This window comes from Mustela nigripes, chromosome 1 (assembly GCF_022355385.1).
Source record: "Mustela nigripes isolate SB6536 chromosome 1, MUSNIG.SB6536, whole genome shotgun sequence".
Lineage (NCBI taxonomy): Eukaryota > Metazoa > Chordata > Mammalia > Carnivora > Mustelidae > Mustela > Mustela nigripes.
In genome coordinates, this window is record NC_081557.1 from 145,038,342 (window position 1) to 145,110,430 (window position 72,089).

The following is a 72,089-nucleotide window of genomic DNA, read 5'->3' on the forward strand; positions in this document are numbered from 1 at the left end:
AAAATCAGTTTTATTTGTTTTATTTTGTTTTATTCCCCACAATATTAAGAGAGGTAATAGAATCATCTATCCCAGAAAAAAAACAAAGGAATTCTGTTTTTGTTAACCAAAACTACTGTAGATGTCTATGTGCAAATTTTTGAGTGGATATTTATTTTCCTGTCTCTTTAGTATGTACCTAGAAGTGGCTCCATGGTAATTCTATGTCTAACATTTGAGGAACTGCCAATGTGTTTCCAAAGTGTTTTCACTTTATATTCCCACAAGCACATGCATGAAGGTTCCAGTTTCCCTAAATCTTTGCCAACACTTTTTACTTACCGTCTGTCTTTTTTCTGGTATCTATTCTAGTGGATCTGAAGTAGTATGACATGGTTTTGATTTTGCATTTCCCTAATGACAAATGGTGTTGAGCATTTTTTTTTCATATGCTTAATGAGCATTTCTGTATCTTCTTTGGAAAAATGTCTATTTAAATTCTTCACTCATTTTTTTATAGATTTTATTTATTATTTGACAGACAGAGATCACAAGTAGGCAGAGAGGCAGGCAGAGAGAGAGGAGGAAGCAGGATCCCTGCTCAGCAGAGAGCCCAATGTGGTGCTCTATCCCAGGACCCTGAGATCATTACCTGAGCTGAAGGCAGAGGCTTTAACCCACTGAGCCACCCAGGTGCCCATCCTTCACTCATGTTTGAATTGTTGTTTGTCTTTCTATTTTTGAGTATAAGGGATGACACCAGCCCTTCATGCAAGCCCATGCCCTACTGAGTCACAGGCAAATGTTAAGTTCCTGATCAGACTTCCCTAACAGCCCTGTGGTCAGTAGTCTCCTCTGCTTCCTAATACCTTCCATATGCACCCCTTAGATTAAACTTTCATATAGCTTTCCAAAACCTGCTCTTTGGATTTGAAGTGACCAGCTGAGCTTTAGCAAGGGAACCAAAATACTCCATACATGGAGCCTAATGAAGGTTGTGCCCTAGCTCCAATCTCCCTCTCTGTCTGCACTCTGTCCTGACCACCCTGTATGGCTCCTCTAAGCATTCTGGGTACTTCCTCCAGGACCTGTGGGTAATACACTTCTTTTTTTTTTTTTTTTTAAAGATTTTATTTATTTATTTGACAGAGAGAAATCACAAGTAGTCGGAGAGGCAGGCAGAGAGAGAGGGAAGCAGGCTCCCTGCTGAGCAGAGAGCCCGATGCGGGACTCGATCCCAGGACCCTGAGACCATGACCTGAGCCGAAGGCAGCGGCTTAACCCACTGAGCCACCCAGGCGCCCCAGGTAATACACTTCTTTATTTCAATTTTTCTTGTGGTCTATTGCTGAACTTTGGCTCACCATGAGGTGCCCTGTGCTTCACTTAATAACTGTTAATTTGACAAATTCATAACATGGTCCATACATCACAATAAAATGAGTACTAATCATTAACCATTTTGAGAAGTAAATTAAGTCTTTTTTTTTTTTTTAAGACTTTATTTATTTATCTGACAGTGAGATAGAGAGCATAAGCAGGGGGAGTGGGAGAGGCAGAAATAGGCTCTCCACTGAGCATGAATCTCACCCCCGACCCTCAACTTTAGGCTTGATCCCTGGGCCCTGGAATGGTGATCTGGGCCAAAGGCAAACACTTAACCAACTGAGCCATCCAAGCATCCCATAAAATTAAGTCTTAAAAACGTTACATCATTAAGTGAATCTCTCAAGGAAAGTGGTAGGTCCATGATTCTGAATTCTAGGATTAAATTTTCAAACTCTCTGTTCTAGGAGCAGAAGTAAATCAGTAAAAATGGTCTTAGGTGAACCCATAAGAACCATTATTTCCCCCAGCACTGTTGTGAATTTAGCACAGAAGTATTAGCTATGCACTAGGCTCATTTACTGAGATTATAATTTGCCTAAAAGAGTAAGAGCTATTTATGTTTGGCTCTGTATATTTTTCATCTTCTATTCCAAGAAGGTAGCTAGCTCCCCCGCCCCCCTTTTACCATGTCTCAGTAATTTTCTAGCTCTCAATATATTAGTTTACTAAAGACAATGCCTCTTCTGCCTTGGAGTTGGAGGGTATTAAAAAATTAGAAAGACAGTTCTGGGGGTTCTGAATAGTAGGCAGAGAGTAAGGAGAGACAGAACTGCTATGCCTTGAGATGAGAAAGCAGGAGCAAATATAGACAGTGGATATTCCACCAAAGAAGGTGATAGTTGGTAGTCTGTAGTTTAGTGACACCATTAAAAAATGACAGAACCTGTGAAATATAGGAAGTGTGGCTTGTGGCTAGGGAGTATGGCTTGGTTGTAGCTGAACAGATGCTTTCTAGGTGTTCACAGGAATATGAACACTTGGCTTAGTAACAGTAAGTACTGAGCACTGAAAGCCTCCTGAAGTTTTCCTTCTGTTTAAGATCAAAGTTGCTCTTGTACCAAAAGTATTTGTACTGAAAAGGGTAGTTTGGGGTACTTAAGACTGTCCATATCTTACCAAAAGAAGATCCAAGCAAGACCTAATTAAAGAAAATAATATGACTTATTTTTGGAATGCCAAAGTGCATGAAGAAGTGATATTTATGCAACATATAAAATCCATCAAATAACTGGTGGACAAGGTAGTATTTGACTTAAACAGAATTGTAAGTCAATTGAATTTAAATTGTCCATTGTCTTTAAATTTAATACTCTCCTGGGGGAGGGAGGATGCCATTGTTATTAATGTGGTATCTTATCTAAGACATCATTATTTAACCCAAGGTCATATTTTATTGTCACTTTTGTATTTACTCAATGAAACTTCATCTGCCTCAATGAAACTTCATTTGGGGAGTGAAGATAGATGAGGAATTGATTAATGTAGCAATATCATAAATAAGATTAAGAAAAAAAAAAGAATATCTGTTTCTGAGGACAATATTCCACATCATAAGAGAGACCTTAGAATGGTCTGTGGAACTAGCCCAGGTATGTGACACTAAAGAATGGAATATTTAGGCAGCACCAATATAAAATTAATATGTGACTATAACTTTAATTAAGACTGTGAAATAATCTCTCAGTAGCCATTGAAGAGTCCCTAAAATAACAATCTTTTTTGGAATTTTGGGCAAAGGCATTTGAGATATGTAAAAAAGATAATCTACAGCTGGAACAAAGAAATTCTCTAGCTTAGAATTTTTCTATTTTTGCTTTCTACTTGCTGTAATGCAGACTGCATCAACTGTATAATACCATAGATGTTTGCATATGTATTTTCAACCAATTCATATAACTTCTTTCTAAATCCAAACAATGAGATAATTGCAAATACAGTGCATTTAATCCAAGTCAATATTTTCTGCATTTATAGACTGCAGATTAATAGTTTCAATGTTTTGCAAGGTCAGTTATAACTGTGATAACTGTGAGTAATGGGATTATCTAAATGAAAGGAGTAGTCATCAAAGATAACAAATTAGACAATGTAATCTTATCTGTTCTTTTTTTTTTTTTTGAAGTATTCATTTTTCATTTGAGAGAGAGAAAGAGCATGAGAGAGAGTGTACAAGCAAGGGGGAGGTGCAGAGGCAGAGGGAGAAGCAGACTCCCCTCTAAGTAGGGAGCCCAATGTGTGATTTGATCCCAGGACCCTGGGATTATGACCTGAGCTGAAGGCAGACACTTAACGGACTGAACCACCCAGGTGCTTCTCTAATCTGTTCTTCTAGGCTGCTTGGCCAAACAAAATTGATGTGAAGGAAGTACCATGGAGTAGCTTAGTTCAACTCTCTATAGACAAATAAAAACAAAACCAAAAACCTCTCTCTCTATACACACACACACACACACACATATGCTACACACAAATATGATATATGACTATATATTGTATATAGTATACATCGTATATATTACATATTTACTATATCATCTATCCCATATAATCATATATAACTTATGTGATATATAATCATATATATCATATGTATCTGTGTGTGTGTGTGTGTGTGTGTATGGTACGCACACATATGACAGCTTTGAAGAGTCTACTGGTGGGAGCCAGTTTGCTGTAAGCTTCTTGCATTCTCATATATCTCAAGTTTATAAAAAACATATAACTCAAGTTTACAAAAATATGATTGCCCTTTACCTAGACTACTTCTCAGTATTGTTTACACAACTCACAGTATTGAGAAGTGAAGAAATGCATTGCAGGAAGGCTTCAAATAGTTCTGTATGTACCTAGTCATTTCCCAGGAAGTAATAGACTTGCTTACAGCTTAGATTCCCTAAGTTCTCACTTGCACATCCCATGGTACATGTAGGCTCTGCCTGGCCTCATGCATAGGGTTTGCTGTGAGACTTCAGGTTCAGAGACCCAGTAAGACAATGCTAACAATTTTGCCCCTGCTTTTGTTCTCATTCAAACCTTCATCTCTGACTCAAGAGTCTTCTGTCTTCTGCCAGCGTCCATGGAACTGGGATGGGCTTCCATGTTAGCTTGTAGAGCTATTTTGGTTAGAGTTCTAGATATCCTCCACACTGTCAGACTCTTTAAAATAGGGTAAATTCCCCCAAATTATACCATAGCTCCCCTGAGAAATTAGTGATGCTGAAAGTTGAAGAAAGGAAAAAAGCTGTAACAATATTATTTATTCACTTGATTTAAAAAATACATATTTAACATATTTAATTGGCCAAATTAATTGATTTTTATTTCACCATCTTTCTAATTTTGAATCTTAAAGGAAAAAGGAAATAAATTGATTTATAGCTCACAGAAAAGGGAAATGCTGACTTGAATTAGTACTGGCTTTTCTTGTAAGCATAGTTGTATAAAAAGCAGATATTTTGTTATTGCTTTGAAATTTCCCTCAGGTATTGAAAGAAGACATATGTCAGAATAAGTATAAGCAATTCTATTAAATCTTGTCATATCTTGTTGCATCCTATCACACACATGGTATATCAGTTTAATTTAATATGATACATACAGGAAGCCATCCCAGCTAAGCAGTTAGATTATAGACAATCTATCTAACATTCAAAAAAAAATTAAAGAAAGAGGAATAAGTTAATCCCTTTTAATATAATTCTTCATAAATGCAAATAATGATTTATGATAACCCAAGCTCTAGGAAGGTACCCTTACCTTCAGTGAGTAAATCAAGCCCTCTGAACCTTATTTTTTACCTTGTATGTGTTAGGCAATATATTAGTCTTCCAGGGCTGCCACTGCAAAGTACCACAGACCAGAGTGCTTAAACAACAGAAATTTATTTTCTTGCAGTCGTGGAGGTTTGATGTCCAAGATCAAGGTATTGAGAAGATTAGTTTCTTCTGAGGTCTCTTTCCTTGTCTTATAGATGGTCATCTTCTCTCATGTCTCCACAAGTCTTCCCTCTGTAGTTGTTTGTGTCCTAATTGCCTCTTATTAATAGGATACAAGTCAGCTTTCACTAGAGCTCACATTTATGACCTCATTTTAACTTAATTACCCCTTTAAAGACCTTGTCTCCAAATACAGTTACAATCTGAGGTACTTGGGGTTAGGAATTCAACATATAAATTTGCAGGGGGGACAAGTCAGCCCATTACAGACAGATTATCATAATGTATTTAAAACATCTAATAAAAAATTAAAATATACTTGTAATATAATCATAGCCATTATTATTATTACAACTCTTGTGGAAAGCACTAATTTAAAAATAATTACCTGGGGCACCTGGGTGGCTCAGTGGGTTAAGCTGCTGCCTTCGGCTCAGGTCATGATCTCGGAGTCCTGGGATCGAGTCCCGCATCGGGCTCTCTGCTCAGCAGAGAGCCTGCTTCCCTCTCTCTCTCTCTGGCTGCCTCTCCGTCTACTTGTGATTTCTCTCTGTCAAATTAATAAAATAAAATCTTTAAAAAATAATAATAATAAAAAAAATAAAAATAATTACCTAAGATGAATCTTTGTATCTTGGTCAAAGACAAAATATCATGCAATATTCATAAAAGAGAATAAAATATTAGAAAATACATGAATGAAGTTTATTCTTATATGCATTAGCAAGGTTAGCCATTTGTATTCAAACAGTATCCTTGGATTTCCCAATACAAAATGTTTGTTGAACTTCTCCAATATCTAAAATGCAAACACATATTATAACATTGACCATCAGAAACACTTGAAGAAGCAATCACACTTAAAACTGGTTTGTATGGCAGTTAAAATACTGTATAATTATAACCCATATCTATTCATGCAAATATCTCTAATCTCTATGTCTAGACCTGACATTTTAAAGTCCTGTGATGCGTTTTGGCAATAAAATGGATTGTGTTTTAAAACTAGAGTTGGGGGACGCCTGGGTGGCTCAGTTGGTTAAGCAGCTGCCTTGGCTCAGGTCATGATCCCAGGGTCCTGGGATCGAGTCCCACATCGGGCTCCTTGCTCAGCAGGAAGCCTGCTTCTCCCTCTGCCTCTGCCTGCCATTCTGTCTGCCTGTGCTCGCTCTCTCCCCCTCTCTCTCTCTGATAAATAAATTAAAAAAAAAATAAAAAAAAATAAAACTAGAGTTGGTATTATTTCTTTGCAACATAAGACCCAGTATAAACCTTGTGTCTTCCATAAAATCATAAAGCATTTATATTTTATTTTAGAACTATATTAACTGTATGTGAACCACATATTTCCCTATAGTAAATATATATTTATTTATTATAGTTTGTATTATATACTATATGTTTAACTATCAAAAAGATATCCATATATTTATTATTATTAATATATGCCATAATCATTTATATTTTTATTCATTTTCTGAATAACTATTTTCATAATCTGCCATGTTTGGATTATGTATGACCAGATTTTTACTATTGTCTATTCATAAGTTTCTCTCATTTAAGTGCTCCATAAAGAAAAAGATTATTTCTAATTTATTTTTTTTTTTTTTTTACTTTCTTGGAATACTGGTGCTCTTGTCCTTATGGAGCTCTTGTTGTGGACAAAGTGTTCGTGTCCCCCCAAAATTCATAGGTTGAAACCTTGAACCCCAGTGTATTCGGAGATGGGCATTTTCAGAGATAATTCAGTTTAGATTAGGTCATGAGCGTGGGGCCCTCATGATGAATTACTGTTCTTCTAAGACACTAGAGAGTTTGTTCGTTCACCTCACATGCACACAGAGAAGAATTCATGTGAGCACACAGCCACGAAGCAACCACCTACAAGGCAAGAATAGGGGTCTTAGAATGGAACCTAGCTTATTGGCACCTTGGTCTTGGACTGCTCAGCCTCCAAAGCTGTGAGAAATAAGCTCCTATCGTTGAAGCCATCCCACCCTCGGTATTTTGTTATGATTAATACAGACCTTTTGGGGCGCCTGGGTGGCTCAGTGGGTTAAAGCCGCTGCCTTCAGCTTGGGTCATGATCCCAGGGTTCTGGGATCGAGCCCCGTATTGGGCTCTCTGCTCAGCAGAGAGCCTGCTTCCTCCTCTCTCTCTGCCTGCCTCTCTGCCTACTTGTGATCTCTGTCTGTCAAATAAATAAATAAAATCTTTAAAAAAAATACAGACCTTTTTTTTTTTTTTTAATGCATTTGTTCTGGATTATAGATCCTGTAAAGAGAAGGATTGTCTCTAACACTTCTTTAACATCCTGAAATAGTCAGGTGCTTATGCTTGTGTAACTGAATCGTATCTTGGAATATGTACTATCAGAAGTCAAAAGCAACAGTGATTTGTAACTACCAAAATGGCTTGAGATTTCATTTATTGGAGAATAATTTTCACAGTGAGTATTTCTTATGAGTAATTTAATCAAAGCAATAAATAGTTTCTGGCTGGAAGTCAATTTGTATAACTGGTTTTAAGCAGCAAGGTCTCATAGCCTACATTTGTTATATCTTTGTGCACATTTATTTAGGATGTCTCGTCATTTGACTTGTTTGGTAATTTTGAAGAGAAATGTCATGGACAATATCAAAGACTTTCATTTTGTGGATTTCAGCACCAGCTCCGGAAAATGGCTTGAACACCAAATGTCACTTGCACCTGAGGGATTCAACATACCGGCAAATTATTCAATTTAGAATCAAGACCTCTTTTTGTAGCCTCTGCCTAGACTGGGTCAACTATACTTATGACCACCTCTAGAGAGACTTTAGACTACTTTGGCACAGGTACCACTGGCATCTAGGATATTATTCAGCTTTGCCTTCGTCCCTATTGGGACTCTGCTTTATTTTCATTCTTTTCTTTATAGCTATCATTATTTGAGTTCTCCCTGAGTTTTATTTAAGGTATCTCAATTTCATTTAGAGTGTATTTAAATGCATTTAAATTTATGAAATCTCTTTAATTTTCATTTCCCCATTTAGCCCCTGTTTTTGTATAGGAAAAAAAACTTTCAAAAAATAACTTCTTCCAGGGGTGCCTGGGTGGCTCAGTGTGTTAAAGCCTCTGTCTTTGGCTCAGAGGCTCTTGGGATCAAGCCCCCAATTTGGCTCTTGGTTCTCTGCTCAGCGGAGAGCCTGCTTTCCTCCTCTCTCTCTGCCTGCCTCTCTGCCTACTTGTGATCTCTGTCTGTCAAATAGATAAATAAATAATCTTTAAAAATATGTTTTAAAAAAATAACTTCTTCCAAACTCTCTTGGGCTGATGGTACAGAACCTCATGTCATTGTCTCTCACTTAAAACAAATAGCAACCTTGGGATGAAACCTGCCTTTCATGGAAATTATGCTCTCATACCAATCCAGGGTCACACTGAGACCAGAGAGGAATGACTCTCTTGAGCTTGTCGCAAGCCCTGTACCTCTGAATTTCACCTGTATATTTTTTCATCTTTTGACACTGAATGCAGTCTAGAATTTAGGGCAGCATATCCAATTCTGCTTCCCCAGGTTGGAAACCAGTGTTTAATATAACACCTGCTGAATCCAGCCCCCTAGCTTTATACCTCTTGCACATATATCGTGGAAAGTCAAGGTGTAGCAGCTGCACCCTTGGGCACCCATTTATGAAATCGTTGTAAGGTTGTGACTTCAGTTAGGCCAGAAACAGCCATCCAATTGTACCAAGGCCAGAAACTTTGTATATCAAGTTCAGTCTGGAGCAGTTTTGTATCCTCACATCTAGTATGAAGCCTATTAGCCATTCTGTTTGGATGAAGAATGGGGCCAACTGATTGTCTGAGAGTTGCATAGTTTACTTAAAGAGGTTAAGTAGAGATCTCGCTCTGAACAACAAGCTATAGGAAGATTTAAAAAGTCCCTATTTTTGATTACCTCTATATCCTCAGTATCTAGCACAGATTCTGGCACATATAGGGAGTCAGTGTGTTTTTACTAAATATAATACAAGATACTTTTTTTGACTATGATTGTTTGTTTCTAATGTACATCTAATTTTGGTTCTTCTTTCTTTCTGGTCTCATAGGAAGATTCAACTTTCCAAGTCCTTTTTTAGTTATGTGAGACTATTGACTTGACCTAAGCAAAGAAATGTGAGCCAAAATAATGTGCATCACTTCTGTACCAAGGCATTGAAGAACTTGCATGCTACACTCAACACTGCCTCTTCCTCGACTGTCAGCATCACAGAACTGCAGGGTGAGACAACACAGTTACAGTGCGAGGGCTTCTGTATCTCTGAATATGCTATTCATAGCATATTTATTTAGTATTTATTCATAGCTGAATATTTATTCATAGCTGAATAAATAACTATGCTATTTATTCTTTCTTCTTCTTCTTCTTCTTCTTCTTCTTCTTCTTCTTCTTCTTCTTCTTCTTTTTGTTATTAGAAGAAGAGAGAGAGAGAGAGAGGAAGGGCAGAGGAAGAGGGAGAGAGAATCTCAAGCAGGCTCCATGCCCAGTGTAGAGCCCTTTCTCACAACCCTGAGATCATGATGAGAGCCTAAATGAAGAGTGATACTTATCCAACTGAGACACGGAGGTACTGCATGGGCTTCTGTATCTGAGTTGCTGCAGACAGGAGACTTCCTCTGGGAGCCTGGTCTACCCCCCTGTGACTTTATGCAAGCTTTCGTTTGTTTAGTCAACCATATTTGGCCTTCATTTTGTTATATTCCTGTTGAGCTGATGTATAACATTGATTTTATGTCTGTTAATTGTATCTCTAATAGAAAATGTTGGATCTACATTATTAGACTTTCAACTCTTCATTGTTTGTTATTATTATGTATGCATCATCTTTCAGAAGTCCATCCTTGACTTAATTTGTAAGCCAATTCAATGAATTCCTTATAAAGTCTTAACTATATGCTCAGAATTTTTTTTTACTTTTTTTCTGCTTGTAAAATTCCTGTTGACTCTGTGGTAAAGAGCTCTTTTTTAACATGCTGTGGGACTATCTTGGAAGGTAAAGTGCCAACTGGAGAAAAAATCCATGACAAATCTAACAAATGCCACAGATGAAAATAAATAACATGCAAATAAGAGGCAATGATGACTTTATCCAAGAAAATGACTTAATTAAATATATATCATCCAGAGTTTTTTTTTTACTTCAATAATTAAAATGCTCAGATTTGCAATTAAGAAATAACTCGGGCTTTTCCAGGTTTTCACATTGCTCTCCCACATCACAGCATACATTTTCATTGTTTTCTGAAGTATAGTAGTAAAGTCTTATTGTCAACTCATATAACAGTAAAAACAAAAACAAAAATGCTGCTATAAAGAAAGAGGGGAGAAACACTTTAGGGGAGAAGCACTTTAGTTCCATTATATGGAATTATTTCTAGATTTAACCTGAAGCGTTAGTTTTAAAAATAAAATAATTTGTCTTGACTCTGCAAAAAATGTGAGGGATAAAGTGGCCGGTGAAACCAGGCAAGAATACAGTATGCATGATGGATGTGGTTTGTTTTTGTTTTGTTTTATTTTTGGTAGCCAAAATTTTGGAAGCATGAGCCAGAAAGGAAATGAAAAATAAAGATCGAGACATGGGTTTAAATTTAGAATTCAAATTTAGAATTAGAATAAAGAGAACTAACTATTTATTCACCAAATACTCCAAAGCAATTTTACAAGTGATGGAAAGTTTTGACCTGTGATTAAAACTTTATAGGAAATTTATAGAATCACTCTTAATCTCACAAAACAAATTGAGGGTTGCTGGGGGGAGGGGGTTTGGGAGAAGGGGGTGGGATTATGGACATTGGGGAGGGTATGTGCTTTGGTGAGTGCTGTGAAGTGTGTAAACCTGGTGATTCACAGACCTGTACCCCTGGGGATAAAAATATATGTTTATAAAAAATAAAAAATTTAAAAAAAAAAGAATCAGTTTCACAAATGAAATGAAGTATATACAGCACTTTATATGCACAATTTTAACTCTTGGAATACTTTTGTGAATTAAGTATTATATCGTTTTTGCAGTTGAGAAAATTGGCTAAGAGAACCTCTAAGCTCACCTGGATAATAAGGTGGGAGCTTGGATTTAAAACCTTCTAAGTCTGATTGCAAGGCTTATAGTATTTCCACTGGATCTTATTACATTCTTTAGAAGTCAGCTATGCTAATTTGTAAGGTAAACAAATGGTAGCCCAATTAGTTATAGTAAAAGAAGGGCAGAGATTAAGTATTATTACTTTTATTTCTGGATTCCTTCTCTTAAACCAAGGCTCATTTATGGTAATAGATTGAGTATGAAGTTCAAGAAAGAAAACTGGAAGTTTAACATGAAATATTTAGGTGCAGTGGGACCTGCTATGAAGAACACAGATGTTAGAGTTCTATGAACATGAGTTTAGTTTTCATATCTATAAAATGGAAAATAATCCCTGTAGGATTTTTATAGACATAAGTGATAATGCATAAGTACTTGGGAAAATGGCTGGCTCATGCTAGGAGATCAATATATGATAACTGCCATTTTTCCCTCTTTTTGCCCACTGCTCTTTGGACTGAATGCAACCTACATGGTTTCTGTGCACATAGGAAGTAGAAGTAATTAGAGTTAAGTTAATAGGAGTCAGATCAGGTGGGTGACAGCAAGACAGAGGATAGAAGTGGCTACATTTTTCTACTAAAAGATCATCGGGCTGTGATATTCAAAAACATCATATCAGATGAGACAGAAAATTTTACTGAACTTGGCCATAGCCACTGCATGTCTACGGTACGTACCTCCCAGCTGCAGAATGTGCAGAGCAGGATGTCATCCAGGATAATGTGACCTAATTCTGGTTTTTGCCCTTCCCAATTAGCTTTCCGTGGAAATGGAGTAGGAGCCACCGATGGAAACAAGCAGTGTTCTGGTACACAGATATATTACTTTTCATGGGCACTTTACATTCTACACATCACTGTAGTAGTGTGTGTTGCCATTGCAAATATTCCTACAGCATCACTCCAAATGTTTCTGGCCACAATTTTATATGTATGAATTATCTTCCATAAACTTTTTAGGTTTCCAAAGGAATGTCTGAGCAAAGTTACAAAATCCTGTGCTGGCTACTAAGCTCTTGATTATGAGCTCCAAATCCACCTTTCCAGACTCCAGTAAGGCTGCTGCTGAAACTGCAAACCACATTTAGCCTGGCCAGCAGTCCCATCAGGCTCTGCACAAAGAGGGCGCTAGGCACAGGCTGAGAAGCTCTAGAAAGGACTTCTTTCTTGTTTAACTGTTGGTTTCCTGCTCCAGTCAGCATTGCCCTACTCCTTCTTCTCCTTAAGCTGTGGCGGTTTGCAAAAACGGAAGGTATTCCAAATTGAATTGTTTCCATTACTGGCAGAACCAGTTCATGGAGCCCCCTTGAGACATCAGTGTCAAGCATCTGAGACCACTGTCCCCTGCCAGATGTTTGGATTCCAGCTCCACACAGTCCTGCTCTGACTCAGGGGTAGGATGGCCAGGAGAGTACCGCCCCCTTTCCAGAGGACTGAGTTTCACTCCAGGAGGCCCTTCCCCCAAACGTTTGAATTTTAATAACGCCAACCTCTTTTCACTGCTTCCTCAATTCTAGCAGTGGTGATGGCTTCCTGTGGTGGCAGTCTCTGTAACACCTTATGTGTGAAAAAGAGCAGGAGGGGTGAGGGGCGCACTGCTCCACTTAGAGAGTCCTGCTTGCAAGGCCAGCCCCTGGCTGGTGTCTGGGAACTTAGATTTTTTATTGGTTCCTACCCTTCCCTCATAAGAATGGTTTATTGTGCCTAAACTGCAAACACTGTCATTTATACTGAGTACCAGCTTTTCTTCTGGGGGTCTGGAATTCTGGTAGGTGATAGGCAGAGAGTGCCCACATGAACACCCCCATTGAAACCCTTGGTTACTGAGTGTCTCATGAGATTCTCTGGTAAACAAAATTCCACATATGTTGTCACAATTCATTGCTGAATGAATTAAGGGCATTCTGTGAGACGCCACTGGAAGGAGGACATTCGGAAGTTCAAGTCTGCTTTTTTCTAATATCAACCCATGAATCCTCCCCTTCTGCTGATTTTGCTACCATTTTGTTTTAATAAATCATAGCCATGAATATGACTGTATTTTGAATCCTGTAAGTCCTCTCAAAAACCTAGGACTGCTCATAGGAACCTCGAACTCACCTTAGTTTCTCTTCCACCTCCCCCCGCCAATTTTTTTTTTTATAGTTTTCTATACCTAGGTAATAATTATTTGTATTAAATTTTCTCTGTTAGGATAACTGGTGTAGATTAAGCTTTAATCTCAAACTGATCTACAGTAGGGTTTTGCATAGTGTACCTTTTACCTACATCAGAAAAATTACCTGGACACAATTATACCACATATTTACACACACACTGGAGGTACTGAATCATGGGCTCTAGGGGAGAGAATTGGGAATTGGGTTTAACATACAGCCTTGATGAAGATAATATTCTAAAATAAATTTGGAGAACATTTCTCAGTGGTGTGAATTAAGTTTATCCTTTCTTGAATACCTGAGAAGGTATTTATAGTAAATCATATGCTCTTGCCTTCGTGGAGTGAATTTACTTCTTTTATATGAGCAGGCTACTTCCCAGTAGTCAGCATATCCTTGGACACTTAATACCAATGGGTACTTAATACCTTGGCAAATTGCTTTATAACCATATCATTAGTTATTCATAGAATCTGTAAGTAATATCTACTTTGAGTTTATTCCAAGGTCTTTGATAAGGTCGATAAAAGTTAAATTGTGAAAATGTATACTGACACAATGAAGGGTTTTACTCCCTTCTTAAAAATAACATTTTATATTAAGAAGCAGAGACGTTTTTGAAAATATTCTAGGAGACCCACAAGAAAACGATGGGCACAATGAAGTTATAGACACTAAAATGTCTCTAAATATTTTCTATGAAGTTGATAATTGTTATCAATAAATTGGCAGAGCAAGAATAAAGACCATAAAATTAAAAACATACGACACACAAATGGGACAGAAGCTTAATTATAAAAGCACAATGGAATCTTCTTTTCCCATTTGAATTTAGAAACATGTATGGGTCTCTCACCTTTTCTCCTTCCTACATAATCATCTTGGGCTGACAACTATGATGTGATAATTTACAGACTGAAAAATGACTAAGCTTGCCATTGATCGTAAAATAGTGCTTAAGTTCCAAAGGTAGTGGAGCAGTTAGTGACCTCATTATTCCATCTTGAGTTTTAAAGCAACATTTTGAGCAAACAGAACAAGTCAAAGTCATTCTTCAAGAATTGGGAATGCTTTAACTGGGTGGTTCAAGATCTTTGATTTGATCTTTGATCTTTGATCTTCTAGAACTATACTTCTAGAAGGTTCTCTGGATTCTAATGTGTCTGCTTCAGATCACATTAGTGTCTAGAGCAGAGACCTAGATACCGAGGCATTGTACTGGACTCATATTTGTTCTTAAAACAACGCCTTCAGGCTCTCCTCGCACATTATGGACATTAAACACCATCATAGGATACCGGAACAGGATACTGAAATGTGTACTCCTCTGTACTTCTGGAGTTAATCTGGGAAAAAAGCTAGGATAATAGCAGTCACCATTTCCTTCCCTTATCACCTCCTGGTATCAGCACATTCTAACCCTCCTAGTTCAGATTCATTATTTTGACTTGCAATCATTCCTCTGTGAAATATGATCCTTGGACTTATATTTCAGATTAGAAAATTTTAGACCTTCCTTAAGGGAATATTCCAGATCTTTTCAAACACTGAACCCAGTATTAATGAAAAGGAAATATACAAAGATCTAGAAATAGATTCGGTTATAGAGAAGTTCTTTTTGGTTTCATTCAACATATTTTGAGCATTTTCCATTTGCCTCTGGACTCAACATTGAGGATACAGATGTGGTTCCTTGAAAAGATATCCTTTGAGTCATTTTCTCAGTGGGACAAGCAATAGCATTTTGGGTGGGATAACTATTTGTATTTGCCACATCACAGAATGTTTAGCGTCCCTGGCCATTTTCTATTAAAAATCTACCTATTCTCCTCTCTTATTTTGGCTACCAAAAACAGCACACACATCGCTGATATAAGACATGTGCTGCACTTGAAAACCAAAATATTTGAATTTTATTCTACGATAATTTAAATATAATTTCAGTTATATAATTTAAGAGTCAAGAGGACATCAAAATCTATTGTAGTTTTTTTGTTGTTGTTGTTTTGTTTTGTTTTTCTGTCTGAGAGTTTTATTTTCTTTGTTAACACCTAATTCCTTCACCACTTTTCTGGGCTAGCATCTCAACTTTGTCATACTCATGGTAACATGATTTCCAGAGTGGATGAGCTTTTTCTTGGAGACTAAAAGCTTCATGTCAGTTTCCTGACAAGGGAACTTTTTTATTCTTCCTCTTGCAGAGCTGTTCTTTACCACTCAACTACCCACTAAATTCCAATTTCCTGTCTGAGGCAAGCCTTCAGTTCTCCATTAATTGCCAAGCACAGATGAGTAGTAGGCCCTGAGTCATCAAGGAATTTCCAGTTTGGTTACCAGAGTTAACCACTTCCAAGGTAGTCTTTTATGAATCATTTAGATTTTGACTTTCCTTTCTCTACTCCATCAGATGTTCCTTCTCAATCACGTCACCTTGGTTTTATGACAAAAATCAGCATCATGCTTTCAATGATTGTAGCAGAACACTTCTACCTAAAATAAGAATTGTTTCCTTACACATGGACAAAAATAAGCCTTCTCAGAAAGCAGTTATATGTCTGAAAGCTTGAGCACAGAGCATTTATCTTAACTATGAGATTGTGGGTATGCCCTTTAGTTTCTCTGTATCTCTAGTTTATATGAAGGACAGGGCCAGGTAGTTTCTAAAACATCTAACAATGCTATGAGTCTAGACTAAATGCTAGAGGAAGTTGAACACTTTTTTGTCTGTGGTGTAGGAAACAAGTGATACCTGTATTTTAATTTCTAGGGTATAGTGTGAACCCAGATACATGTAGTTACTGAGTAGTCATTGAGTTACAACGACCAGGTTAAGGTATATAAGAGAAAAAAGAAAATGTAGAAAATGTGTTGATGTGGCTTCTGAACTATACTTCTAGAAGGTTCTCTGGATTCTAATTCTTTCTTCAATTTATACTTTTCACAGCTTCCTTTAGCTATTGACCAAGCTTCAATGTGAATGCAAGCTAGGCAAATGCTTAAATGGCTCCAAGATGAGGCCCTCTTACCTGAGGGCCAACCTGCCCCTGATAATATGCTTATAAACAAATCACTTTCTGTATAGGACAGAAAAAAGAAGAGGAATACCAAATGCATATTAGTGGCATATTCAATGTTTCAAATCACAATCCTTAACCAGCTGTGTTTAAAATGATGAAGTTATTCATATTTATGAATATTTTTAACTTATTTGCTTTCAACTTGTTAAACATCTTATACCTAGTTTAGTATATATTTGAGCACATGCTTAAAAAACTTTAAAGAAGTGTAGGTATAATAAATAATAACCAAAAATATTTAGGGCTATAGAGGTATATTAATATATAGATTTGAGACCATACAGTAAGTGACATACAAAATTTTAACTCTATTATTACATGAAATCCATCCTTGCTATTCTTTCATGAAATCCATATTTTTATGCTCTATATATATGAGTTTTGTTTCTGAAGTGTTTCTTTTAAAATTTCTTTACTGAAAAATTCAAGAAGAAATCCAATTAAAATAAAACTTGGCAATTCAAAAGTTCAGATGTCATATAACTATTAGGGAATATAGGGGATCCATTTCTTATATGCTGGGAGAGTTTTCAGCGCTGATTCACTGCAGGTTACGAAGATGTTGACACATTATCTGTTCCTGGCTCAAACTCTGCAGTGGCCCCTCATCTTACTCAGAATAAAACCAAAGCACTTACAGTGGCTTCCATCTACCAACACAATCTATCTCCATGGTTAACTTTCTGACCTCAATCCCTTCTTTCCCAGGCACTCGTTCCATTCCAACCACATTGATCTCCCTGTAATCTCTCCAGCTTCACAGGTGCTCTTGTCTTAGGGCATTTGCCCTGATCATTTCCTCTGCCTGAAACACCTTCTCTGGCTAACTTTCTCATGTCCTATAATCATTTGCCTAAATCTTGACCTTCCAGTGAGGACTATCCCATACCCTGGTTCCTTCAAATCAACAGTCAAGATAGAGCCTGCCCTGTTCTACTTCCTGCTGCTTTCCAGGACATTTAATAGCTTATATAAAGGCCATGAGATTTACTTTTATATTTAATTTATTCTGTGATGTTGATCTATATCCTGATAGAATGTAAATAGCAAAGAGCAAGAGTTACTGTTGTGGTCTGAAGATTTGTGTCCCACCCAAATTCATATTTTGAGATTTTAATGCCCCATGTGATGGTATTTAGAGGTGGAGCCTTTGGGGAATAATTAGGTCATGAGGGTGCAGCCCTCATGAATGGGACAAATGCCCTTATAAAAAAGACTCCAGAGAGCCCTCTTGCCCCTGCCACCACATGAGGACACCATGAGAACTCTGTAGGCACAACCTGAAAGAAGGTCCTTGCCCCGCCAACGAGGACCGTGATCTGAGACTTCCAGCCTCCAGAACTGTGAGAAACACATTTCTGTCCTTTAAAGCATGCTGTTTGTATTCTGCCATCAGTATTTTGTTATAGCCATGTGTTATTTCATTACAGCAGCCCAAAGAGACTGAGAGTTTTTTATCTGCTTTGTTCCTTAATGTGTCCCAATCACTAAAACTGTGATTTGCTCACACTCAGAATCCAATAAATAGTTGCTTTTTTGAAGAGAAATAGCATGATTAGGAAATGATGATAAAGATGATGATGATGGTGGTGGTGGTGTTGATGATAATGATGATAAAGTGATTATTCTCTTTTCTACCCTGGACTTAGTCTGTTCCTTTCATAATTGAGCCAAACCTCACCCTAAATACTATGCCACATAGATATTGCAATTCTTATGTTATCAATTTAAAAAAATGTGGCTGGAGAAGTTAAGGAATTTGTCTCTAATTAAACACCTAAGAAGCTAGAGGAACTGGGACTGGCATCTAGATCTGTCAGACTTCAAGGTCTAGGTTCTTATCTTATATTATGCTCTAATTTCTCAAATAATAACTTGGGAAAGTAAATTTCATACTTCTTTGATTGCTGACAAATAATGGAAATAAATTTATTTTATATGAACAATATATCGCATATACTGTAATACAGTATATCATATGGACTTTCACCAATCTATTCGATTTTTGGAACTTATTTTGGCCCTTGAATTCATGAATCATTTATCCTGCTTCTACTCACATTATAAAAACTCTGTGAATTAATTGTTATGAATATCCTGTGAAAGTCTATCAGCTCAAATGAACTATCTGGACATGAAACATATAGAGTAAAATCTTTTATTAGCTCAGCTTGCTTGATAACACAAAATCACAAGTAAAAAATTATGGGACAGGAGGGAACAATATTGTTAAAGGAAAGAACATAAAAGCCTAAAGATTCCAAGTGGCTAAGTTAAAAATGAGACAAATAAGAAATGTAATATTTATTATCAACAGGGAATATATGCTATAAAGAAGGGAGCTTGAGAAAAAAAAAAGAAAATGTGCATAAAATTAAGTAGATAGAAAATATTCTCATTGTGAAGTATAGCATTACTACTAGTTAAATTATGAGATCTTGTAAGTTTGTTCATTTTTATTTTTTTTTTATTTTTATTTTTTTTTTTTTAAGATTTTATTTATTTATTTGACAGAGAGAGATCACAAGTAGATGGAGAGGCAGGTAGAGAGAGAGAGAGGGAAGCAAGCTCCCTGCTGAGCAGAGAGCCCGATGCGGGACTCGATCCCAGGACCCTGAGATCATGACCTGAGCTGAAGGCAGCGGCTTAACCTACTGAGCCACCCAGGCGCCCCAGTTTGTTCATTTTTAAATTGCTGATAAAAATAGTATCTACCTCAAAGAGTTGTTTAGAGAATAAAACGAGTTCATATACTTTAAATGACTAGAAACAGAGTCTAGCAAACATAAATGTTTTCTATAACCATTTTATGATTCTGATGGGCAGAACTGTATCTCTCTTTACTTTCCGACACAGAAATCAATTGCTCATGAATGATTTGACTGCAATTCTACTTAGAAGTGGGCAGATTTGAATTCCAGTCAATTTAGGATTTTAATCTGTCCTTTTTCTTCATTTCTCCCTCTGTAACATCTGAAAATAGATGGAAACATACAACATTATGATAGAGGAAGGAACAGTCTGTTACCTGAATACTGTTCTCCAGGTCTTAGCTGTCCTTTGTACTTAATGACTCCTAGTCTCTAGGTGTCAGTTAACCTTCTTGCAAATATCTATGGTCCAACAGTAGTTACCTTTTCCCATGCAGCATCCCCTTCCGGAAGACCTCAGATTCTTTACATTTACAGCACTCTCAGCATACTTGTGTTCATGGAAGCTCCAGAAATAACTTAGTGTACTGCAAGCCATGAGCAGGAAATGAGGAATGCAAAACATCAATCCAGGCTCTTTCTCTGCCTAATCACACAATGTCATTATTTCTACTCTAATAGGACCACCCTATGTGGTCACAGAGCACACTATGTGATGACCTCCTATCAGAAGCTCCAAATGATAAGCAGTGCACAAGCCTCCTCAGCCTTTACTTTTCCCCTCCATGTGTGGTTTCTACCACCTCGCTCTATCACTCTTGGCCAAAGTCCATGTAGTGATGCTTTTGCTGGGTGAACTGGGGAGTCATTGAGCCCTGAGGCCTCATCCTGTTCAGTCCTAAAGATGTTGCCAGAGGCTCTTGGTCTCTCACTGGAAAGAATTCAAGGATAGACCTGACATAGCATGTGAGCTGCGTAAATGAGAGAGATTTTGAGTGGGTGAGCTTGAGAGAGAGCTGCATGCCCTGGGGGTAGGTGTTTTGTGTTTTACTGACAGTTGTTAACTAGGGGGTGGAATATTCATTATTTGGGATTATGATTTCTTCGAAGCAAGATTTCATACCTTTTCTTCCTTCTTTGGTCATGGGGTTCCTGTCATTCCCACCATCTTGGGCCTCTCTGGTGTGATAGGGCTCCTGGTGGAGTGCTACCAGGAAGGCCTCCAACTTTCCCCACAGATGACCATGGTTTCCTTCTTGCTGGGTTTCAGGTATCCTGTTAGAATGTAACTCACTTGCCTCTAATAGTGCTGTTGAATCCTATCTCAGGGAGCCAGACAGCACTTTAAATCCAGTTTCATTCCATTCAGATCTCTCAGGGAGTGCTTTTCTCTATCCATTTCTATATATCACTATTTCTTATGTGGAGATAACTTCCTTACATTGGATCTCATATACATCTTCTGTGTCCTGTGGCTAATAATTAAAATCAATATTAATCTCAAGGCACTGAGTCAGATTTAGGTTTTGAAATTTCATAAGAAAAATTAAGAGTGTATAAGTCTTTTTTCTGGTTAAGTCATGAATTGAACATTGACCTCTCTGTTCAGCTTTTCTAGTAGAAAGTATTAGGTGACAGGATTTATCAGGAATCAAAATATATAGGATATTAGTTAAAAAAAATTTAACTCTTTGCAAGAGTAGGAAAAGGGAAGGAAACATATTTACTAAGCATCTGTTACTATTTCTCAGGGTGTTAAAATTTTAATGGAATATTTAACATTTATCAAATGAATCATAAAGTGAACAAGAAATGATTTTTATGCTTACTGCATTGTACTGTATTTAAATAACAGTTGTTTATATTTAAATAACAGTTCCAGGCATGATGGGATTTCGGTTCTGGTTCCAAGACTCTCTTTCCTTCACATCCTGTGATTCATTAACAACCACAAGTCAGTCTCTATTCCCAGCAATAGTCTCTCATTGACTATTTGTCTCCATGTGACTTCTGTTTTGGATTACCATCTATGCCAAACTAGCAGGAAAGGAAATTCATTTGTTCCTTTTTTTCTCCCATTGATTTTCATAAACATTCCTTTTAAAATTTTAATTTCAATTGGAAAAAAAAAATTTTAATTTCCCCCATCTTCCTATATCCTTAACTTTTTCATAGTATAGAAGTTACACAATCTTGTCTTTATCTGTACCCTTTAAACAATAGATTACATAGATCCATACTATCTTTATATAGTGATAACACTAGTAATCAGGAAAACAAACAAACAAACTAGCATTTCTTAAAAAAATAATACAGTAATTTTTGTCAAAATAATTTAACTTTTCCTGTTTTTTATTTCCTTTTCTTACTCCCCAGTATCTATGGATGTGCTATGGAACTCCAAACTTGCAACAAAGGATGTAACAATCTACTTTTTAAAATGTTGAAGACCTATATAGAATTCCAATTATTTACTATAAAAATCTGCTGGTTAGAACTCCTTGTTCTGTTAGGTCAGAATTTCTCATTTACCGAAGTCAAAATGTTTCAGAAATTCTTCAGTATTGTATCAGCTCTTAGAGTCACCCAAGCCTTATGCAAACCAATACATTGATTTGCCTTTAAAGCTCTAAATCTTGTCAACTTTATTGAGCACACTTTCAAACATATTATGATGATTAATTTTATGTCTCAGCTTGACTGGGCCACTAGATAGCCCCGTATTGGGTTAAGCATTATACTGGGAGTGTCATAAGATTATTTCTGGAGGAGATTAACATTTGAATCAATCCATGAAGAAAAAACACAGTGTCTTCTTTAATGTGGATGAGCCTCATCTAAACCACTGAGGGTCTGAATAGAACAAAAGGCAAACTAAGGAGGAATTTGCTTTCTTTACCTATTACTAAGCTGAGACATCTGTTTTTTCCTACCTTTGGATGTGGAGTGGAACTAACTGGACCATCAGCTCCTAAGACTCCAGCTTGGCCATGGCAGATTCTGGGATTTCCAGCCTCCATAACTGCATGGGACACCTACTGAACCACAGGTTCCAGGATCCTTTTCCTTTGTACTCCAGTTAACAAGAGTGTTGAGAAACAACTTTGGAAATATGTGCTACTGGTGAATGTGCATTACCTGTCATGCTTTAAAAATATATATGCTTTTATCAGGCTAAGGCTTTATAGATAAGCAGGACTAGATTAAAAGTGATGACTTCCGGTGTGATGATTATAATTAAATCTTTGGTAAGTATAGAGGCTGTTTTTAGGAAACAGGCTTGAGGGCTGGAAGGCAGATAGGGCCCCAGTGAGCACCTAGCTGAATATAAACAGGCCCCTCAGACAACATACCTCAAAATACCCATAGGCCCTAACTGACCAATGGACTATTTACAACCAGGCACAGTTACCAAAAAAGGGGAAATTCCATACCTCCCCATAGCTCCTCATCTTTCTTCTTTAAAAACAACCCCCATCCACTGCCTCACTCTCTCCTTTGCTGCCCCCCTTGCCACTCCCTTTCAGGGTATTCCATAAACTCTTATGTCTTTTGTTCTTCCCTGGGTGAATCCTTTCACTGCGCCCACCACCAGCTCCTACCTAATCATGGCCCCACATCTGAGGGCTCTCATCAGATCACACAGAAGGATTTTCTAAAACTAACTGAGAAGAGAAAAGAGATAATGCTTGGAACAGAAGAACTTGCTTCACTAAAGAGCTTTGGACTGCCAAGGGGGAACCTAGGAATACTTGTTGCACATGTGTGAAGGAGAAAGATCATAAAGACAAGAAAAGAAGGGATTCATTCCTTTACATTTCATAAAAGTCTATCTGCTTCACACACATTTTGTAGAACCACCTAGTGAAAACTTTATTCCATAATCTGATTATTTCACTCCATTATATTAAACTTTTCAGTGATCCATATTATTCAATGATAATATGTCCCTTCACAGTGTGATTATCTAGCTTTAGAAGACCATTGAAAATAGAGGTAATCACTTCTAGAAAAACATGAAAATTCAAAGACACTTATTATGTAGCCAAATCCATTCACTAGTTGAAAGTAAATGGTTGTGATTATTGTAACTAATGAAAGAAATCCAGAATTTGAGAATCAGATTAAGATAAAAGTGAACACCAAAGATGAGTAGAAACTTTTTTTAAAAAATCTTATTTATTTATTTATTTATTTATTTGAGACAGAGAGAGTGTGCATGCACACAAGCAGGGTAAGGGCAGAGGAAGAGAGAGAAAGACTCCCCACTGAGCAGGGAGGTAGATGCATGCAAGACCCTGAGATCATGACCTGAGTGAAAGAGCAGTTGCTTGACTGACTGAGCCACCCAGGCATCCCATAGATGAATAGAAACTTTACTTACTGAGATGATGGCCCTTCCTGAGATGAGTTAAGTGTGGCAAATATGCAACTCTGGAATATTTGTCGCTGACCAGATGGTGGTAACATACAACCCACCCCAAACCTGACTCTGATGCTTGCCTCTACTCTGAACATGCCTTCCTTCATCCATTATTCTTAAACCCAGACTCCCAACTTTAGTCATAGATGGGCAAATGTTAACATATGAGGTGTGGCTCAGGATTGGGGTAAGCATTTATCTTTTGCAGATTTCTTGATAATAAAAATAGATACAAGCTTAGAGTCTGAATTTCAGAGGGCATAAAAGCCACTATGTTAAAACATCTTCTCAGAATGACTGCCTCGCAACCATGTTAATGTGTCACGTGTCTTGTACTTCCTTCTGGCCAAATAGCTTCTGTCCTACTCAGAACAGCACAATAGTTCCTTCTTGGTGTCTTCCTTGCCTCTCAAGTCTGAGTTAACTGCTCCTCCTTTGGGTTCTCATCTCACAGTACAGTGCATGCACACAACACAATGCACAGTACAGTGTATAACACAACACAAAACATAAATGCTGATATTCTCTCCACTAGGGCCCTGGGCCCTCCTTAAGGCACAGAGAAAACTTTACTGAACTGCATATTCTCACACTTAGCATAGTGCCCACCAACTAGTGGAAATGATAAAATGATTAAATAATAGATCTACAATAAAAACAGCTCTTAATCCACCAGAATTAAACTACTGGATTAGAAATAATTTACTTGATAGTGAATTCAGAAATACCTAGTTCCTTGCCTTTGGTAAAACTGATAGGCAAAAAGACAATATTCAAATTTACCACATAGCTATAATTTAGTCTGAAATACACAAACATGGACAGGAATGTGTAAAACGGATGTCCCATTTATAAAAATATAAATTAGGATTGTGTCAAGTAAGAAAAACAAACAATTCAAATCCTATGATTCAGAGTCCTTAAGACTTTATTTAAATGAATTTTCTTTAATTAGCTTCAAGTTACATTATAGAAGAGACGGATGAATTGTTATTTAAAACTAAAACTAAAAATTCTAAACAGAACTTCCTGAGCTGAAATTATTATGTCGTTCTGTACATATTCCTTATTGAAAATTGACAGTTCATGAATAATCTCATCACAATCCAAAGTGTTAATTAGCTAATGCTTTAATGGGCTCTTCCTCCAAAAACCTGTGGCATTTCTTCTCTCATTAGTTGCAAAAATAGCAGGAGACAAACTATTCATAACACATGGACCCTATTTCTGTAGCCAAATCCTACTCACAAAAACACTTTAATATTAATAAAAAGAACACCTTACATTTTATGGAAATTTACTGGAAAAAAGATACTTTTATAGAGACAATTCTGACCTAATTCATACAAGATACATAACGGCCAGGACTGGTATTGTTAATTCTAAAGCCTGTTTCTCAGGATGGGAAAATTATTTCTATTTAAAAAGCAGACACAAAAATAGGTGAAATGTTAATGAAACCTACAGCTTTTCTCTGCACCCCTCTGAGTAGAAAACAAGTTACCAAATGATGGAAAACACTTCTTTTACTTACAGTCTAAATTCAGAGATGCATGCTTAGGAAAGACTAAGCTAAATGTTACACTACCTAAAAACCACACAAGTATAACACCTTAAAGGTAGGGTAAGAAATGTGTTTGTTGAACAATGGCTCCGATGTGGGGTTTTCACCAGCAATTATCCCTCAATTCTAGCACTTCAAACATGTTCCTTTTTTCTTTTTTAATATTTTAGGCAGGGGTCTCTTTTGAACTGGAATTTAAAAAGCTTCACAACTATTCCTGCCTTGATGCAAAACTCTGTGTTTTTGTTATGACTATAACAAGTAAAATTTTTATAATCCTCTGTTTCGGGGCAGAACTTCGAAAAGCAGCTTTTGATGTTTGGGATTATTATTTGCTTTCTCTTTTTGGCAGTTAATCTTGGCATCTTAGAGTGTTTTTTCAAACATTGGAGTAATAGCATAGCTTCCCAAAATTTGGCTACTGGTTTAGAACAAAGAAGTTGGATATTATCTGAGTGATTCCCTATTCAGTAATTTCAGTAATTTCTTCATTTTAGCATTGTTTGGATAAATTTTCATTCTTTTTTTTTTTTTTTAACTGAACCTAAATACTTGGTTTTATTCATGTGGCATATGCTTGCCGATTAAGGACATTCTAGATAGAGTTGACCTATTGATCAGGTCTCAGGCTTTTAACTTTGGAATTGTATTCTTTGTTGTTGTTTTTTTTTAATATATGTTTATAAAAAATAAATTTTCATTCTTAATAAACTCTAAATATGAAAATATTTCATTAATATGTGATATTAACATAGGAAAAAGGCAAACATGAATTGTCTCAAGTGAGTTTAGCAGCAAATGTAGAATTGGTCAAAACAATAATTCCTTAATTAAAAGATTTACTGACTCCAGTGCACTTTATGGTTTGATACTCTTTATTTACCAAGATGTCTGTTCAGTGAGTTTTGGGGTCACTTCACTGAAAAGTTAAGAATGGATTATATTTTGCAAAGATATAGGGCCGGTTGTGTATGCACATATTTTATAAATGTTAATTTGCAATTTAGGTTAATTTCTTATTTAATCTAACCCTTAATTTTACATGTCTCCAAACTAATGCACGTTAAAAATTAAAAAATTGTAGTGAGATACAAATGAATTTATCTTAAACAAAGGTAGTAATTGCAAATAAACTAAACACACTAGGTCTTCTAACTCACTTAAACATTCACACAAACTCACCAGTTAGGGTCCCATTTGACAAAAGAAGAAACTGAGGCCTGATGAAGTTAAACAGATTGCACGAAGTTAGTAAATACCTGAGCTAACTAACATCTGGACCCAATTTTGACTAAAACAAAAAACCTTGTTTAGAAACTACTTGCTACAAGACTGATAAATTGGAATGTACCTATTATACATATGGATTGCTCAGAAAAGTAAATGTCGGAATTCTGAATATGACTGCATCGCAAATTATCTATATATCACTTAGGATACACTGAGCACTGAGATTCAATGCCCTCATCCATAAAATGAAAGTATTTAACTGAATTCAATTAAGGCAGCATTTTCAAGGACATAAAGGTGGCGCCAGATTAATCATGCCCATTCTTATGATGGTAAGCATTAGAAGCAGCAGTTGGCAATAAAAGTGGTTTACACAGGTGAACATGTCGACATTTCAGTGTTTCAAAACTCTGCTAATACTTTCCCGTCAATACCACTGCCACTTATGAATTAGTGCAATATGCAATTATGGGACCACAAAAAACCCCAGAACACCGAGCCCGAGAAACTCCTGTAAGCTAGAACAAGAACATACTTGAATACCAGCAAAGGAATAACAAACCTGATGTGCTTTGTCAGTTTACGAGAAAACACTTTTAAAATAGCTTAGATTGTCTGCATAAACTTGGTCAGTTGTGATTTTAGCTGTTTTTCTAATTACATCGGAACAGTAGTAGTGTTTTTTATTTAATTTAATTTTTTTCAGTGTTTCAAAATTCATTGTTTATTTTTTGAAAAGATTTTTATTTATTTATGTGTGTGAGAGAGAGAGAGAGAAAACAACTGGGTGGGGGAGGGTGGAAGGGCAGAGGGAGTCTGACAGGAATCTATCCCAGGACACTGGGATCGGGACCTGAGCTGAAGGCAGAGGCTTAAACAACTGAGCCACCCAGGTGCCCCAGAATAGTAGCAGTTATATCTAGATCCTAAGTAGAAGAGAAATAGCTTATCACCAGTGTGACAAGATCTACACAAATCTTCCATCTTATGGGAAGGGTTGGTGAGGTATGCTCTCCACCATTTTTGCTCAGATTTGCAACCACTTTCAGGTATATTTTTGTTGGTTATACCTCAGAGTGGATGCTGGGACATAGGGTATTAACTACTTTTTCTAGATACTCTCAATAATTTATAATATGAATGGTTGAAATGAATTCTTCTTGGCAGTAGGTAGGAGAAAAGATCAAAACAATGTTGATTGATATTTTCTTGTTGCTTAGAAGAGATCCGAGATCCTTCTGATTTTTCTTTTTCTTCTTCTTCTTCTTCTTCTTTTTTTTTTTTTTTTTTGGTCTTTTGTTATCCTCTTTATGAAGACTTTTCAAGTGTTTAGCCCATGTGTGTTCAAAGATTTATTTGAGAGAGAGAGAGAGAAAGAGCATGAACAGGGAGCGGAGCAGAGGGAGAGGGAGAGAGAAAGAGAGAGAGAGAGAATCTCAAGCAGACTCTAAGCTGAGCACGAAGCCAGACTTGGGGCTGGGTCCCTCGACCCTGAGATGAGGACCAGAGCTGAAACCAAGACTCAGTCTTTTTAGATACAAAATTTAAGTCAAATGCATGTTGAGTAAATATATCCTCAGAACCTATCTGCCTTTTTTCTCTTCTACTAATGTCTTGGATAACCATAAGGTGTTAAGTCTGATATAGTCAAATTAATCAATCATTTGCTCCATGGTTAGGGCTATTTGTGTCTTATTTAAGAAATATCTGTCCTCACAGAAATGACAATATTTTTGTTCTTTATTTTCTTTATTTTCTCAATATTTTATCATCAAGTATTGTCTTTTATTTTTTTGCAATTCACATTTCAGTCTGCACTCCATGTGAAATTAATTTTTGTGAATGGAGTGCACTAAAGAATCTTTTTTTATCTCTATCATTGTACTAAAACCACTGTCCTAATCATTACAGCTTTATAGTATCTCTTAATTCTATCAATATAAATCCTCTTTTGTTTGTTTCATCAAATTGCCTTGGTTCTTCTTAGCCCTTTGCATTTCTCATGAGTTTTAAAATAATTTTATCAATTTAAAAGCAAAGCAAAACAAAACAAAAAAACCTCAGCAGTGTGTTGCATTCAATCTATTTTTCAATTGGGAAAGAATATATTATAATTAAACTTTTGATCCATCAACACACTATATGCCTCCATCTATTTAGAGATTTAATTTTTATCAATAATAATCTGCAGTTTTCAATGTAGATATTAGTTACTTTAATTTTATGGATGCCTAGCTAACTGATATCTTTTTTAAGTTTTTTTTTTGAGATTTAGGAATATTTGAATGATTTTTATATATTGACCTTTTATTGAGCAATCTTGCTAAATTCACTAATTAATTTTAGTAGTTTGTAGATTTTCTGTATAATAAATCATATTGTCTTCAAATAAAGATACTTTTATTTCTTCCTTTTCATTTATACATTTTATTCCATTATGTTACCTTTTTGCACTGACACATTAAATAATGATTATAGAAGACAGCCTCACTTTTTTCCCAATTTCAAGACAGAGTTCTCAATATTTTATCATCAAGTATTGTCTTTATTATGAGTTTGCTTGCAGATACTCTTTTTTTTTTTTTGCTTGTAGATATTCTTTATCAGATTAAGAAATTCCACTTCTGTTATTAGTTGAGCATTTAACATAAATGTCTTCTAAACTAAATGCCTTTTTAGCATCTATTGAGATGATACTATAATTTCCTTTTTTTCTGTTAATGTAGTGAATTATACTTACAGATTTGTAAATATTAGAGCCACCTTGTATAACTGAATAAACTCCATTAATGATGGTATATTATCCTTTTCATACATGGTCAAATTGGGTATGCTAATACTAAATTTAAAATTTTTTATCTTTGTTTATAGAAAGAATTTAACTGTAACTTTTCCTTCTTGTAATGATTTTGTCAACTTTGTATGTCAAAATTATCTAACCAGCCTCCTGAAAAGTCTCAGTGCACATTCTTTTTTGTTCTATTCTCTAAAACTGTAGTGTAAAATGGAACTATTTCTTTCTTACATATTAAGTGAAATTCATAATTGAAGCTAGGGATTCTGATAGTTTCTTAATAAGAAGGTTTTCCATTAACACCTTTGCAGGTTTTTTAATTTACTTATTTTTATTTGACAGAGAGAGAGAGAAAGGATGTGCACAAGAAGGTGGAGTGGCAGGCAGAAGCATGTTTCCAGCTGAACGGAGATCCCGATATGGGGCTTGATCCCAAGGCCCTGGGATCATGACCTGAGCTGCAGGCAGACACTTAACCCACTGAGGCACCCAGGTTGCCCCTGCCCAAACATCTTTACAGTTTTGATAGACATCGAAGATACTGAACTAATTAAGTTTTGTATTTCTTTTTCTGTTGATTTTGCTACATTATATTTTTTAACAAATATACTTATTTTATCCAAATTGCCAGATTGGCTATAATTTATTCATAATAAATCACTCAGAAACTATTTCTTGGAAAGTAGTCAGATTCCTTTTATTCTTTCTATTCAAATTAGAAATTAAAATACTTGCACCAGAAAAATGAAACTGGGACAAAATAGCAGGAGGAGAGGGGGCTCATCATTATGCAAAGAAAGCCAAACCAACTTTCAACATTATATTGTTCTGCCAGAGCAGATCCTGTGTGTGTGTGTGTGTGTGTGTGTGTGTGTGTTCTTAAAAATATGTAGAGTAAATCTGAAACCCAAATGTCATATGTTAAATATGGGAGATTAAGCACATGTGTTTCTCTTTTTTTTCACATGTGTTTCTCTTTGCTGATTAGTCAGTTTCTCTAAATTATGAATGAACAGGCACAAAACATCAAGAACAGATAGGATAGTTGAGGCAATAACCTACGAAAAGTTAATTTTAGAAAAAAGGAGTTTGGGTAAATGTGTGGTAACATACTTAGGAAATTGGAGAAAGCTGCATCCTAATTTGTTTTGATGTGTTTCCATCTATCACGATTTTCATTCCTGATGCACCAAATATTATCTTTCTTTTTCCAATGGGATCCTCTTCCAGTTGGCTCCTGCTTACTTTAGATGTGACCCCACTAGCTCTGAAAGCTTCTTTATTCTCTGGTATGTGAAGCTGGTTCAGATCCATCTTACATATTTTCTGCTCCCAATCTGAAATTGTGTTTTTGTTTTTTTCCAAGAAGTCTTAGTTCCTGTGAGTTGAAAAGAACTATTTAGAGATCGTAATCTGGGCACTCAGTGTGATCAAGTCTAATGAGCTGTTCACTTTACCCCAAAATAACCCTATCAGTACTGTTCGTTTGGTATGACCCATTTCAGGTTCATTCTCCTCAAAGTAGTCTTGCTATTTGACTCTTCAATCATTCTTGTGTGTTCTATGCATTTCTCTTGGTTGAGTAAATGCTTTCAAGAATATACATCCCTGCTCCCCCAGAGTTTAGAGATCTGACAACTGAATGATCTCATTGTCATGTTGTTTAGAAACTCTAAGGATTCAATGTCCTGAAGTGTGACACATGAGAGGTTATGAACAGAATTTAAGAAAGAATTTAATGTGATAGTGTCACAGTCTAACATTCTTGGATAAGGGCAGTGTAGAAGATTATTTTTAATTGTCATGATGTTACTATTGATGACAGGATGAGAGAGTTTGTGGTTATTTGTATTCTCACTACGATAAATACTACTTCCTGATAAAGGTTTCTGTTCTTTTTTTGTTTTTGTTTTTGCTTTGTTGTGCTTTGTGTGTGTGTGTGTGAACTCTGAAGTCTAATTGTCAGCCAACAAGTGTACTATAGCTTGTAACTATATTCCCACAAATATGATAAAAATATAGATTTGGAAGAAATAGCATACATAGTTACTTCTTCAAGAAAGTCTAATGATTTCAAGAGATAAAAATGGTATCAGTGCTAAAAGAAGGTAAAAAAAAAGAACACAAAATAAAAAGCTGTGAAATAATGTAACATAGATCATTCATACATGGTTTTAGAGGAGAGGAATGGATTGGAAATATATCCATTCATTTATTAATTCATGTATTACTTATACATCTTATTCCGAAGATGTTGATTTATAGAAACATATATAGTATAAAAATACAATGAATTACAATGCCCAATAATATCAAATTAATGAAGAAATTGTATGAAGAGAAATTTGACAAGTACTAATCCTTTTGAAATATGCACAACTAATGAACTAAGGCTTCCACTTCCATTAATTTACATAAAGAATGTGAACCTAAAGCTTTAATAATAAAGCTGTTTACCACAATGCTATTTGTTGTCATGGTAGTAATGTGTGTACTGCTGAACAAAGCGTAACTATTTAGCCATAAGAAAATAACTAAATGATGATACATTTATTATAAAACCACTAAATATGTTTTCAAATAAGGTTTAATGACATGAAATGATCACATAATATTAATTTTAAAAATATATAAAATTATGTTTTAGCATATTTCAAATCTGTTAAAATAATCAAAACCATAAAATTCATAGAAAATGTAATATGAATAGATCCAAATATCTGAAGTGGTTATTTTGGATGGTTATTGGTTATTTACAAATAATTTGAATTTGTTTTATATTATTTTTTCTATTTTTCAGTGATTTCTAAAAGGATTTCCTCTGCAGGATTACTTTTTGTGAGATAAAATTTTATTGCCACCTTTAGAATGTAATACATGCAATAATTAGGATATATATAGTAGGAAGAAGGAGAAATAGGGTAGCAAAATTTAAAAAATAATTAATTAATCCATTTATCAACTTACAGTAGTAATTAGCATGCTTTCAAGTATTTTAAAGCTGCTAAAATGGACCAGAGATTTGGGCTCAAATTTCCTACTAATCAGGTAAACAAAGACACAGAAAATTTTTTATATGATTGGCCATATAAATAAGAAAAAAGCAAAGCAAGTACTCTGAGGAAATGCAATTATTCCTTGTAATGGGCCTTAAGAGAATTTCTGCTGGACTTTATAAGACAATACTGAGTTATTGTCAAACAGAATAGATAGGATGTCTTTGTTTAATGGAAAGGATTTCAACTAAATTTTTAGGTTTGAATATTTAAATAGGTGGAGAAGACACTGGATAGAGACACTTCAGACAGAGAAAACAACAGGAACAAAGCTATAAAATGATGAATGAGCTCAACACGTTTCAGGTCACTTAAGATGGCAAGAGTAGAGGGTTTATATTGGAGAGACATTGATAAAGTAAGACATGAAAATGTCAAACATAAGGCTCCTGGGGATACAGATGAAATTGGAGATAGAAAGAGAGGGGCAAGGGAGAGGGAAAGAGAAAAAAAAAAGTGCACTAAGTTCCATTGGAGAGAAGGAGTATGCATTAATGTCTTTAAAAAAAAGTATTGGTCAGGGGCACCTGGGTGGCTCAGTGGGTTAAGCCGCTGCCTTCGGCTCAGGTCATGATCTCAGGTCATGATCTCAGGGTCCTGGGGTAGAGTCCCGCATCGGGCTCTCTGCTCAGCAGGGAGCCTGCTTCCCCTCTCTCTCTCTGTCTGCCTCTCCATCTACTTGTGATTTCTCTCTATCAAATAAATAAATAAAATCTTTAAAAAAAAAAAGTATTGGTCACATTTAGAAGAAAAATAGTCAAATAAAATTAAATTTTGTGTATTTAGAAAGAAAACTTTATAACATCATAAAACAGCTAGTATTTATTGACTTTTCAGGGAGTGCTGAAAGTTCTGATTAACTTATCTTTAATCCTCACAAATTTTTCAAGATGAGAGTATTTATTCCCATTTTAAAGATAAAAGCATTAAATGGTTGAGTCTGTTGCCAAGATTGTACAGCAGGTAAGTGGTAAAAATAAGGTTTGATAGCTGTTCTGCCTAGTTCCAGTGCTTATATTCATTTCCATTTACATATTGCTGTAGCTAAAAGGGAAGGTTCTGGGGCACCTGGGTGGCTGTCAGTTAAGTGTCTGCTTCGGCTCAGGTCATGATCTCGGAGTCCTGGGGTTGAACCCCACATTGAGCTCCCTACTCAGGGGCAAGTCTTCTCCCTGTGTGATCTCTCTCCATTTCCCTCAAATAAGTAAATAATATCTTTAAAAATAATAATTCTTATGCCAAAGAGACATATTAAAAAAAAAAAAAAAGAAAGAAAGAAAAAGAAGGCGGTGGCTCTGGATTCAGATATATGAATTTAAAACTTGGCCCATTGGGGCACCTAGGTGATTCAGTTGGGGTAAACAGCTGCCTTCAGCTAAGGTCATGATTCCAGTGTCCTGGGATTGAGACCCACCTCCTAGCAGGGAATCTGCTTTTCCCAATCCAATTCCTCCTGCTTGTGTTCCCTCTCTGGCTGTCTCTCTCTGTCAAATAAATAAATAGAATCCTTAAAAATAAATAAATAAATAAACATTAAAGAAATAAAAATTGGCCTATTGGCTGTTAGAATACCTTGGTATTCCCATTTCCTTGTCTTATGAATGAGTATGGTAATAATGTCATATACCTTACAAGTTAGCTTTGAAGATTCAAAGATTTTCTTGTTTATAACATATCTAAAACAAAGCCTGGCACATAGCATTTACCTCTCATTGTGTTTTTCTATCTCTTCTCGCCTTGAGCCAAATGTGGTGGAAAATACAGAAAAATAAGATTGTAATTTATTACTCTGAAATAAAATATTTAACAAAATAATTCTCACCTCCAAGTCTCTTAATCTCACCATATTTTTAAGACCTAACAGAAATACCATAATTTTTCTGGGAAGTTTTTTGTCACTATCCTAATACCCACAACTCCCATGGGTTAGGAGTCCCACCTCATGCTCCCATAGCTGACAAGACTCATTTTGTTTATTTATGTATCCCCAAAGTGTGACAAATTGTAGGTACATAATAAACTTCTTATAAATTATGAAGGGAAATTTTAAATTTCAGTCATTAGTCTTAAAAGAAAATAAATTCCTTAAAACATACAGAGTGCTTCCTCAGAACTCAAGTGCGTAAACCATAAAATTCCCAGAAAGGTTTTCAAAATTTTATTTTAACACTTAGGTAAATAAACTAATCTAAGGAGTATAGACACTCTATTATTCCTGTAAGAGCCTTTTTGAATTTGGAAGTTAAGTAAATACAGATAGTATAGAAAATAATAGGCAGTCACATCAAATAAACTTTGAAAAGTAAAGAAAACTTTTGAAAATTAAAAATAAAAGAAATAAATTAGAAAACAGCAAAAGATAAATTATAAGAAAAAAATTCAATAGTATAAGAAAAAAAATTCAAATAACAATATATTTTTTGTGAGAAAAACATTGGAGGCCCGAAAGAAGGGACACATTTTTCAAATGCTGACAAAAGAATTATCAGTCCTGAATCTTATATCCAGCAAAAATATCCTTCAGGAATGAAAGGGAAATTAGACATTCTTAGATGAAAGAAAACTAAGAGAGTTTGTCACTTGTAGATCTCCCTTAAAAAAATAAAAAGGAAAAATGTAATTCTTTAAACAGAAAGAAAATAATAAAGAAAGCACTTTAAAACATTAAGAATGAAGAAAGAATAATGAAAAAAGTGAATATAAATGTTTCCCTTCTCCTCTTGATTGTTTTGAACTATATTTGACAGAACATAAAATGTAACATTAGCTGATATGGATATAAATATTTGTAAAAGAATATTTAAGATAATTACATTATGAATAATGGAAGACTAAGGGACTTAAGAGGAGGTGAAAGTTTTACATTTCATGTGAACTGATAAAATGTCAACACCAGTACTTCTTTGTGATGATGGAATAAGTTTTACTCTTGACTGAGGTGGCCTTTAGAAGAATCTACGTTTATGTGTGTTAAAGTAACTTAGAATTCTATACCTACACTGTATAAGTATGAATTCCTGGTTTTGATTTTTACTATAGTTATATAAGACGTAGTCACTGCAGGGGTGGGGGTAGTGTTGGCACTGAGTGAAGGGTATACATGGATCCTCTATGTACTATCTTTGCAAATTCCAAAAAAATCTGTAATTATTTAAAAGCAAAAGTTATAATACACACACACACACACACACACACACACACACACACACACTCTTGCTTGGAAAAACAAAGAATGTTGGTTTGAAAAGACTTGTTTCTTAGTATACAAACTCTTAAACCATCATTCCATTCAGAATGATCCTTGATTTCAGGTTTCCCAAAAGTTCAGATTCCATAAATAGATTTTATTTTAAACAGATTTTTTTAAAAAATCATTGTACAACTAACCTTTAAGCCCAGTTATATGTCAAAAAAATTGACAGGAAATGTCTGAGTTCTATCTTTTCAAATGATTTTGAAATGGGTGCTCAAATACAAATCAATTTTAGGAAAGAATCATCCACACACTGAGAAGAAGTAAATCAATAAGACTAGGGATTTTTAAGGAAAAAACCTCTAATTTTGAAATATTAGAAACCTAAGGACCTGTTTTCTCTTGAAAACTTTTCCTTTGAAATAATTCTAGATACAGAAGAATTTGCAAAGCTATGTATAAACAAGTCTCATGCACCACGGCCTCTGCCAATGGCAGTCTCTTACACAACTATAGTATACTGCCACAACCAAGAAATTGATAATAATAGAACGGATAGAAGTTATTCAGATTTCAGCTGTTATAAATTATCTCGTGTGCATATGTGTGTGTGTGTAGCTCTATTCAATTCCATGATATGTATAGCATTGTGTAATCACCACCACGATAAAGAGAAAAGGGTTGAAGAATGGATGTGGCTTGTATAAAGGGATAAAAGAGAGTGTTTTATGGCAATAGTACAGTTGAATGAACTGTTTCTTTTTTAACACAAAATGTAGAATTTGTTTCACTTAAAATCTTTAAAACATATTTAGAATAAGGTTTATACTGTTGTTTCTGAGGTGAAATTCTGCATGAATACAATAAAAATAAACAAGCAAGAAAGTGGTACTTTTAAAGGAATAATTTATTAAAATTGCAGTCTACTCTTCTCCTTCCAGACTGTCTTACCATTTAAATTAAAGTGTCCAGGGGAAAAAAGTATTTGACAACAAATAGAATTCAAATGACCTCTTGTGTTTGTTAACCCTATTAATTGCTTTAATATCCAAGGGCCTGCATTTACTGGCACAGAAAGTTCCTGTTATTTATTGCCATTTATTGTGGAAGACCTTTGTTCTTTGTGTTTTTCAGCTCTGTTATTCTTAAAAGCCAGGAACTCTGACAGCTGCTGCCAACCCTGTGCAGTTTGTTTAAAACAATAGGGAAAATTGCCTAGCAACCTCACATCCAGCTTCTGGTACCCTCATGGAGATCACATTCCACACACATTCTGCTCATCTCAATAAGCTCACAGGAGAATACACACACACACACACACACACACACACACACACACCCTACAATCAAAACTAGATTGACCTTCACTTTTCTAAAAGATAAGATGCAGATCAAAACTGAGTTGTTTTTAACACTTAAGAGACCACATAGAGATTTATAGAAATGAATTAGTTCTAATTAGTTCTTCCCTCTATAGATTTTATTGTTAAAGGGATACTTTTTACAAAGGAAGTATGCAACTTCCATTGCTAAAACAGAATAAACATGCTGTTTATACTTTGCTAAATATATAATGTCTTATAACTAGTAATAATGACAAAGTTGAGGGAAATTCAAGTTGATTTTGAGTCAGTTTCAGAGCATGGTAGAGAAATTAAATGACCGTTGTTTGAATCTTGGTAATAGCCAGAATGTTAGGCTGCTCCTTCTCCTATACTCTTACTTCCCAAGTGATTATGATAGATGTTATTACAGAAAAGTGTTAATGGAATTAGTAAGAAGATAACTATACCAAAGAGCTAGAAGACTGGACTTAAACTCTGTAATTAGGTGGGTTTCTTCACTTGTTTTCCCTACCAATGTTGATTTGAACAATCACTTAATTTCTTTATATCAATATCCTCATCAGCAAAATAGGACTTAAACTAAATAATCACTGAAGTCCCCTCTCATCGAACATTCCATAATGCCATAAATGGCATTGATCTTCTACAAGACTGTTTTATACAAAAAAGTAAGAAGGAGAAAATGGTTGTTATAGTCAGTTTTGTTTTGTTTTGTTTTGTGTTCTTCTTATTTAACTATGCCATCAGACCAAACATTACTATCTACAAAACTGGAAGATAAAAATGGGTTAGATGCCCACAGATACCTATATACCTGGGTAAGATGTCATGAGTACAAACAAGCACAACTATTCCATATAATAATAAAAGTTACATATACAATTTCCTACAAAGTTTTGGGAAACGATTTCCTCAAACCAAAGCAGTAAGAATGCAGAGGTCAGAAACTACAGCCTGTGGACCAAATCCATCCTGTCACCTAATTTTGTAAATAAAGATTTATTGGAACATGGCACACTCAGGCTTTTGTATATTGTGTATGGCAGCTTTCCTGCTCCAATGGCAGAGTTAAGTAGTTAAAACAGAAGCCATATGCCCCCCAAAGCTGAAATATTCACTATGTGGTTATTCACAAAAATGTTTGTTGATCCCTATTGTAATTACGAGAAACTTTCCCATATTTATTGGACTTAAAATTAGTCACCTCAACCATACTGTTTATATAACAATGAAAGAAAAAAATTGTAAGCATTAAACTATAGAATTTAAGGTTCTAGGTACTCTTTTGTTTCAAGAGAAGAAACAGAAATAAATTAAAGAATGATTTTGACTGAAGAGAACTGATTATGTGTTTGTCATTAATTTCTCAAGGTGAGTTAAATATTATATTTAGGTTTTCTCAAATATTTAGAGCTAAATATTTAAAAACTGGAAACATCAAAGTTACTACATTTGGAATACAATATCTATGCAGGGGGTGTGATATGAGAATTTGAAGCCCCTTAATAAAACACACTAATCCTAAGGAAAATGTGGACTTTGAGGGCCCGGACTTCTTCAATATAACTGACATTAATAAAATTCATTGTCATGGTTGTAAACATATATACATCAGCAATGTAAGGCTTTCCACACTGCAATACACTTTGCATATGCCTTACTGTGATTAGAACAGTATTGTTTGATTTCTCAGCCACAGATTACTCATTCTGAAGCAGCTAGCAGAATCTTTAAATGGAAACAGAAAAATATTGAATCAATGGAGAAAGGACTGTTTTTCTTTTTTTTTTTTTTTCTTCCTTGTTGTTAAGCCCTTCTATCCAACACCTGAAATAGCAAATTACAGGGAGATAGAGTTTAATCTTGCTAGGAATTTCTTCAACATGGAGGTCATTTTTGTTCTTTGAGATATAAGGTAGGTAATGTGTCATCTCTTGATGTTCTACGAATCCTGTGATTTAATAAAAATGGTCATCGCTGAGTAACAGATACAAACCTGCTCCATTGCCATGGGATTAGGACGTGGTATTTAAGAGATTGGAAGAGTGGACTGCATCTATCTTTTTTCACCAACTGGCAGCTATGGGGAGATCTCTATGGTCATCTAGCTATAGTCCCAAATGCCCACTGCCATGGGAAGTGATGTTGTGACGTGAGATGACTGAATTCCTGGGAGCCTGCTCTGAAGGGAGAAGGGCAGTAAAAGAGGGATTCAAAGGAAGGAAAAGAAAGATGAGGAGTGGAAGGAGCAGTATTGAACTCTACAAGTAGAGAGGAACTGAAGAAAGGTTACAATTTTTAGTTACGGTCTCCAGGTAAAAATGCTCTTGATTGGAGTGGTCAGAGGAAATGGTGATAAATCAACAGGAAAATCAACAGGAAAAAGAAAGAAAGAAATTGATGGATTTTGTGAGATGATGTAAGGCTCATTTTGCTATCCAGTTACCACTGGAATTCTACTATGGCTAGGCTTCTTGACTCAGCTCTAACCTTTTACTCTTTGGCCTTGTTCCTAGTCATGTGCACTGCTTATCAGCTTCTCATGTTAAACTTTTGTCACTGTGGAGATCCTCTAATCCGATTACCCTTTTGCTGGCTACCTTGGGTCAACATAATCTCTGTGATGGTGAACATTTAGTACCTCCTTTTTTTTAAGTCTCATTCTCTTCTCTACTAATAACAGTCAAGTTACTTGGAGACTGATGTCCTGAATCTCATGCTCTTTTGCCTTTGAATCTGCTACTTACCCATGAATTTCTCTGATTTTGATTCTACCCAATCACTCAGATTCTGCCATCCTGCCTACATGTGTTTTGCTTTTGCTGCCATCTACTGGGAAACCAACTACTTTATCTCAGGCCCTTGCTTGAAACTCTTGTGCTCACCAGACAATGCCCTTTATCACCTAGAGCTGGGTTCTGCCCAGGACCTGACCTACCCAAGCTGGTAGAACTGCTCCCCTATCTAAGTTGTCTAATGAAGCTCCAAATACCCAGGAGAAAGAATGCTAGAAATCATTGAAATGGAAATGGCAGCATAAATGAGAAGGTAAATTTGTTTTCCCTTTCTGTTAATTTGATTTAAAGTGTAATTTCCCGTGTGTGTCTTTTGCCACATCCCCAAAGACCTGCCTATCTTGGTTACAGAAAGTTTGCTAATGTTAAGCTGATATTGGTGAAGAGGCCAGTTTCTATACAGAGTCCGTATAAAGGAAGCAAATGAACATTGGCATTTCGACTGGACAGACTTGATATTAAACTGTGGTACCACCGTTAATAAGCAGTGTAACCGAGAAAAAGTTATGCAATTAATTCTGAGTCTCAGTTCCTTCTCTTTAATATTATGGCAATACTACTATCAACCAAGTAAAATTTGTGAAAAATAAGAATTCATGTAAAGTGCTTATCTCTGTGCCAGGTACAATAGACCTCACTAGTATGTGGGATCATAGATGGCACCGTTCCGCACATATCAAAGACAGAATGCATGGGCTCAAATTATTATACAGCAGAATGAAAACACTCCCTTTCTCCTTTTCTAAAACATAGTTCTAGTCTATGACATCATCTTCATTTTTATCTCTCTTTCTTGCCTAAAAGAATTCTTTGTCCACACAGGATAATTCATGTATGTCATTGCCTAACTAGACACCTGCCAAAGGAAGAAATAGAATTTAAAAGGAAAGCTAAAGGAGCTCTGGAGTTCTCTAATGCAGAGGGAAAAGTCATGTATTTTTTGTAGCCATTCATATGCAATTTAAGGGAACTTGCATTTCAGTGATTTATACTGTATCTCCCGGTTTGGATTTTACAATTTCAAGAACCATGTGTAAATCATCAGAAGAGACATGGCTGATCAGGTTGAAAGAAGCTATTTTGTAAGGGAAGCTCATTAACAGACTCTTAACCCAACAACATTTGTCAGCAATGTTGTCCTTTCTATATCTTTGGCAAGCATACTGCTAATTGTGCATGAGAAATAGAATATACCTACGACTGAAGAAGAAATTCCTGCATATTTAATTGGTGTCTGGTACTCTTTTCTGACCTATGCCCTCATAAAATTTCCTGTTGAACAATTGCCAACTTGGACCAGGACCAACTTCATGTAAAGTAAATTCACTTACTCTTGCAATTCCAATATATTAATAAAACTGGTCAACAGAAATGGCAAAGTGGCAAGTCCTACTCTGATGGTTTGGACTCAGAATTTAGTGGTAATTGTTCTTCTGAATGTAAACAGGTTGAATAAAGTTTAAAGGCTTCAAAATTAAGGAAAACTTTGCCTGTTGAGGTTTGTGTTTACCTTGAAACCTGAAATTTTCAAAATATATTCACCCAATTATCTTTAGAGCTGTTGAAGAAATAATGATGATAGTCCATACCCTTCCAGCAAGAACAAGAGTTAACAGAATTTATTACTGTGCAGTAAGGAAAGGGAAAAGAACATTGATGACCAATTCTTTTTTTTTTTTTTTTTAAGATTCTATTTATTCATTTGACAGAGAGAGATCACAAGTAGGCAGAGAGGCAGGCAGAGAGAGAGAGAGGAAGAAGCAGACTTCCCGCCGAGCAGAGAGCCCAATGCAGGACTCCATCCCAGGACCCTGAGATCATGACCCGAGCCGAAGGCAGCAGCTTAACCCACTGAGCCACCCAGGTGCCCTGATGACCAATTCTTAAAAATTCCTTTGTCCTCAATATTCCATCAAATGCTCCAATTCCAATGCCTTAGTCTGCACAGGCTGCCATCATGAAATAGCATAGACTGGCTGGCTTAAATAACAGATACTTATTTCTCACATCTTTGGAGGCTGGGAAATCCAAGATCATGGTGCTAGCTAATTTGATCGCTGTGGTGAGAGCTCTGTCCTTGGCTTGCAGATTGTCTCTTTTACACTGTGTCTTCCTGTGGGGAATAGAGGAAGAGGGAACTCTTTTGTGTCTTTTCAAATAAAGGCATTAGTCCTATCAAATTAGGGCCTCACCTTGATGACCGCATTTAACACTAATTACCTCCCATGGGTCCTATCTCCAAATATAATCACATTGAGGTTAGGGATTTCAACATACAAATTTTGGGGTGCACAATTTGATCCATATCACTCAATTTGTGATAGTCTAAAATGATCATGAATTTGTGTAAGTTCCATTAATAGGTGAGAAATTGTCGGAGAACTAATTACTCAAGCTTAAATCTTATAATCTCAGTGTCTAAAGAACACCATCTTTACCTACTGTTGTTAATAACTGACTTTGTGGTTGTTATTAGTAGGAAAATCAACCAAGTACATTTTAACAATGTTATAAGCTTAGTTATTCATCCAGATAGTTAATTAGATACCAAACCTCTAATCTCATCCTGTATATCACCGTATCTCTTCCTCTTCCCTTTTTGATTCTTACTACAACTCCTCCTATTGTTAAGTGAATAGCACTTTTCTGCTTCAAAGGGAAAGAAACAGAAAAGGTGCTCAAATATTTTATTTGTTTTTAGCAGTAAATTGCTTGTGTGTGACTTACTATCAATTATCTTCCCTTAAGCAATGTCTGAAGTGCTGCTCTAGTTGCCTGGGATTATTACCTCAGTGATGCCTGTTGGTGGTTATGTCTCCTTAGCTGGGTGGCACTCATCACTCAGTGCCAGGGTAGTGGTTTTACATCAACATCATTTGCAACTATGGACAAAACCTTCTTTGTTTCTGTTTAAATATTATACCAATCTAGTCTTGCCTGTGCATTGGAACGAGGTTTAGCATAAAGATGGAGGGGGTTCAAATGCAATCTGAAAATAATACTGGCAAATAGCTTTGGGACTTATTGTTTAAAGTTAACATACATTTATTTAACAGCATTTTTTTTAGATTTATTTATTTATTTATTTGACAGAGATCACAAGTAGGCAGAGAGGCAGGCAGAGAGAGAGAGAGGGAAGCAGGTTCCCTGCCGAGCAGAGAACCCGATGCGGGGCTCGATCCCAGGACCCTGGGATCATGACCTGAGCTGAAGGAAGAGGATTTAACCCACTGAGTCCCCCAGGCGTCCCAACATACATTTATTTAAGATATTGAATTATACCTTCAAAAAGCCATCCTATAAAACTGGGAGGTTCCAAAAAATAAAGAGGTAAAATATATTTGCATCTGTTAGAAAGTCTGAACCATAACATTTTATAAATTATCTCTTTGACTCAATTTCATCTTTTAAATGAAACTTCTTTTAGAAATGCATTGCTTATCTTGGTCCCAATAAAATTCATCCCTAAAATGAGAGTAGAAGAGTTTCTTCCACTATAAGCTGTATATATCTCTCAGCAGAAGCCTGTGAAAGTAATAAACTTATCTCTGTTGTGAAGAGTCACTGCTTATGGTGTGGGCAGAGATTTGGGGGTTGGAGGTTATTGAGAAAGTGCAAAAAATCCCAAGATACTTTCAGGTATAAGTGCATGAGAAATGGTTTCATGATATTTTGTGAATGGGGTCCTTAAGTCTCCTCTTATTAAGCACTGAACATAAGGAATTAATAGACATCATTAAATCATACCAAAACTTTCTTCAAATAGAAAGCTCTATGTTAAGAGGGTAAATGTGTTTTGAAAGGGAGAAACTAAGCCAAGTGCATGAAATCTAATTTTTTCAACTTTCCTAATGATAAACATTTTCTCTTAATGGTAAAATGTGGTAAAAAAAAAAAAATAACACTACGTATGGTAAGAAATAAACCATGGATTCACAGAAATATGAAGTCTTTATCTGCTTGATAAGAACTTATAAAAAGAATTTTCAAAATTAGATTATTTTCAAATAGCTTACTAAATTCAACTTTTAACTTAATTTAGTTAAGCAATGTAATAAAGTACAAAATATTAAAAAAAAAAACCTTTTTGGAGGTTTGCTGAATAATAGATGGAATTACAGTAGACAGGTAAATGTGGAAAACTTGGCCAAGATCCTGTTGGCACTTTAGGTTCATTAAAAACATTTAAAAGAATGTCCATTTGTTAAAAAAAAAAAAATGGTAAAATCATTGATTTGACCTTTTGCTTAGTGGGAGTGTGAAAATTGGATCTTGGAGGCAACAGATGAGAATGGGATTGATTTAGGCCTTTGAAGTAAAATAATATCTCCAGACAGTCATGCCATGGAAGCCACAAAGCAGAGAGTGAACTCAATAAAACACTGTGGATAAGAATATATATTATGTGAAGGATCTAGGAAAGTTAATAGCAGAATATTTCAGCCATGTCTCATAGACAAGGACCTACCATCTGGAGAACAAGATGATTCAAAGGTAGATGCCAAGAAAAATTTTAAAGGAAATAGAGAATATAAAAACATTTCTGGGCATATCTGGTAGGCAGAGACTCACTCAATCATGGAAAATAGCAAGTTGTTTAAAAATGATTAAAATTTTTATTGCAAAATGTCAAACACCACCCATTAATAAACTATGGCTAATTAAAGAAAGTGTTTCTAGAGAAAATAAATTGGTTCTTTTGTATTATATGTCTGACATTATGTTTACATTGTCAATGTGTTTACTATAATATTTTAAATTTAATGCCTAGTATTTGAATCCTTATTGTTGTGTAATGCTGCCATAATGTTCCCTCTTCCTTTAATATGGAGTAGCTGCTTTTAAATGGAAAGCTGTAGCACATTTAAAAAGAAAACTGAAGGTGGTCAGATCTGAATGAATAAACCCAACCAGATCACTTACATACAGTTTTACTAAAGCTGTGCTTTCCTTGTTGCTTGCTGGACTAATATAATCTGTCATGGCAGCAGGGAGGTCTCTAAGACATTCACATTCCTTTCTAATGAGTTAACTTTCTACCCTGTAGCAATATCAGATGTCTTTTAAATCAAGCAAGGAGAAGCTGTATGCTAGAGGAAATGACCTGGGGAGCCTTGAGTTTATCATGGGTTTAGATTTTTTTTTTCCTTTTATAACTACACTGAGAGCAGTTAGTGATACACCATTGTGTTTGATCTAAAATTCTTAAATCAGGGCGCCTGGGTGGCTCAGTGGGTTAAAGCTTCTGCCTTCTGCTCAGGTCATGATCTCAGGGTCCTGGGATCAAGCCCTGCATTGGGCTCTCTGCTCAGCAGGGAGCCTGCTTCCCCGCCCACCCCCACCCCCGCCGCCTGCCTCTCTGCCTACTTGTGATCTCTGTCTGTCAGATAAATAAATAAATCTTTAAATAAAATAAAATAACATAAAATATTTGAATCAAGAAACTAAGATTAGTTTGAAAATAACTTGTTTAAAAACCTAGAGTATTACAATATTGATGCTCATAAGAGTCTTAAATATGTCGTTAAAGTTACTTGAAAATTCCTCAAGTTGATTAACTGGTTAACCTAGGGAAGCTTAATGTTCTACCCTTAAATGTCTTTTGTTTGAATCTTTACTTCTGAAACACAGTCAGATTTGTGCAAATTAACTTTTTATTATTTATAGTGTTTTCTTGAAATGATTTTGTCTCATGTAAAAAAATATTTAAGTAATTCACTCCTACTAGTTTGTGAATTGTTTGACCATCTTACATATACAATTTTCTTCCTTATAAAACAAAATGATGGGGCACCTGGGTGGCTCAGTGGGTTAAAGCCTCTGCCTTCAGCTCAGGTCATGATCCCAGGCTCCTGGGATCAAGCCCCACATTGGGCTCTATGCTTAGTAGGGAGCCTGCTTCCATCTCTCTCTCTCTCTCTCTCTGCCTACTTGTGATCTCTCTGTCAAATAAATAAATAAATTTTTTTAAAAATGATAAATTTTGTGGTGGTGTCTGTTATTTTAGGCCTTGGCTATGTAGTATGCCATACTAAGATCATAGAGTGACAGAGAAGAAAAGGTAAAAAAAAAAAAAGGAAAAACAAATGAGCATGAGACTCAAAGATATTTATCTCCGTAAGTAAGCCAGTATCCAGTAAGCCCTCAAGAGCCAAAAATCAAATAACAAGCTTGATTATTATTTCCCCCTCAGTCTCAATCGAATCAACATTGGCCAGTTGACTGAGGTAGACACAATGGCAAGCCATAGTCAACAGTCTGTTTGGCTCCTTGAAAAATCATCATCTCTGGTTCAGATCATATTCACTGGCTTATATGACTCAGTCCTACTTTACTTACTTCAGTAAGTGTTTATCTAATTAAGGCTAGACAAGATAGTTCATCCAAATAAGATAATGGTACAAATATTCTTTCTCTCATCCTACACAGTACTTTTTATTGTCTTAGCTAGACTTTATACACAATAAATTTTTGTATCTCTAGCATTCATTTTTTATTAATATTTACAGATCCTTATTTAGTTTTACTTGGAATAACATTAGGCATTACTGCAAGTTTGCATTCTGAGGTAGATCTTTCATACATAAGAACTCTAATTTAAAGTGTCAGGATTGTAGTCATTAAAACTGGCAGCATTGCACTCCCTCACTTCCATAGATGTTGTCATGTCATTTGCTTTGGCCAGTGAAATGTGAGCAGAAGTGAACCTTCTTACTTGCCCATGGAAGTGTTATGAACCAGTCTGTCCTTCATCATGTTCCCTTTTCTCTCTGCCTCCATGAATATGTGTCCCATCAGCATGGGTTTTACAGGGAAGACAATAGGTGCAGAAAGACAGAGAACATGAATGAAATTAAATTTAATCCACTGCGATTTAGGGGTTAAAGCTATGGAAGCTGACTGCACCAACTGACAGACTGGAAGAACTACCAAAGTTTGAAATCTATTTCCAGATTAAGAGAATATTTGGATTTTGGAAAAATATGATAATATGAACTTGTTTTTCTAGTATGTGTAAATTGGGTCTTCCTCATAGAGTAACTCTAGAAACAATACCTTCCATATTGACTTGTTTATGACTAGATACAGGTTCAGCCATGTGAAATAGCCTGTATTTGACCCGTTTTTAATGTAAAAAATGGCAATTTCCTACAGTTTACCTAATAAATGTCCTGATGATACTATATTGTTTTGTGTATCTAAGGGAACTACACATTGTGTCTTAGTAAATTGATTGCTGAATAGAAATAAGATTACTCACATCTAGTATTTGCTTAGAATGTAATCTTATTTCATTAATGCCTTATGTTTAGGACATTAAAAAGTTAGGCCAAGTAACACAGTGTTATTAACAAACATTTGTCTTTTGCAGACATGATCTAATGCATTTTTTAAAGTTTTTGTTTTTTAACATGTTAACCGTTGCTTGTTTTAGGACACATTCTTGAGGTCATAGACAACATTTATCACACTTAAAATACTATGACACAGGCTATTTTGTTGGTTTTGAAGCTTTTGCCAATGAAAAATCAGATAACTAATTAGCCAATATGGCTTATTTGTTAAACTTACCCACTAAGAGAGCTTTCAAAAAGATTAACATGTATTTTTCATCCTCAGAAAGGGAATATTTCCATTAAAAGACAACACGCATGAAATATTTGACTATTACTCAGATTTTTAATTATTGAAATATTATTCCAATAGGGAAAACCCAAATCCACTATACTGAAATAAATTACAAGAGGAATATTCAAAAATGTTTCACTAAGTTTACTCCTATTTGGTTTCATAAGTGTACTAAATTAAAGTCAAATTTGAGGTTCTAGTTCTACATGCTTTAGAAAAATGTGGCTTTCTGGTTTCAAGAAACTAAGTTCAAGAATGATAAAACTTTAGACTTTCCAGATGTAATTTCTCATAAAGCTCTTTGGATATCAAATGCATTTACCAAACATTTTGATGAGTTGAGTGTAAATGAATCAGTAACATAAGAATTAAATTTCTCCAAAAGTACATGAGATCCTAAAAAATTAGGAAAAACAGTGCCTTGGAAGAATTCAGTTGGGTCTTGTCAAATCCAAAGAGTTTCAAAACTATGTTTTGAAGTTTTTCTGAAACTGAAAACTAACTATTTTTGATAATCTTTTGTTACAAATCCGAACTGAATATTGTTTCCAAGTTCTATTGGTAGTAAACAAATTGAAAGTGATTAAGACCATGACCAAAAATTCACTTACATAAATAATTTATTATAGCCTTAATAGTTTCATCACATAATTTTTCTATAAATAATATTCCCTAGAGTTCTAAAAATTAAAACTAGAGGAAAGTGATCAGAATGTACAAATATCCAGTTAAAAGACAAATAAATATTAGGGATGTAATGTATCACATGATGACTATAGTTTACACTGCTGTATAACATACATGAAAATTACTAAGGGGGAGATCCTAAGAGTTCTCACCACAAGGAAAATTTGTTTCTTTTTTCTTTTCTTTTCATTGAATCCATATAAAATGATGGATGCTAATTTAACTTATTAAGGTAATGATTTCATAACATATGTAAGTCAAGCCATTGTGCTGTACACCTTAGACTTATGCAGCAATGTTTACCAATTATTTCTCAATAAAACTGGAAAAATATGAAAAAAACCCTGAATTTCAGTAAATAATAAAAAAAATAAAAAAATAATCTGACTCCCCCGGTTCTCGAATTTTCTGTTATCAGTAATATTTTCACAGTGCTCTGAGACCAAAATAAATCCTTAAGTTTTGTTTATTAAGTAGCTAGGTCTACACAACATAATAAGTTGCACTATTCTAAAAATTTAGAATCTTTTTCTGTGGTATGCCACTGAAAATCTTGGTGTTGTCATGGGCCACTGCCTTGCCCAGTATTAACCATATTGCATGAACAAGCCATAGCCAAAGTCTCCCTTGGCAGAGGTGTCCCTGATGCCAAGATCTGCATCTTTTATCTGGGGTAGAAGAAGGCAAAAGTAGATTGAGTCTCTCTCTGTGGCCACATGGTATAGATGAATATAAGCATCTCTCCTCTGAAGCCCTGGAGGCTTCCTTATTTGTACCAGCATGTACAGGGTGAAAAGAAGTGGCAAAGATGGTTTTCACATACATGTGCAGCTCCATCCCTTCCACAGCATCCCTATCAACATGATGTTGTCCTGTAAAGTATGTGCTGTGCCTTTGGAGAGCCCCAGCCCACAGTAACCAGGATCCACATTGGCCAAGTCATCATGTCCACCCCTACCAAGCTGCAGAACAAGGAGCATATGATTGAGACCCTACACAGGGCCAAGTTCTAGTTCCCTGGCCACCAGAAGAGCCACATTTCCAAGGAGTGGGGCTTTGTGGCTGAAAAGCAGCTCATCCCAGATGGCAGTGGGGTCAAATACATCACTAATTATGGCCCTCTGGATATATGGTGAGTGCTGAACTCATGAGAAATTCAGCACTGCCCCTTCCCTATTCATGCCCCACCGATAAATCCTACTTCTTGTCCTAAATAAATAAATAAACTCAAAGAATGTAGTAGTGATATGCAAAACCACTACATGTAAATTAAAAATAATATTTTATTTCATTCTTAAATACTATAATCACTTATTATCAAGTTATAGGTGTCCAGTTGGAGACCACAAAACTTTTCAATTCTTGAAATCTTGTTGACATTGCCATCTCAATTCTTGTTGCAATTTTCTGACAGTATTTGATTTTTATAACAGAAAAAAAAAAAAAGGAAAACCCAGGTTCATAAAGATATAACACCATTGAGAGGAATATAACATGACCTAACATTGAAACTGTGAACTGCCTTGACCTAGTAGTTCACATGGTGTCTAAGAGATGTTGAGTGATTTTACATTTTGGGGGGGAAATTTAAAATATTCCATGTCATCTCCACGACTTTGGTATGACGCTCCAGGGTGCTTAGGATACAGTTTGGGAGTTGAGGGTTTTAAGAAGTCTCTTAAATTTATCTTACAACTGTGTCAGGATTTTGAATAGCAACTTATGTATAATGAAGCAAGTATTGCCAGCAATGAAAGCTAATATTAAGAAAAACTAATTAGTTTTATTGAACCTTAATAACAGTACTTTATAATGCATTATAAGATATTCTTATATTTAAAAAATAGTTTTAACAAATTAAGAAAATAATACAATCATTGGGACTTAGTTTTTTCATAACAAAATAATAAACTTTACTTTGAAGGACTGTTAACTAAAAATTCAATAGTGGGGGTACCTGGGTGGCTCAGTCGTGAAGTGTCTGCCTTCAGCTCAGGTCATGATCCCAGAGTCCTGGGATCAAGCCCACATCAGGCTCCCTGCTCTGTGGGGGAGCCTCTTCTTCCTCTCCTACTCCCCTGCTTGCATTCCTGCTCTCACCATCTCTATTTCTCTCTCTTTCTGCCAAATAGATAACAAAATCTGTAAAAAATTTTCAATAGAATTTTTTTGGTTTTTTGAAAAAATTTTTACAGATTTTAATTATTTATTTGACAGAGAGAGGCATCGCAATTAAGCAGAGAACAGGCAGAGAAGGAGAGAGAAGCAAGCTCCGCGCTGAGCAGAGAACCAGATGCGGGGCTCTATTCCAGGACCCTGAGACCATGACCTGAGTCGAAGGCAAAGGCTTAACCCACTGAGCCAATCCAGGCACCCCTAGAATTTTTTGTTTTTTTAAAACTGAAAATATAGGTATTAATATTTGTGTTAGAAAGGAATTTCAGGATATGATTTTTTTAAAGGGAGAGTTGATTTTTTTTTAAAGGTTTTTTTTTTTTTTTAAGATTTTTATTTATTCTTCAGAGAGAGAGGGAGAGAGAGCGAGCACAGGCAGACAGAATGGCAGAGGCTGAGGGAGAAGCAGGCTCCCTGCTGAGCAAGGAGCCCGATGTGGGACTCGATCCCAGGACGCTGGGATCATGACCTGAGCTGAAGGCAGCTGCTTAACCAACTGAGCCACCCAGGCGTCCCAAAGGGAGAGTTGATTTAAACATTATTTTATTAAACTCCAAACAGTTTATCATTATAGCATAGAACATAATATGTTAGGGAAAAAAATGAAGTAAGATTTGTTCATCTTAGTGTTCTATACATGAATTATGTCTAAAAACAAACAAACAAACAAACAAAACACACACACAAAAAACCCTGATTTTGCAATTGGAGGAATTTACAAAGAAGCCTCTGAGAAAATTTAAATACCAAACAAGTGTTATCTTTAAAGTCAGGTTATATTGATTTTTCAGATAAGGCATATAGATACTTTTTAGTCAGAATTCAAATCTTTGCCCTAAATCTTTAAACAATGGAAGTCATGTGACTATGTCTATAATAAACAAATACTTACAAGACTGTAGAGTCCATATAAGCAAGTTTTGCATGAATGTAGAATAGCTGTCCAATTAATACAAATATTTATTGCAAGCCTACCATGTACTCGCGTATTTCCAGGTACTCGGAATACAACAGTACACAAAGCAAAGGGGATCACTGCCTTCATAAAGCTTTCATTTTAATGGAGACAGAGAATAAATATGGTAAATAAGTAAAATATTAGAATGTTAGTAATACATGCTAAGAAGCTAAAATAAGTTAGTGGAAGGTGATAAGATATGTTGGGAGGTCTGAAAATCTAGACAATTTAAAAGTCCTCCTCCTCTGGGGAGGATTAAAAATTTATGAAGGGCCTTATTGAGAATGTGAGGAAAGAACCACAAGACGTAAGAAAGCAAACCGTATGAAAATCCACAGGAAGAACATTCCAGGAAGAAGAAAAACCAAGATCCTTTTTGGAAATGAGCCTTTGATGCAAAGATCAGCATACCTGAAATAGAGTGATCAAGAGAGAGAACAGTAGAATTAAAATCAGAGGTAGCAAGGAGCAAGACCACAGTGGGGCTGTAGTAATTTGGACTTTTGCTCATGTGAGAAATCTCTGGAGGGCTTTGAGATAAGTATTTATGTTATTCAACACAGATTTTAAAATTATTGTTTTGGCTGCTTTAGTGAGAATAGAATGCAGAGGACAATAAAGAAAGAAGGCTATAGACATAAGACAAAAGATGAGGGTGCTTTGGACTAGGACTAGGATTTCAATAATGGAATTGATTAGAAGTAGAGATTCTATATTTATTTTATTCATTTTATTTTTTAAAAGATTTGTATTTATTTATTTGACAAAGAGAGACCACAAGTAGGCAGAGCAGGAGGCAGAGAGGGCGAAGCAGGCCCCCTGCTGAGCAGAGAGCCAGATGTGGAGCTTGATCCCAGGTACCTAAAGGCAGAGGTTTAACCCACTGAGCCACCCAGGTACCCCTATTTTTATTTTAAAGGTACAGTACAGGTGTACCACCCAATATGGCCAAATGCAGTTACTCAAATTTAACACTTTTTTTAGATTTATTTATTTATTTGGGAAGTGGGGACGGGAGGAGCAGAGTAAGAGGGAAAGGAAGAGAATCTCAAATAGATTCCCTGCTAAGCACAGAGCCCAACGAAGGGCTTGATCTTAGGACCCTGAAATCATGACCTGAGCTGAAACCAAGAACTGGATTCTTAACTGACTGAGCCACCCAGTTACCCTTCAAATTTAACATCTAAAATAACTACTAAAAGTGAATTAAACTAAAAATTCCATTCCTCAGTTATGTTAACCACATTTCAAGGGCTCAATAGCTTCACAAATTTGTGGTACTATATTGGACAACACAGATGTAGATCCTTTCCATTGATACAGAAAATTCTATTAGATAGTGCTGATAGAACTAAGAGTGTTTGCTGACAAATTTGAAGTGATATGTGTGAGAAAGACAGTAATCAAGGATGATTTTTGGCCTGAAGGACTAGAAGAATTGAACACACTGATCTAGGAAAACCATGAGAAAAGCAGACTTGGAGGACATTCCAGGAGCTCAGCTTTAGAAATGTTAAATTTGAGATGTTTATTAGACATTAAATGGAGGTCTCCAGTAGACAGTCAGATACGGACACCAGGTTGAAGAGAGAAGTTTAGGCTGGAGAGCACAAGCAAGTTTTACTTTATGCCGGGCACCCTTCTGAATACTTGCCTAACTCATCCAGTGTTTACAACAACCTGATGAGCTAGTCATAATTACCATCATTTTATAGATGAAGAAATTAAGGCACAGAGAAACATGCCCTTTCTTGGTAAATTGAAAGAACGAGATTCTGAGCTGGGACAAACTGTCTCCTCCACAAAAGCTAGTTGGCAAAATAAAGCTGAATGAAACCAAGAAGTGAAGAGAGCTGAATAAAGGGAGAGGAAAGGAGAGAATGATACTGATTCTTTCAGCATTCCTTTGGATTCTGTGAGCTAACACAAAGATCATTACCACCCAACAGTAGAGGCAATAAAGTCTCCTTTTGGAGCACTTGGGTGGCTCAGTTGTTAAGCCTCTGCCTTCGGCTTAGGTCATGATCCCAGGGTCCTGGGATCAAGCTTTGCATTGGGCTCCCTGCTGGGTGAAAAGCCTGTTTCCCCCTCTCCCACTCCACCATTTCCCCTGCTTGTGCTCCTTCTCTCGCTGTCTCTCTCTCTGTCAAGTAAATAAAATAAAATAAAGTAAAATAAAATGTCTCTTTTTGATCAAGGCATTGCAACCTAAAAAGTTATATAACTTAAAAGTTTTATTATTATATTAATAATTGCCTAGCATGTGAAATAGTTTCTACTACCTGATACAAAACCAAATACTCTTTTGTGACCTTATAATATTGTGCACATATGTTGTACACACTCTGTTTGGGAACTTATTGGGTAACAGTAACATTATCTCTCTTTTCCTGACTAGATAGTGAGTTTCTTGACAACAGGGATGGTACACTGCAGATTGTTTGCTCAACACCCAGAACAGTGGTAGATTACATTCTGTCAACTTTGTAGTTTTTAAAATGTCTAAAAAGGAACATAATGTAAGAAAATAATATATATTTGACTTTAAAGAATCAGGGGAAAGTCAAATTAAAAAATTTTTTTTAAATTTTTCCTATTGTGTTATCTATTTCCATGTAACAAATAATCCCCAAACTTAATAGCTTTACACAGTAAACATTTATTATCTCACAATTCTGTTGTATAGAAATTTAAAAGCAAGGAATGTTAGTAGCCATTTTTGAAGCAGCTTACCATAGTTTATTTTCTAGGCTTTGATGTTTTTATTCTCCTTACATGCAATTCCCCTGCATGAATTAAAGCAGTGTCTAAAACCAAGTTCTCATTACCTAAATCAAGTCCAGATGTGAATGAAGCTTTTTAGGTGTAGTTTCTTGAGTGGAGTCTATTGTGTTCAGGTCCTCTTTTACTGCAGACTTTGAAACTAAAGAGACAATGTATCTTTAGTCCTCCTCCCATACCCAATATACCATGGTGGGACAGAAATAGGGGAAAATGGAAACCAAACATGGATCACTGGTCCATAACATTTCTGAAATCTTGTCAGATAAATGTTGGGTTTCCTCATTAGGTCCCCAAACCAAGGAATAATTCTAATTCGCTCTTTGCATCTCCATCTGGGCTCTTGGTTCTTTCCTCTGAGTCTTATTTTTTTTTTTTTTTTTTAATTAAAGGTGACATATGTTTTCAGCTGAGTAGTTTTCTCATGCTGCTTATTGCAATGGCTTTGTATGGGTATAGGGAAGTCCAGCTGTTTCTTACTCTATGCTGTCACTTTTTGGGCCTTCTGTGAATGTCAATGGAATTTGTTCCTTTAACCAAAACCATACTTACAAAGTTCTTGGCTATAGATACTGAAGCTTCCTTTTAACAAATCTCTTGTGTGAGTGCATATTCCCCCCAAAACTTGCCATTAATCTTTCTAAGGTCTTGGCCAGAATGGAACATCTATAGACCATGATTTTGTTTACTTGTTTGTTTTGGTTGTTGTTGTCTTGTTTTTGTTTTTGTTGTTGTTGTTGTTTTTAGCAATGCCATGGAATTGATCTTTTCTAAGAAGGTATTTTTTGATTTTCACAACATTTGCCAGTTGGAGATTCTGAGCATTTTAAAAACCAACAAGCTCTGGCTCCATTTTTTAAAAATAATCTTTCTTTTTGTCTAGCTCTCTTTTCACATTTTACAGTAGACATTAAAAAGAAACCAGGCAGTGCCTTCAACACTCTGCTTTGAAATCTCCTTAGTTACATTTTTGGACACATTTTCTACATTTCAGGATACTGCACATAAGAGTGTTACTAAACTTTCTGTCCCTACAAACCAAGGATTCCCTGTTCTTCCTATTTCCAATACCATCTAGTTCATTTCTTTTTTAGCTCTCCTTGGCAATACCCTTGAAGTCCAGATTTCTGCTAACATTCTCTTCAAGGCAATAGGCTTTCTTTAACAAGCTCTGCAAAAATCATTTTGACCTCTGCCTTCTGCTTAGATACAAAGCCACTCCTACATTTTTAGTTTTTGTTGTTGTTGTTGTTGTGTTGTTTTGTTTTGTTTTAATGGCAATACCCTACTTCTATGTGCCAAAATACCAATTATCTATTACTATGTAATGTATCACCTATTAGTAGACCAAATATTGACTATCGCATAGTCCTTGTAGATCAGAATCGGTATTAGTTAGCTGGGTTCTTCTGGTCTGTGGTATCTATAAAAGCTATAGTCAAGTGTCAGAGAGGCTACAGAGAACTGAAGGCATGAAACTGGGGAAAAGTACTACCAAGCTCACTTATATGACTGGAAAGAGGGAAGATAATGTGGTGAAAATGTCTTGAAAACTTTGAAATGACAAACCTGCTGGCAAAAGCACTAATGGTATATTCTAAAGAGAGAGTCCTAATCTATGGACTGCTCTTGTAGGGTGTGCCTGTCTTATTAGGTTCACATGTAGTAAAGAAAGCTCGAATCTATGGATGTTTGGGCTATAGCTCTGAGGAAAATGTCACATCATCTATGCAACTATCAGAGCATCGAATAGAAATATTTTAGCTTTGAAATAATTCTGTTTTTAGGTAAGAACGCATTGGTTAGAGACCTCACATGGTAATCCGTGCCAAATGGTTTAGTGATATGGCAAAAAGGTGGATCTGAGCATAAACATTGTGGTCTTAGAACTCTTCCTGCTTCTCCTATGCCTTTGTATTACTTGTATTCCTGAAGTAGTTAAGTTTGATATTCACTGAGATCTCTGAGGTTTTAAAATGATTTGATAACCTATCAGTGATAAGTAATTAAGGATGTCCTCTGGAACAAATATTTTAAAGGTACTTACCAAAATTTTCATTTGACCTTTTCAATGTGTGTGTGTGTGTGTGTGTGTGTGTGTGTGTGTTTCTAAAAAGATGTAGAGTATTTGGATACATGAAACTTAGGAATTTCCAATTTTTTACATTCAAAGGCAAATAAAAATCTAGAGGGAAAAAGACTTTGTACACAAAGAAAATCCTTAATATCTATCAACTTTCTAAGAATTTCTTTTAATCTTATTTATTTATTTGAGAGAGAGAGAGCACGGACAGGGAGGGAACAGGCAGAGGGAGAGGGAGACGCAGACTCCCCTCTGAGCAGTTAGCCTACCTCTGGGCTCAATTCCAGAACCCCACGATCACAACCTGAGCCAGAGGCAGACACTTTAACTGAGCCACCCAGGTGACCCTCTATCAACTTTTAAATGACAATTTCCCAAAGAGAAAATTGAGAGGAAAAACAAAACAACAACAACAACAACAGTGCTATCAATAATTAAAACAGAAAAAAAGAAAGGAAAAACAGTTGGGCAAAACACAAATTTAAGGGACACATCACTATTTTTACCTATAAAAAATTAAAGAAATGTTTTCAATGGATAATACCCAGTATTTTCCAGGGAAATAGGTTGTGACCCCTCTATTGCTAAGAAAAAAGTGTATTCTAAATTTAGAGGAAAATTTTATATTATGTGTTGTGACCTTTTAAAATGCTTCTGGTTCAGGATGCCTGGGTGTCTCTATCTACACTGGGCTCAGGTCATGGTCCTGGGGTCCTGGAATCGAGTTCAGCATTGGTGTCCTTGCTCAAAGGGGGACCCCGCTTCTCCCTCTGCCTGCCGCTCCCCCTGCTTGTGCTCTCTCTCAACCTGACAAATAGATAAATAGAATATTAAAAAAAACCCACAGGTAACTTTTAATAAATAAATAAATAGATAGATAAAATGTTTCTGCTCCTTTGTCAAGTATTTTCACATCTATAAATTTAAAATAATATTCTGAGATACAAAGATATTTATATAGAAAAAGGGTTAAAAAAAAAGAAAAAGGGTTAACACATAATACAAATTTTAATTGTCCAAAAATAATATAACGTTTTCATAAAATATGACACATCCATGAAGTCCATATGTTCTAATGATTTAGAATTATAGATTCATAATGATAGTTACTATCTACTAGTGGTAGCTAACATTCACTGTGTGTTTCTTAAATGTCAGGCATTGTTTCCATACACATACTAATGTGATCATGTATCTGCATGAAACATAGACTATGGAAATAGTTATTTCTGGATTGTTTGATAATGGGCAACTTCTATTGTATCTTTTATACTTCTTCGCATTTTAAAGTCCTTCTATGGTAAAATTTTTTTCTATTTAATAATGACAAAGGAAATATCTTTATAATAAAAGAAACTAAAATGCTTTTCATTTCCTGATAATGGCCTAGGTCTGAGTGAGCAATTGGTGAAGGGAATAAATCAATCTCTAAACTTTATGTATATTCTATTATAGCAAAGAAGATACAAAGACCTACATTTTATTATACCCTGTTCCTTGCCTTCAAGTTGAATATCATGTTTTTAGAAGAAAAAGAAATACATACACTTGCTATATTTATAGTTAAAAAGCAGGGATTGGTTTTGAGAACATTTGGACATTCCAGCAATAGTTTATTGAAGTGAAAAAGTAGTATTCTATGAACACAATTATTTATCTTTAACACTGTACTAACAACTATGCTTGGTGCTGTGATAGAAGGTTGAATAAATGAGTGCTCTTAGAAAGAAAGAGAAGTTAATCACTCACCTTTTAAACCATTCTCTCAGAGTTTATTGTTCCTAGACAGGCTGCAGAACAAATGTCCGCATATCTTTGGCCTCCAAAAAAAGATATCTAGCCTCATTCCCCTTAAAAAAAGCTCTTGCAAAACACTCAAGAAAAAGCAAAGTAGCCTTTGATGTTTTTGTAAGCTAAGAACTATAAACAAGGGGAAATTATTCCTGGCCATGTATTTTTATTCTGTTCTGTTATGCTAAATCATTTTGTAATCAATCAATAGTCTATTTACCTTGTGCCATAATAACAAATTATTCATAAAGTGAGGAACATCTTTCATCCATATTCCTTCTACATCCATTTTAGGCAAAGTTAATTGAACTCTTAACCCTAGAGAAATAATCTTCTAAGCAAATAAACCTGGAAAGACTTGGTCCTGCCCTCAGGAGCTTAAATCTGGCCAGTTCATAACAGAAAGGCAAATTTACCTCTTTGCATCGAGATTGAACTAGATGGATTTGAAAAGACTCTTCCATTTTTATGTTTCCAGGAGCCTATGATTTGATAATTCTTGACCTACCTTCTATCTCACTTCCTATTCCCTTTGGGTTTGTAATCCATTTGGAAGTCCTCACAGAACCAGGGTCTAAAGGGGTCAGCTTTGACAGCAACACCTTTTAAGAAATAATCCAACTATGTACAGAAACAAATGATTCCTTAGTAATTCCTTTACTAATTAAGATTTCTCCTTTGATGTAAAGTATTTTGTAGTTTTAAGTTTGACAGTGTCATGCAATTACATTATGTTGAGTTGATTCCTGGCCAGAACAAAGAGGAACTCTCCAGAACAATCACACTAAATTTAATTTAGAACCCAAGTGCCAGAATATTGTTTATTGGAAATCTCATATGTACAATTAATATTCTCCTCTGTGACATAACAATATATTATGTCCACTCAGTGGTAAGCACCGTTTTGGGTTATCAGATTTTGGTGTTTTAAATAACTTGTTTGTTAATGGTGCTTTTTCACTTACATTTTAAGTATCAGTCATCAGATTTTATAAACTAAACACAGAACACTGAAGAGGGCAATTCATTTGGTGAAGCTACTTCAAAAGTGGAAAAGGAAGGAAGAATTAGGTCATTCAACATTTGGCCTATGGTGGCATTTCTCACTACTATCTTAATTAGAACTACTGAATCATTTCAGTTCCTACACTTTCCTTCTCCAGCATGATTAGTTTTTATTACTATGAGCAAACTCATTATCACCTTCCGTAACTTTACTTTAAATTTATTGATTTAATTACATGAATTTGAAATGGCAAATATACAACTTCAAGGCATTGAGTTTCACATTTTGATTTTCCAGAAACACACTCTTAGAATATAGGAAGGATAGGGGCACCTGGGTGGCTCAGTGGGTTAAGCCTCTGCCTTCAGCTCAGGTCATGATCTCAGGGTTCTGGGATCAAACCCCTACATTGGGCTCTCTATTCAGTGGGGAGCCTGCTTCCCTCTCTCTGCTTGCCTGTCTGCCTGTTTGTGATCTCTCTCTCTGTCAAGTAAATAAATAAAATCTAAAAAAAGAAGAAGAAGAAGAATATAGGAAGGATATAGTTTCAAATAGTTTTTATCTGAAATGAGTGAAGTTATATGCTATTGTTTGGCTTAAGTGCTAATTACTAAAAGGAAGCATCACTGAAAGATTTGAATATTGTTAATGATCAAGAAATGTTGAATGAAAGAGATTTGAATATTGTTAATGATCAAGAAATGTTGAATGAAAATATTTGTAATTTTTTCTTTATAGTTGTAGCTCACAGCACTAAATAAGTATTTATGCTGCATTTATTACGTACAAATGTTCAATGGTTTAATGAATCATACTCTCAAAATGAAAAAAAGAATGAAAGGATTTTATTTTTTAATTTTAAGAATGAAAGGATTTTTTTCAAGTTTAGACAAGAGCAGTCTGTCCATGAAACTCCTCTAATCAGTATTCTGCTCTAAGGCCAATATCAACCTAGAACAGAACATATTCAAAAATAATAAATAAATACAATAAAATGATTCAAAGAATGTCCTTGGTTGCTTGGGGGGTTACTAAATCATCCCATCACTCCTGAAAGTTTATGCTTGCCCCTTTTGTAATAAATCTACATTTCCCACTTAGGCAACCACATCCTCATTTCTGTATCTTCGATTGTATTTTGCAGTTCTTGGACTTCATGAAAGTGGAATCATACATTTTATAGAAAGAGAAATTTTAAATTCCACTTTTTTTGGCATGGTAATATTAACACCTCAAGTTATTATTACACAAAAGCCAAAATTAAACCTCCTGCAAGAGATGTCCAGGAATATTTTATTGAGAATAATTATCAATGGGAAAAACAATGATTTCCTTTCATATATTTATGCTGCAATAGCACATGATAAAAATAATATCATTTAAATTCCCTAAGTATTTAAGTTCATGGCAAAATAAAGGCAGAAGTTTTATGTAATCAATTTCATCCAAATATTTCTAATTTTGTCTTACTATGGATCAGTTTATTCAGCAGTAAAGGTCACCTATAAAACAATATCTGCCAATGAATTTCCAAATCACTGTAGATGTGAGCCATAGTATTTTCTATATATGCATATGTTTGAAAGTTGAGAGTCCTATACTTAATAATTAACGTTATCCAGGGATTCAAAAGACATTGACATGTCTTCATTGTTATAGAAACTAGCTTTTTTCATTAAACCCGTCTGTCGGAGGACTAATATATCGAACCATGAAACTTACTACTATTTATCAAGCAACCAACTTAATTTTGAGTCTTTTGTTAGTGGGTCTGTAGTTTATATTTTCTTAATTGTAGTTTCCCTAGAATGATCCCCACCTTTCTCCATGGAATACAGTCTATTAAGTGAAATAAATGTGTAGATGTTATAACATCCCAAGATATATGCAGCATATGGATTCCTCCTAACTGCAGAGCATTTTGAAAGGAAATAGCAAGGACCATGCTCATGGTAGAAACAGTAGTTACACACAGAAGACAACATATGATCTCACTCTCTCATACCCTTGATATGATGGGATGCGAACAGCACTCTCGCCAAAAAAAATCCACAAGCCAAGTTTAATAATTAGAAACACATCAGACAATACTAAATTGTAGCATATTCTACAAAATATTTGATCAGTACTCAAAACATCAACATCACCAAAATAAGAAAAGTCTGAAAAACTATCTTAGCCACAAGAAGCCTAGGGAGATACGCTGAGTAAATAGTTGACAGTCTGGATGATGTCCTGGAACAGAAAAGAACATTATGTAAAAGTTAAAGCAATATGAATGAAATATATACTTAAGTTAATAATATATCAGTATTGGTTCAGAAATTGTAATATAAGATGTTAATAACAAGAAAGTGGATGCGAGGTTATGTGGAAACTCTGTATATTTTTAAGCTTTTTGTGAATCTAAAATGGTTTTTAAATTTTTTAAAAGTTTATGAGGGAAACAAAGAAACAAAAATTGAAAAATCTATTGGATGGAATTCATGGAAGAAAAAAAGATCAATGATCTTGAAAACATGGAATAGAAACTTTCCAAAATGAAAAACAGAGAAAAAGAAGAATCCCTTCAAAATGAAAAGTATTTCAGTGACCTGTGAGATAAGTGAAATGAAATGAAGCATATTTAATTAAATCAACTGAAAGAAGGCAAGAGGCTGGAGACCAGAAAAAAAGTTTAAAGAAACAAAGGCCCCCGATTTTAAACTAAACCCTATAAATCAAAAAAAAAAAAATTAATAAACTAAAAGCACAAGAAACATGAAGGAAACTACACCAATGCATATCATAATCTAATTGCTCAACACCAATGATAAAATAATATCTTAAAAGCAGTCAGGGAAAAAGGTTACATCACATACAAGGGAGCAAAGATAAAGATGACAGTAGATTTCTCAATGCAGGTGAGAAAATAGTGGAGCCACTTCTTTCAAGTAGTTAAAAAAATACTATTTTAGTAATTTTCTATTGCTACTATAACAAATCATCACAAACTTAGTAACTTAAAACAGTATGAACTTTTTACCTTACATTTCTGGAGATAAGAAGTCTGAAATCACTTTCATTGGACTAAAATCAACAAGAATCAACAGGATCCTGTTCCTTCTGTAAGCTCTAGGGGAGAATCTATTTCCTTATCTTTCTGTTCTTTGAGGCCACCTGCATTTCTTAACTCATGGTCCCTTTCTCCATCTTCAAAATCTGTAGCATAGCTTTTTCTTTCCTCTGTGTTAGTTGTTTCTGTCCTTACACCTTCTATTTTGACCTTACACCTGTTATAGGACACTTATTACTGCATTAGGTGCACCTAGATAATCCAAGAAAAATACCAGAGCCCTTGACTGAATCACATCTACAAAGTTCCCTTTACCCAGGTAAGTTAAAGCTTCCATGGATTCTGGGGCCTAGGACATAGATATCTTGGAGAGGACATTATTTAGCCTAATCGTCAAACTATAATTCTATGGCAACACAAATATCTCAAAAATAAAGACAAATGAAGACTTTTTCAGGTTTAAAAAAAAAGTTGAAAACATTTCTCACAACCAAACTCAAGAAACAGTAAAGCCAATCCTTCACACAAAAGAACATGATACTTCATGAAATATATGATTCCATTCGCATAAAATGCTAGCAAGAACTTTATAGGAAAATAAATGGCATATGTAGCAGAAATGATTCTTGTTGATTATATTCTTTGGCTAGGGTCATTGAGCATTAAATGCATTGTAATATATTATGAGCTATTTTTTGCCTGTGTCCCAGACACATCATAAATGCCAAAGGGAAGTATTAGTTCTCATTATATTAGCATTCAGAAAATAAAGATGGGTTAGGGTGCAAATAAAATATAGAAAATTGAGGAAATCCAAGAAAACAGTAAAAATCTTCCAAAAATAAGCTGTTAAATAATAGGTTTGATATGGCAAATTGAAGTACACTTTAAAAACACAAGTTTTATATTTTATTTGTATTTTTTTTTTCAGGGAAGGTGTATATGGTTACAAACTATCTAGTTCTATTCTTTTTCAGCCAAGGAATCTTGAAAAAGTGATTTGAGTTTCTCTTACTCAATAATTTCTACCGCACAAAGGATTTAATTATATGACTTTATAAATCCATCCAACCTGGAGTTTTTGGTTTTTTGTCTACTAGTACTTAGCTATTAGCTTTAAGAGGCTGATTGTTGGTTCAATAATTTTAAAAACACCTTACTCAAAATCACTCATGTACTTACCTACATTAGAAAAATATATTTTTATTGACTTCACTGCTTCCATACATGATTTTTAAACCAGTCAGTGCTGATCATACAGCCTTGTGTCCCTCTTACATTGCATGAAGATCCATGACCTCCTGGAGTAATACTAAAAAGAAAGGGACAAGAGCATTATCTACCTGGTCTGTTGAGCAGCAGAAAGACCCTAACCCTTTACCATGCTTCTGTTGCATCCTTTGGCCCCTTCTTCATACATATAAAAGCAACTGGAGTATGAGTGAGTCGACATCTGGTAAATGCCCCCCCAGATGTATTTTAAATTTATTACCTAAACTTTAGATAAAAATGGACATATTGCTTTTAAACAATAGCTTTTTTCTTGCATTGGCATGATTTTGGGGGGATAAAAACATAAAATTTTGTATACATATTTGTATGCCAACTGCTATACTAGTCAACAATAAGGAAAAATAGGACTGAAGTAACTGAAATAAAGTAGAAGCCAAACATGATTTTTAAAGGATCCACAGAAAACAATAGAATATCTGAATTTTGTGCAAGTTTTAACCACAACCAACCAGACTGCCAGGTGACAGTATGATACATTAGCATATGTTGAGAAAATGTTCTGAATATATAAATTATCTACATTTTTCCCCTGTTACATATGTTTCTGAGATTTTCACCAGAACATAAAATACAAAGGGATAAGAGAGGGCTCCAAATACTTCAATGAAGCCAAGAATCTCAAGATATATTTCAAACATGCTCATTTCCAGAAAACTAAAATCATTCACTCAGCGTGTTTTGATGCAAATAACTATGAAGGAAGAGAGCAATCACAAGGAAAGTGATGACCCCAATCTTATTTTAGCGAATGCAAATTAACATTTAAGAGTGTGGATAAAGATATTCTATACATTAGTAATGCCTTGTTAGTCTTCATTAAAAAAAAAAGAAGAAGAATTGACAATTAAGAGGAAAAAAAATATGGTAAATAGCTGGCAAATTAACAGATGCTATGCTAAATTCATTATTCTGTATCTTGTCCAACCCTGCTGAAGAGGACATGTGGTAGGGAAAAGATCATTGACAAAACCAGCATGGGATTAATTAAATGGGGTGTTTTGTTCACAACTTTCCTCATCAGTTCTGTTCCATTGAACTCTAATGTTAAGCAGGGCAGAAGCCAAGGACTGCAGTTTAAGATAAGCTTTCAAGCAAAATTCTCATGCAGTTATCCATTCAATATTTACTGACACAGTGCTGGGTCTGGCCCCCATCTATCTTCTTTCATTCTCTCCCATCCAGCATAAGATCGGCTGTGGTCCCCACTGTCAGTCCTATCTATCTGCTGCCTTCTCATCTCTCTCGTCTCTGTATTATCTGCTCTGTAGCATCCCTTTGGATCTGGCTCACCTGAAGTGGCCTATTCCTTGGCTCATTGAAGAATAGGCAATGACAATCAATGAGTAATCACCAAATTTACATTTGACTTCTTTGAGAAATCCCAGACGAAAATTGAACGTGTAAAAATTTGAAAGTAAGACTTTCAGCCTCCACTTCTGTGCTGGCATTATTTATTATATATGTCTTTTCTGTTTTCTCTACCCAGATTCTATGTTAAATGGAGGAGGGCGGTTAAAGGGAAAGATAATGAGTTCTCCCTCTTCCTTCTCCTTCCTCCCCTTCCTCCTCTTCCTCCTTCTTCTTCATATGCACTGGTAGATTTTTTCTTTTAAGATTTTATTTATTTATTTGACAGAGATTGCAAGTAGACAGAGAGGCAGGCAGAGAGAGAGGAGGAAGCAGGCTCCCTGCTGAGCAGAGAGCCTGATGCGGGGCTGGATTCCAGGACCCTGGGATCATGACCTGAGCCGAAGGCAGAAGCTTTAACCCACTAAGCCACCCAGGCGCCCCTGCACTGGTAGATTTTGACGAGGCTTCAAAACTAATATAATCAGGAGTTGCGGCCAGCACAATCCAAGTGATTAAGTAAAGTCATTAGTACATTCCAAGCAATAACAATTAATGGTCTTAGGGTCTTAAAGATATTGAATACTAAAACTTATTTACCTGAGAAATTCTTATCTATTCTTGAGGATCAAAGTAACAGGCAGGGGGCACCTGGGTGGCTCAGTGGGTTAAGCCTCAGATCATGATCTCAGGGTCCTGGATCGAGCCCCACATCAGGCTCTCTGCTTCATAGGGAGCCTGCTCCCCCCCTCTCTCTGCCTGCCTCTCTGCCTACTTGTGATCTCTCTGTCTGTCAAATAAATAAATAAAATCTTTAAAAAAAAAAATCCACACGCAGTAAAAGCAAACAGACAGGCCTCTATAAGTAGACAACTCATTTGTAGACAACCCATTTCCCTTTGCTGTACCAGAGCAGCTTTCCCTTCTGCTGAAGGTTGCCTAACATTAAGATGCTGAAGGGCAGAGGGCAGAAAGCAGAAGGGCTCAAGCAAAACTCATCATTTATCTTTATATTTTCAGAGAAGCATAGCAGTGTTTTCCAAAAAATACAGAGAGTTTCCTTCCTTTTGAACCCCAAATCACAAAACAGAATAAGAGGTAAGGGTGAATGAAAGTGCTTTCTGTCTCAATTCCCAAGAACTGTTCCTAATAAAATCTCAGATGGGAGAGAAATTAAACAAAAGAGTCAAAAGGTATTAGCGAGGATTCCATTGTGAAAGTGTGGGATATCTATTGTGTATAAAATGTCCAAACATCGCTATCTTATTTACATTTATAACATTCTAAAATGATGTTCCAGGCACTTATAGTTTTCTTTATTAGGTAAAAATCTAATTATCTTTTATTAATATTAGGATACAAAATGAAGTTCCAGAAGGAAATGGAAAAGCACATTGCTGGTATTTACTCCTGTATTCTCTAGAAGATCAAGACATAAGGTTTCTAAACTAATAAATTATCATTTTAGCCCCTAGGACATGAAATAGTATTCAGTTATTACAAATGAGGCTTTTACAGAATATGTTGGACAAGGGCAATGCTCAAGATGTATGAAATGTGAAATATAGGAAACACCGTTGCATACATTTTAGCTCCATGAGGTACATACCAATATGCCACACCTTAACTACAATTACTGTTTGTGAATTAGTACTGTTTGTGTTCTCCCTCACTTTTGAAATACTCTCCAATTTTCTACAATAAACCTATACACACAGGGAAAAAAAAGTATATTAAAAAAGTATATTGAAAAATTAAGAAAGACCCTTTCATGAACAAAAGAGTGAGCTTCTCATTATACAAATCATGTGTTGGGTAAACAATTGCTCCATACCTACCAATATGAAGGGGAAAAGTCCACATTCCCGACATCGAGTATAACTTTTTGTCAGAGAAAACTGATAGGTCCTGGATTTAGTTGTTGATCTATTTAATAACATAATAGCAGCCTTTATGACCAGCTGAAAAGAAAGCACATACGTTTTTAAAGGGAAGAAATTTAAGAACCTTGGACAATGATGTTCAAGAGCATTCATTTAATGGTTTAAATTCTCAAATAGGCAAAACGTGTGTATTTCTGAAACCAGGCAATAAGTAGCTTCATCGAAGAAAGTAATGTTGATTTTAGTTCTGAAGTGTCATTACCATGACTACAGCTCCTTGGAGAATGAATTTAGCCTTTCGGTGAGAAGCAATATTTATTTTTAAACAAGTACTTCAGTGACACCTTCATCCTTGCAAATGTGTAACTCAGTGATTTATGCATGAGAGGGGAAAGATTGCAATCTCTTCAAGCCTTCTTAGTCCAAATGAAACAGAAATTTGAAGTCTTTTACCTTTCATTCTGAGTGATAACAGGTTTTCACATGTATTTTTCAGATAATTGCCTCAATTTTCTCATTCAATTTGGCCGAGAATTCCCCAATTCTCCACACATTTTTCTCTCTTTTGGCCTCTGGGCATAAGGAAAGAACTAAGATTATACAAACCCGACACTGTTGCAGATTTCTAAAAGGAAGGGCAAACAGATGAATAAAGCCAAGAAAACAGCTAGGAGAGGCCCTTGGTTACTATGGAATTACAAGCAACTCCAGCAAAGCTTGTGTCAACATGGATTTTCAAATGACCAAGGAGTGTTCTGAGAGGTTTTGCCATGAGAGCAAGTAAATACAAAAACTCGTTTGGAAAATCTGAAACACAGATGGCTAATGGCATGCTGGCAAAACACAGTTCCCAGCCCATGTCTGTATGGGCACGATAAGTGTGTGTTTTAAATTGATCTTTGTTTCTTCTTCAGCACCAAACAAATTTATGTCCCTGGAGAAACCCTTACACATTTTTGAAATCAGGGAATCCATTGCAACTTAAGTAAGGTGCAAACACTCCACTTTTAACTCTAAGACCACACAATCTGCTGGGAGAGATTCTCCTCCTATTGATTGGTACTCTGCACAGTCATGCTCCTTTCTTTACAAGTAAGTGACATGAGAATCACGTGCAGTTTAGAGTCAGGCAAACCTGCATTCAGATACCTGCTCTGACCCAGTCGTACTGTTTAACCATGACTAAAATGTTTAACTTCTCTAAACCTGAGGCTCTTCACCTAGAAAATGGGAGAGAAAGAAGTAATATTACCTCCAGAATAGTTTCTGTGAGAATTCAATAGGTCTATAGATATAAAGTGCATGGCCCAGAGGAAGCAGTTAAATGTTAGTGCCCCTCCCCCCACACCTCTCCTGACCCTTCCCCTTCCTGGTTTCAATCCCAGGGGCCAGCGCTTGGCCACTTTCCAGTTATTTGTTCCCTTAAAGCTCATCTGAAGATAAAGAAGTTCATGAAATAGGGATATGAAGTGCAGAAACGGAGAAGGGAAAACAATAAAGATTAGGGGTGCTTGGATGGCTCAGTCAGTTAATAGTTCGACTCTTGATTTGGGTTTAGGTCATGATCTAGGGATCATGAGGTCGATCCTAGCTTCAGGCTCCATGGTCAGCAGAGTCGCTTCTCTGCCTCTGCCCCTCCACTAGCTCTCTCTCTCTCAAATAAATTAAAAAAAAAAAAAACTTTAAAAAAATCTTAAGAAAAATAAAACAATAAAGATTAAATGGAAGTTTCTATTCTGTGCTTTTGTTTGTTTGCTTGCTTGTTTGCTTTCCTTTTTTCAACTTAATACTGAGCTTGGAAAAAATTCAAAGTGACACAGACATATACATGCAAACACACACACTCAATGACAAAGAAAACTATTCAAGAGTGGAACTCCATGGTGGTGGGGGAGGGAGTTGCACAGTAAAGTAAGAGAGAGCAAATGAGTACCATTTAAAAATAATATCCAGTTGTTTTTCCCTTCCTTCATTCCAAAGTAGAATAGGACAAAATCTGACCTTGGGAGAAAAGAAACCGAGTTATCTAACTCCCATCAGAATTCTTTGTGTAGGTCAGTGTTCTGCCTAGCTACCCACAAAGGACATCCACTAAGTGTTCCATCTGTGTTCTTAGCCACACTGTGGTGAGAAGAACATTCCTCTGAGACTTACTAATCAGGAAGGGAGAGCACTCAGGCTGAAAAAAAAAAAAAAAACAGGTGTCTCTCTAAAGAAAATTCCTACATTTACCCTCATGTTAGCATTTATTAACTGTCCCCACATCACAGCACAGAGTGTTGGATCTTTGGACAGACTTAGAAATCTTCTCAGTTTATAAATAAGGGTAAGTGAGACTGTATGAGATCATTCATTCATTTATTCAATCACTCAAAGAATATTTATCAAATACCTACCACGTGCTTGTGAAGAACTAAAGATGTTACCCTGAACCTAACAAACATGGTCCCTATCCTCATAGCTCAGACAATCTGAATGGGTAGATAAACAGTAACCAAAGACTTACAAACATACACATAACTACAAACATTAAGAGGCATTGTATTTTGTTAAGCTACTGAAGTTTGGGGGACTACCGGGTTTATTACTCATCCAGGAGCGTATATTTGATTACCACTGCAAAATAAATTACCAATGAGGCTTAAAATAATAAACATGAGTTCAGTATGTGTATCAGGAAACAAAGCATGGCTTAGCTGCTCTCCCTGGCTCAACATCTCTCACATGGCTCCAGTCAAGGTATCAGACAGAGCCATAGTCAACTTGAAGCTTCATGAAAGGAGAAATTTCTAAGCTCACTCACATAGCATTAGAATACCTCCAGACTGCCAGGTAGAGACATCAGTTTCTTGCCATGTGGAAGTTTCCAGAAAGCAGCTTAAAATAACGGCAGCTAACTTCTCTAAGAGTGCGTGAGCAAAAGAGGGAAAGAACATAAGACAGCGGTCATGGTGGTTTTTTTATCCTATTTTCATGATGTCTCATCTCTTCTGTGATAGTCTGTTTTCTAGAAATGAGCCAGTAAGTCCAATCTACACTTAAGCAGAGATACCAGAAGGGATTAAATATCAAAAGGTAGTTCTGTTTGGGAGCCTCCCTAGAGGCTGCTTACCATACATAGTGCTTCCACCAGTCTATAAGAAGGGGCATAAATAGACAATTTAGAAAGAAAACGGAAATAAGAGTCTTAGGATGAAAATTACAGCCTTTGTATGCCTTCTCTCCATGATTCCTTTACTGATCCTAACCAAAAATGTGGTTTCAAGAAAGAAATCAGAGAGTCTGAGTGAGTGATCTTAAGCCACAGAAAAATGATCGTCTCTTTCTATCCTATTCCCAGAACACACAGAATGATGCACTGTCAAAAATGGCAATAGGCGTGTAGAAAAAGAATCTTGAATTACATGTAAACTTGAAATTTCTTATAACCCTTACATAGGTCCCTTAAGCACCTATATGTGATTACTAAAATTCTCTGTGCCCCAATTTTAGTGTGTGTGTGTGTGTGTGTGTGTGTGTGTGTGTGTGTGTTGGAGGTTCTCCCCATGAGAAATTCTCTGAAGCCAGCTGGATGCCCTACAGTTCAACTCAATTCTGACACTATCTACCAGGAAATCACACCAGATTTCACAAGCTACAAGCTCAAGACCTGAGTGTACCCACCACATAGTACACCACAGGCCCCTAACTTTAAATGCCAACAGCAAGTCCAAGTTGTCACCTGTGCATCGGACACTACTGACTATAGCCAGAGGTCCACATGAGCCCTTTTCTTATTCAATTAATTTGCTAACATGGCTCACAGAACCTATAGAAACACTCCACTCACCAAATCACTGACTCATTTTCAAAGGATATAACTCAGAAACAGCCAGATATAAGAGATGCATAGGACAAAGTATGGGGAAAGGGTACAGAGCTTCCATGCTCTGAGTTCACCACTCTCCCCACATCTCTGTGTGTTCATCAACCCTGAGGCCCTCTGAACCTGTCTTTTGGATTTTTCTGGAGGTTTCATGACATCGGCATGATTGATAAATCATCAGCCATTGGCAACTGATTCGATCTCTGGCCCCCTCACCTTTCCCAGGTCAGGGATGGGACTGAACACTGCAGTCCTAGAATGACAGAGTTGGGTTCCCTGACAACCAATCTCCATCCTTAGGGTACATAATATCTTCTGAAGGCCAGCTCTTTAACATAACAACTCTATTGCTCCTATCACTTAGGAAATTCCAACGGTTATAGGACCTCTGTGACAGAAATGGGACAAAGACCAAATATATTCCTTATCATAAATCACAATATCACAGATATTTACATCTCATCTGGCACAGTCTAATGTTTAGGATGACTGGAGTAACCCAAGATGGTAAGGGTGAGAGAGGCCATCAATATAGACAAGTGCATCCCAGGGTCCTGGGATCAAGCCCTGCATCAGGCTCTTTGCTCAGCGGGGAGCCTGCTTCCCTCTCTCTCTGTCTCTCTCTGCCTATTTGTAATCTCTGTCAAATAAATAAATAAATAAAAACTTAAAAGAAAGAAACAATGTAGTATTCTGCTTTCTTTTATTTTATTCTTATTTTAATTAATAGATATTTAAGAATCTCCTATAATGTGCTTAGCCCTAGGTGTGACATAAAACAAAACAGGCATGGATCATGGCTTCAACCAGTTTAGAGTATGTTGAAACAGATAGCAAGTAAATATACAATTTCATTTAATCAAACTAGCACAATGATAGTAGCATTTTCAAAGTACTATCGAAGCACAAAATCAGAGCACTTTTACTTTATTGGGTATTTTTAAGTAATCATATGTACACAATTATGCATACTTTTCATGTAGAAAACCTAGACCTTATACATATAAAACCGAACAAAACGGCATTTACCGGGACTGTAGATTCGTATTCGGATTCTCTTCTTCATCCTCCCACTCTGATTTCATCATAGCCGACTCTAAGTTATGGTCCACGATCCTGCTCTGGCATCCCACTTTCTGAATTCCTCCCTAAATCCCACATGCTGCACTATTGACACTAATATTGTCAGTCCAGGGCAATCCCTCTTAAAACTCTGTGCTCTCTGGGTCTGATATGTCCTTTTCCTTGTATGCTTCATGGTTTACCCTAATTATGAGTTGACATCATATCTCTTCCACTGGAATGCTATTTTCTTCAGAGCAGAAAATTTATGTGTGATTCATCTTCCTATGGCGCCGGTACAGAGTACATGCTCAGTGTATATATTTTTAACAGGGTACCTGCTCAGTAACTTTTGTAATATTTCTTTCTTTTCCAAGAAAATTTTTTCATTGTGAAGTATTTGAAAAATATAAATCAGCAAAAAACAAATACATGGAAATGCTTAATCACACTTTCAGAGATAGCTACTCTTAGTATTATAATGCTATCCTTTGTTAATTAGTCATATAAATGATATGACTGTTTAATGTTCCATCTCGAGTGGCACAAGGTAAACAGTTGCTGAATGCATCTTTTCAAATATCTTAAATATCTTTATCATTAGATATTATTCTTCAATATCATTTTAATAGCTACATGACATTTTGATCTATAATAGATAATAAATTTATTTAATCAATTCTGTTGGTGTTCTAAATGGATTATAATTTTTTCACTTCTATGGCTATAAATAATCTTATGAATATC

General features: G+C 35.7%; 1 pseudogene; it reads left to right on the forward strand.

Annotated features, from left to right (window-relative positions):
- Nucleotides 1-48,607: 48,607 nt before the first annotated feature.
- Nucleotides 48,608-49,194, forward strand: LOC132013826 (large ribosomal subunit protein uL16-like; annotated as a pseudogene).
- Nucleotides 49,195-72,089: the final 22,895 nt, after the last annotated feature.